Source organism: Blennius ocellaris (assembly GCF_963422515.1).
Source record: "Blennius ocellaris genome assembly, chromosome: 15".
Lineage (NCBI taxonomy): Eukaryota > Metazoa > Chordata > Actinopteri > Blenniiformes > Blenniidae > Blennius > Blennius ocellaris.
In genome coordinates this window covers 333,696-398,933 of record NC_137664.1, presented here as the reverse complement: position 1 = coordinate 398,933, position 65,238 = coordinate 333,696, and the positions used below count along the sequence as shown (strand labels likewise).

General features: G+C 53.3%; 3 protein-coding genes across 3 annotated transcripts in view; all 3 read left to right on the top strand.

Annotated features, from left to right (window-relative positions):
• The first annotated feature begins 4,523 nt into the window (after window positions 1–4,523).
• On the top strand, window positions 4,524–26,632 carry apc (APC regulator of WNT signaling pathway). The gene is given in 21 exon segments (XM_080510362.1): window positions 4,524–4,728; window positions 7,300–7,455; window positions 12,610–12,697; window positions 12,779–13,037; window positions 13,689–13,797; window positions 14,522–14,635; window positions 14,727–14,789; window positions 14,873–14,923; window positions 15,452–15,716; window positions 16,374–16,574; window positions 16,669–16,764; window positions 16,842–16,981; window positions 17,060–17,137; window positions 18,339–18,455; window positions 19,183–19,397; window positions 20,471–23,519; window positions 24,481–24,528; window positions 24,530–24,560; window positions 24,563–24,591; window positions 24,593–24,756; window positions 24,758–26,632. Coding segments are annotated over 20 exon segments (6,993 nt in total). The 5' UTR covers window positions 4,524–4,728; window positions 7,300–7,320; the 3' UTR covers window positions 26,499–26,632.
• Window positions 26,633–28,434: 1,802 nt separating this feature from the next.
• LOC308139990 (FSD1-like protein) lies at window positions 28,435–36,821 on the top strand. The gene is made up of 13 exons (XM_080509623.1): window positions 28,435–28,530; window positions 30,091–30,186; window positions 31,106–31,237; window positions 31,800–31,901; window positions 31,982–32,004; window positions 32,384–32,505; window positions 32,589–32,822; window positions 32,905–33,003; window positions 33,379–33,508; window positions 33,731–33,810; window positions 34,714–34,968; window positions 35,141–35,229; window positions 35,486–36,821. The coding sequence occupies exons 1-13, from the start codon at window positions 28,516–28,518 to the stop codon at window positions 35,909–35,911; spliced, it is 1,803 nt and encodes a 600-aa protein (XP_080365749.1). The 5' UTR covers window positions 28,435–28,515; the 3' UTR covers window positions 35,912–36,821.
• A 7,633-nt stretch (window positions 36,822–44,454) lies between these two features.
• myo5b (myosin VB) overlaps window positions 44,455–65,238 on the top strand; it is a 33,736-nt gene continuing 12,952 nt past the window's right edge. The window contains exons 1-23 of the mRNA XM_080510071.1: window positions 44,455–44,550; window positions 49,678–49,788; window positions 51,706–51,877; window positions 51,969–52,113; window positions 52,198–52,354; window positions 52,479–52,622; window positions 52,695–52,776; window positions 53,045–53,152; window positions 53,549–53,658; window positions 55,200–55,465; window positions 55,547–55,628; window positions 56,474–56,614; window positions 58,136–58,258; window positions 58,377–58,460; window positions 58,569–58,703; window positions 58,769–58,866; window positions 60,116–60,202; window positions 60,383–60,491; window positions 61,338–61,549; window positions 62,045–62,201; window positions 62,280–62,519; window positions 63,620–63,856; window positions 65,063–65,156. Coding sequence (XP_080366197.1) covers window positions 44,524–44,550; window positions 49,678–49,788; window positions 51,706–51,877; window positions 51,969–52,113; window positions 52,198–52,354; window positions 52,479–52,622; window positions 52,695–52,776; window positions 53,045–53,152; window positions 53,549–53,658; window positions 55,200–55,465; window positions 55,547–55,628; window positions 56,474–56,614; window positions 58,136–58,258; window positions 58,377–58,460; window positions 58,569–58,703; window positions 58,769–58,866; window positions 60,116–60,202; window positions 60,383–60,491; window positions 61,338–61,549; window positions 62,045–62,201; window positions 62,280–62,519; window positions 63,620–63,856; window positions 65,063–65,156 — 3,121 coding nt within the window. The 5' untranslated portion in view covers window positions 44,455–44,523. The remainder of the gene's footprint in view (window positions 44,551–49,677; window positions 49,789–51,705; window positions 51,878–51,968; window positions 52,114–52,197; window positions 52,355–52,478; window positions 52,623–52,694; window positions 52,777–53,044; window positions 53,153–53,548; window positions 53,659–55,199; window positions 55,466–55,546; window positions 55,629–56,473; window positions 56,615–58,135; window positions 58,259–58,376; window positions 58,461–58,568; window positions 58,704–58,768; window positions 58,867–60,115; window positions 60,203–60,382; window positions 60,492–61,337; window positions 61,550–62,044; window positions 62,202–62,279; window positions 62,520–63,619; window positions 63,857–65,062; window positions 65,157–65,238) is intronic.

Sequence of the window (65,238 nt, the reverse complement as noted above, 5' to 3'; positions counted from 1 at the left end):
CCGTCGAGGCAGACGGGTTTGAGTTCCTTCAGTCCATCCTGCCCTCCGTGGGCTAACGTCATCTCGCGGGAGGAGATGAGGACGGATCCCACGAAGCTCCCGGCTGTACAGGACCGACGGCGGCCGGAACGCTGGAAACAGCTGCAGCGGTTCCCTTCGGGTTTGTCAAGTTCTACCTCCATTTCAGCTGCAACTAAAACAGCTGCCATTTCTCAGAGTACTCACCTCCACCTCTCGTCCATTTGGGTTTGGGGTTTTTAGGGTCAGTGGGGTTAGAGTTAGTGGGGTTCGGGTTAGTGGGGTTAGGGTCAGTGGGGTTAGGGTTAGTGGGGTTAGGGTCAGTGGGGTTAGGGTTAGTGGGGTTGGGGTCAGTGGGGTGACGGTTAGTAGGGTTAGGGTTAGTAGGGTTAGGGTTAGTGGGGTTAGGGTCAATGGGGTTAGGGTTAGTGGGGTTAGGGTTAGTGGGGGTAGGGTCAGTGGGGTTAGGGTTAGTGGGGTTAGGGTCAGTGGGGTTAGGGTCAGTGGGGTTAGGGTTAGTGGGGTTAGGGTCAGTGGGGTGACGGTTAGTAGGGTTAGGGTTAGTAGGGTTAGGGTTAGTGGGGTTAGGGTCAATGGGGTTAGGGTTAGTGGGGTTAGGGTTAGTGGGGGTAGGGTCAGTGGGGTTAGGGTTAGTGGGGTTAGGGTTAGTGGGGTTAGGGTCAGTGGGGTGACGGTTAGTAGGGTTAGGGTTAGTAGGGTTAGGGTTAGTGGGGTTAGGGTCAATGGGGTTAGGGTTAGTGGGGTTAGGGTTAGTGGGGATAGGGTCAGTGGGGTTAGGGTTAGTGGGGTTAGGGTCAATGGGGTTAGGGTTAGTAGGGTTAGGGTCAGTGGGGTTACGGTGAGTGGGGTTACGGTCAGTGAAATTAGGGTTAGTGGGGTTAGGGTTAGTGGTGCTAGGGTAACTGGGGTTAGGGTCACTGAGATTAGGGTTAGAGGGGTTGCGGTTAGTGGGGCTAGTTAGTAGGGTTATGGTTAGTTGGCTTAGACCTAGTAGGGGTAGGGTTATTAGGGTTACAGTTGGTGGGGTGAGGGTTAGTGAAACCTTTTAGAAAGACTGTCCTTTATATTTAAAGGGTCTTTAAGTTCTTTTCAAAGCCCCCCCTCGCTTTATACTTTAAGGAGGAATGGAAAAATGTGATTTGTATCGAGCTTTCAGATTAAACAGAAAAGGAGATAATAGTTATTTACTCATTTATATTTTAATACATTGACTGAAAATCTTATTTGATTTATATTGATTCATAACATGAGCACAACGTACAGTATTTACCACCAGTGTAAAGGGAACAGCTTGGTACTACAGGGCTTGTGTTCTATTACATTTTTCTTATTATTGACTTTATTTATTTATTTATTGTCTTTTTGTTCATTTTCCTTTAATTTTTATTGTTATTTTTTGTTGTGTTTTATGTTCTGTATGTGTTCACTTTGTGGTGTCGTATTACAAGAATGATTGATGAAAAAAACACACAGGTGAAGCACAGACAGGTAGAACACACAGGTGAAGCACAGACAGGTAGAACACACAGGTGAAGCACAGACAGGTAGAACACCCAGGTGAATGATAGACAGGTAGAACACAGGTGAAGCACAGACAGGTAGAACACACAGGTGAAGCACAGACAGGTAGAACACCCAGGTGAATGATAGACAGGTAGAACACAGGTGAAGCACAGACAGGTAGAACACACAGGTGAAGCACAGACAGGTAGAACACCCAGGTGAATGATAGACAGGTAGAACACAGGTGAAGCACAGACAGGTAGAACACACAGGTGAACCACAGACTGGTAGAACACACAGGTGAAGCACAGACAGGTAGAACACACAGGTGAAGCACAGACAAGTAGAACACACAGGTGAAGCACAGACAGGTAGAACACAGGTGAAGCACAGACTGGTAGAACACACAGGTGAACCACAGACAGGCTGGAACACACAGGTGAAGCACAGACAGGTAGAACACACAGGTGAACCACAGACAGGCTGGAACACACAGGTGAAGCACAGACAGGTAGAACACACAGGTGAAGCACAGACAGGTAGAACACACAGGTGAAGCACAGACAGGTAGAACACAGGTGAAGCACAGACTGGTAGAACACACAGGTGAAGCACAGACAGGTAGAACACAGGTGAAGCACAGACAAGTAGAACACACAGGTGAAGCACAGACAGGTAGAACACACAGGTGAAGCACAGACAAGTAGAACACACAGGTGAAGCACAGACAGGTAGAACACAGGTGAAGCACAGACTGGTAGAACACACAGGTGAAGCACAGACAGGTAGAACACAGGTGAAGCACAGACAAGTAGAACACACAGGTGAAGCACAGACAGGTAGAACACACAGGTGAAGCACAGACAAGTAGAACACACAGGTGAAGCACAGACAGGTAGAACACAGGTGAAGCACAGACTGGTAGAACACACAGGTGAAGCACAGACAGGTAGAACACAGGTGAAGCACAGACAGGTAGAACACACAGGTGAATGACAGACAGGTAGAACACACAGGTGAACCATAGACAGGTAGAACACACAGGTGAACCACAGACAGGTAGAACACACAGGTGAACCACAGACAGGCTGGAACACACAGGTGAAGCACAGACAGGTAGAACACACAGGTGAACCACAGACAAGTAGAACACACAGGTGAAGCACAGACAGGTAGAACACACAGGTGAACCACAGACAGGTAGAACACACAGGTGAAGCACAGACAGGCTGGAACACACAGGTGAAGCACAGACAGGTAGAACACAGGTGAAGCACAGACAGGTAGAACACAGGTGAACCACAGACAGGTAGAACACAGGTGAACCACAGACTGGTAGAACACACAGGTGGAGCACAGACAGGTAGAACACACAGGTGAAGCACAGACAGGTAGAACACACAGGTGAACCACAGACAGGTAGAACACACAGGTGAAGCACAGACAGGTAGAACACAGGTGAACCACAGACAGGTAGAACACACAGGTGAACCACAGACGCAGGTAGAACACACAGGTGAAGCACAGACAGGTAGAACACAGAGGTGAACCACAGACGCAGGTAGAACACACAGGTGAAGCACAGACAGGTAGAACACCCAGGTGAAGCACAGACAGGTAGAACACACAGGTGAATGACAGACAGGTAGAACACACAGGTGAATCACAGACAGGTAGAACACACAGGTGAAGCACAGACAGGTAGAACACAGGTGAAGCACAGACAGGTAGAACACACAGGTGATCCACAGACAGGTAGAACACACAGGTGAAGCACAGACAGGTGGAACACACAGGTGAACCACAGACAGGTAGAACACACAGGTGAATCACAGACAGGTAGAACACAGGTGAAGCACAGACAGGTAGAACACACAGGTGATCCACAGACAGGTAGAACACACAGGTGAAGCACAGACAGGTGGAACACACAGGTGATCCACAGACAGGTAGAACACACAGGTGAAGCACAGACAGGTAGAACACAAGTGAACCACAGACAGGTAGAACACACAGGTGAACCACAGACAGGTAGAACACACAGGTGAAGCACAGACAGGTAGAACACACAGGTGAAGCACAGACAGGTAGAACACACAGGTGAACCACAGACAAGTAGAACACACAGGTGAAGCAAAGACAGGTAGAACACACAGGTGAAGCACAGACAGGTAGAACACACAGGTGAACCACAGACAGGTAGAACACACAGGTAAACCACAGACAGGCGAACCACAGACAGGTAGAACACACAGGTGAACCACAGACAGGTAGAACACACAGGTGAAGCACAGACAGGTAGAACACACAGGTGAACCACAAACAGGTAGAACACACAGGTAAACCACAGACAGGCGAACCACAGACAGGTAGAACACACAGGTGAAGCACAGACAGGTAGAACACACAGGTGAACCACAGACAAGTAGAACACACAGGTGAAGCAAAGACAGGTAGAACACACAGGTGAAGCACAGACAGGTAGAACACACAGGTGAAGCACAGACAGGTAGAACACACAGGTGAACCACAGACAGGTAGAACACACAGGTAAACCACAGACAGGCGAACCACAGACAGGTAGAACACACAGGTGAACCACAGACAGGTAGAACACACAGGTGAAGCACAGACAGGTAGAACACACAGGTGAAGCACAGACAGGTAGAACACACAGGTGAACCACAAACAGGTAGAACACACAGGTAAACCACAGACAGGCGAACCACAGACAGGTAGAACACACAGGTGAACCACAGACAGGTAGAACACACAGGTGAACCACAGACAGGTAGAACACAGGTGAACTGGGTCCGGGTCTACTCAAAGTCTGTTTCCAGAATTTGGTGATGAATTGAACTTAATCTGCAGGACACACACACACACACACACACACACACACACACACACACACACACACACACACACACACACACACACACACACACACACACACACACACACACACAGAAAGAGAGGAACAAGATGGCGGAGCTCCCGTAACAAAACGTCGAGTCTCGGCTGGCGGATCAAACTTCTCCGGGACTTCGCTGGATGTTTGTCCGCTGCTGGAGGAAACATGAGCGGCCCGCGGAGGCTGTGACGCTCCGACCTCCGGCTGCTGCGTCTCTCCGCGATGTTTGAGGGCTGGAAGCTCCGCTCGGGACGGATCTAGTGGAGCTGGAGGTGAGCTAACTGCTAACTGCTAACTGGTGACTCGTAGCTCCTCACCGGTAGCTGCTAACTGGTATCTGGTAACTGGTAACTACTATCTGGTAACTGGTAACTACTATCTGGTAAACGGTAACTGGTAGCTGGTAACTGGTAACTGCTATCTGGTAAACGGTAACTGGTAGCTGCTATCTGGTAACTACTATCTGGTAACTGGTAGCTGGTAACTGGTAGCTACTATCTGGTAACTACTATCTGGTAACCGGTAGCTGATATCTGGTAACTGGTATCTGGTAACTACTATCTGGTAGCTACTATCTGGTAACTGGTAACTGATAGTTGCTATCTAGTAAACGGTAGCTGGTAGCTGCTATCTGGTAACTGGTATCTGATAGTTGCTATCTAGTAAACGGTAACTGGTAGCTGCTATCTGGTAACTGGTATCTGGTAACTACTCTCTGGTAGCTACTATCTGGTAACTGGTAACTGATAGTTGCTATCTAGTAAACGGTAACTGGTAGCTGCTATCTGGTAACTGGTATCTGATAACTGGTAGCTGCTATCTGGTAACTGGTATCTGATAACTGGTAGCTGCTATCTGGTAACTGGTATCTGATAACTGGTAGCTGCTATCTGGTAACTGGTATCTGGTAACTGGTAACTGTTATCTGGTAAATGGTAACTGGTAGCTGCTATCTAGTAACTACTATCTGGTAACTGGTATCTGGTAACTGCTAGCTGGTAACTACTATCTGGTAACTGCTAGCTGGTATCTGGTAAGTGCTATCTGGTAACTACTATTTGGTAACTGGTAGCTGCTATCTGGTATCTGGTAATTACTATCTGGTAACAGGTAGCTGCTATCTGGTAACTACTATCTGGTAACTGGTAGCTGCTATCTGGTATCTGGTAATTACTGTCTGGTAACTGGTAGCTGCTATCTGGTATCTGGTAACTACTATCTGATAACTGGTAAATACTAACTTGTAACTGGTAGCTGCTTTCTGTTAATTGTTAATTGGTAACTGGTAATTGGTATCTGGTAATTACTGTCTGGTAACTGGTAGCTGCTATCTGGTATCTGGTAATTACTGTCTGGTAACTGGTAGCTGCTATCTGGTAACTACTATCTGATAACTGGTAAATACTAACTTGTAACTGGTAGCTGCTATCTGGTAACTGGTAGCTGCTATCTGGTAACTACTATCTGGTAACTGGTAAATACTAACTTGTAACTGGTAGCTGCTTTCTGTTAATTGTTAATTGGTAACTGGTAATTGGTGTCTGGTATCTGGTAATTACTGTCTGGTAACTGGTAGCTGCTATCTGGTATCTGGTAATTACTGTCTGGTAACTGGTAGCTGCTATCTGGTATCTGGTAACTACTATCTGATAACTGGTAAATACTAACTTGTAACTGGTAGCTGCTATCTGGTAACTGGTAGCTGCTATCTGGTAACTACTATCTGGTAACTGGTAAATACTAACTTGTAACTGGTAGCTGCTTTCTGTTAATTGTTAATTGGTAACTGGTAATTGGTATCTGGTAACTGGTAATTGGTATCTGGTAACTGCTAACTGACAGCTGGCTGAGGGGACAGAAACGCATTACTGCTGCTGGTACTGTTCCTGGTAGTGATTGTTACAGCTACTGTTACTAGTACTGGTACTGTTACTGCTGCCTGTGTCAGCCTGCTGCCTGGCTGCTGATTGGCTGCTGGCCGTGTCAGCCTGCTGCCTGGCTGCTGATTGGCTGCGGGCCGTGTCAGCCTGCTGCCTGGCCGCTGATTGGCTGCGGGCCGTGTCAGCCTGCTGCCTGGCCGCTGATTGGCTGCGGGCCGATCAGCTGACTGGGTTCTGTCAGACACAGACGGAGGCTGATGGAGGCAACAGCGATGGGGTGAGCTGCCATTTTCTCTTTCTCCATCCTCGTCTCTCCATCCCCCCCCACCCTCCCCCGACTCACCCGGCGAGCGGGCCGGGAGCGGGGGAGGGTGGGGGTGGGTGGGTGAGCGGGGGCGATAGGAGGAGGGCCGGGGCAATTAATTCTATTGTCTGTGGCTCCGAGGGATTTTTGTTGGGATTCACCTCATTGTGCAGAGGAAGGGGGGGGGGGAGGTGAAGGATGACAGGGGGAAGGAGAGAGGGGAGGAAGAGGGGAGGCGAAGGATGAGAGGGGAGGATGGTGGGGGGGGGGTGAAGGATGACAGGGTGCAGAGGAGAGGGGAGGATGGGGGAGGAGGTGCAGTAAGTCGGAGGGAGACGACATGGCGGCGGCGGTGGAGGAGGAGGAGGAGGAGGAGGAGGAGGAGGAGGAGGAGGAGGGGGAGGGGCTGTTTTATCGATCATTAACACTGACGTGAGGTCATCAGTGTGATGTCACCAATCACAGACCAAGTCTGACAGTACTTCGTAGCACTGCAGTAGCGTAGTACCAGTACAACCTGCACCGTGCTGCAGTACGGTGCAGGTTGTACTGCAGGCGGGGCTCCTCCACCCTCACAGCAGTGTGTGTGTGTACTGGTAGCAACACTGCTGCTTCTCGCAGTGACAGTACTTGTACTTGTACTTGTACTTGCACTCCAGGCGGGGCGGGGCTCCTCCATCATGGCAGCGGCCTCCTACGACCAGCTGCTGAGACAGGTGGAGGTGTTAAAGATGGAGAACTCCAACCTCAGACAAGAGCTGCAGGACAACTCCAACCACTTGACCAAGCTGGAGACCCAGGCGTCCAACATGAAGGTGAAGCTCCAGGCCCGCTCTCTCACTCTCTCGCTCGCTTGCTCTCTCTCTCTCGCTCTCTCTCTCTCGCTCTCTATCTCTCGCTCTTTCGCTCTCTCGCTCTCTTGCTCTCTCTCTCTCTCGCTCTCTCTTGATCTCTCGATCTCTCTCGCTCTCTCCCTCAGAACAGACCTGTGCTATGTGAACCAATCATGTGCTCTATAGCCTGCAGTGTGTGTGTGTGTGTGTGTGTGTGTGTGTGTGTGTGTGTGTGTGTGTGTGTGTGTGTGTGTGTGTGTGTGTGTGTGTGTGTGTGTGTGTGTCCAGTAGTGTTCCTTCTTTCCTGAACATTGTGAGACATCCTGTTTCCTGCCCTGCGTCCGGTTGTGTGTGTGTTGTTTTCCACCATGTCCCTGTATGAACGCTGTAGGTTCATCCTGGTGAGTTCAAACTTGGTCTGTTTTCAACATCTGCTCCGTCAACACACGTTTTAATCTTCTGCCTCCGTTATGTGACGGTGTTACAGTGTCTCTGTGGTCATGCGACGGTGTTGCAGCGTCTCTGTGATCAGGTGACGGTGTTACAGTGTCTCTTTAGTCATGTGACGGTGTTGCAGCGTCTCTGTGATCAGGTGACGGTGTTACAGTGTCTCTTTAGTCATGTGACGGTGTTACAGTGTCTCTTTAGTCATGTGACGGTGTTTCACTGTCTCTTTAGTCATGTGACGGTGTTACAGTGTCTCTTTAGTCATGTGACGGTGTTTCACTGTCTCTTTAGTCATGTGACGGTGTTACAGTGTCTCTGTGGTCAGGTGACGGTGTTACAGTGTCTCTTTAGTCATGTGATGGTGTTACAGTGTCTCTTTAGTCATGTGGCGGTGTTTCAGTGTTTCTTTGGCTATATGATGGTGTTACAGTGTCTCTTTGGTCATGTGACGGTGCTACAGTGTCTCTTTAGTCATGTGACGGTGCTACAGTGTCTCTTTAGTCATGTGACGGTGTTACAGTGTCTCTTTAGTCATGTGATGGTGTTTCAGTGTCTCTTTAGTCATGTGACGGTGTTTCAGTGTTTCTTTGGCTATATGATGGTGTTACAGTGTCTCTTTGGTCATGTGACGGTGCTACAGTGTCTCTTTAGTCATGTGATGGTGTTACAGTGTCTCTTTAGTCATGTGGCGGTGTTTCAGTGTTTCTTTGGCTATATGATGGTGTTACAGTGTCTCTTTGGTCATGTGACGGTGCTACAGTGTCTCTTTAGTCATGTGACGGTGCTACAGTGTCTCTTTAGTCATGTGACGGTGTTACAGTGTCTCTTTAGTCTGGTGACGGTGTTACAGCGTCTCTGTGGTCAGGTGACGGTGTTACAGTGTCTCTTTAGTCATGTGACGGTGTTACAGCGTCTCTGTGGTCAGGTGACGGTGTTACAGAGTCTCTGTTGCCAGGTGACGGTGTCACAGCATCTCTGTGGTCAGGTGACGGTGTTACAGTGTCTCTTTAGTCATGTGACGGTGTTTCAGTGTCTCTTTAGTCATGTGACGGTGTTTCAGTGTCTCTTTGGTCAGGTGACGGTGTTACAGTGTCTCTTTAGTCATGTGACGGTGTTACAGAGTCTCTTTAGTCATGTGACGGTGTTTCAGTGTCTCTTTAGTCATGTGACGGTGTTACAGTGTCTCTGTGGTCAGGTGACGGTGTTACAGTGTCTCTTTAGTCATGTGATGGTGTTACAGTGTCTCTTTAGTCATGTGACGGTGTTTCAGTGTTTCTTTGGCTATATGATGGTGTTACAGTGTCTCTTTGGTCATGTGACGGTGCTACAGTGTCTCTTTAGTCATGTGACGGTGCTACAGTGTCTCTTTAGTCATGTGACGGTGTTACAGTGTCTCTTTAGTCATGTGACGGTGTTACAGTGTCTCTTTAGTCTGGTGACGGTGTTACAGCGTCTCTGTGGTCAGGTGACGGTGTTACAGTGTCTCTTTAGTCATGTGACGGTGTTACAGCGTCTCTGTGGTCAGGTGACGGTGTTACAGAGTCTCTGTTGCCAGGTGACGGTGTCACAGCATCTCTGTGGTCAAGTGACGGTGTTACAGCGTCTTTGTGGCCAGGTCACAGTGTTGTGTTGTTCCCGGTGGTCATGTGACGGTGTTACAGCGTCTCTGTGGTCAGGTGACGGTGTTACAGAGTCTCTGTTGCCAGGTGGCGGTGTCACAGCATCTCTGTGGTCAAGTGACGGTGTTACAGCGTCTTTGTGGCCAGGTCACAGTGTTGTGTTGCCCCTGGTGGTCAGGTGACGGTGTTACAGTGTCTCTGTGGTCAGGTGACGGTGTTACAGTGTCTCTTTAGTCATGTGATGGTGTTACAGTGTCTCTTTAGTCATGTGGCGGTGTTTCAGTGTTTCTTTGGCTATATGATGGTGTTACAGTGTCTCTTTGGTCATGTGACGGTGCTACAGTGTCTCTTTAGTCATGTGACGGTGCTACAGTGTCTCTTTAGTCATGTGACGGTGTTACAGTGTCTCTTTAGTCATGTGATGGTGTTTCAGTGTCTCTTTAGTCATGTGACGGTGTTTCAGTGTTTCTTTGGCTATATGATGGTGTTACAGTGTCTCTTTGGTCATGTGACGGTGCTACAGTGTCTCTTTAGTCATGTGATGGTGTTACAGTGTCTCTGTGGTCAAGTGACGGTGTTACAGCGTCTTTGTGGCCAGGTCACAGTGTTGCGTTGCCCCTGGTGGTCAGGTGACGGTGTTACAGTGTCTCTGTGGTCAGGTGACGGTGTTACAGTGTCTCTTTAGTCATGTGATGGTGTTACAGTGTCTCTTTAGTCATGTGGCGGTGTTTCAGTGTTTCTTTGGCTATATGATGGTGTTACAGTGTCTCTTTGGTCATGTGACGGTGCTACAGTGTCTCTTTAGTCATGTGACGGTGCTACAGTGTCTCTTTAGTCATGTGACGGTGTTACAGTGTCTCTTTAGTCATGTGATGGTGTTTCAGTGTCTCTTTAGTCATGTGACGGTGTTTCAGTGTTTCTTTGGCTATATGATGGTGTTACAGTGTCTCTTTGGTCATGTGACGGTGCTACAGTGTCTCTTTAGTCATGTGATGGTGTTACAGTGTCTCTTTAGTCATGTGGCGGTGTTTCAGTGTTTCTTTGGCTATATGATGGTGTTACAGTGTCTCTTTGGTCATGTGACGGTGCTACAGTGTCTCTTTAGTCATGTGACGGTGCTACAGTGTCTCTTTAGTCATGTGACGGTGTTACAGTGTCTCTTTAGTCATGTGATGGTGTTTCAGTGTCTCTTTAGTCATGTGACGGTGTTTCAGTGTTTCTTTGGCTATATGATGGTGTTACAGTGTCTCTTTGGTCATGTGACGGTGCTACAGTGTCTCTTTAGTCATGTGATGGTGTTACAGTGTCTCTTTAGTCATGTGGCGGTGTTTCAGTGTTTCTTTGGCTATATGATGGTGTTACAGTGTCTCTTTGGTCATGTGACGGTGCTACAGTGTCTCTTTAGTCATGTGACGGTGCTACAGTGTCTCTTTAGTCATGTGACGGTGTTACAGTGTCTCTTTAGTCTGGTGACGGTGTTACAGCGTCTCTGTGGTCAGGTGACGGTGTTACAGTGTCTCTTTAGTCATGTGACGGTGTTACAGCGTCTCTGTGGTCAGGTGACGGTGTTACAGAGTCTCTGTTGCCAGGTGACGGTGTCACAGCATCTCTGTGGTCAGGTGACGGTGTTACAGTGTCTCTTTAGTCATGTGACGGTGTTTCAGTGTCTCTTTAGTCATGTGACGGTGTTTCAGTGTCTCTTTGGTCAGGTGACGGTGTTACAGTGTCTCTTTAGTCATGTGACGGTGTTACAGAGTCTCTTTAGTCATGTGACGGTGTTTCAGTGTCTCTTTAGTCATGTGACGGTGTTACAGTGTCTCTGTGGTCAGGTGACGGTGTTACAGTGTCTCTTTAGTCATGTGACGTGTTACAGTGTCTCTTTAGTCATGTGATGGTGTTACAGTGTCTCTTTAGTCATGTGACGGTGTTTCAGTGTTTCTTTGGCTATATGATGGTGTTACAGTGTCTCTTTGGTCATGTGACGGTGCTACAGTGTCTCTTTAGTCATGTGACGGTGCTACAGTGTCTCTTTAGTCATGTGACGGTGTTACAGTGTCTCTTTAGTCATGTGACGGTGTTACAGTGTCTCTTTAGTCTGGTGACGGTGTTACAGCGTCTCTGTGGTCAGGTGACGGTGTTACAGTGTCTCTTTAGTCATGTGACGGTGTTACAGCGTCTCTGTGGTCAGGTGACGGTGTTACAGAGTCTCTGTTGCCAGGTGACGGTGTCACAGCATCTCTGTGGTCAAGTGACGGTGTTACAGCGTCTTTGTGGCCAGGTCACAGTGTTGTGTTGTTCCCGGTGGTCATGTGACGGTGTTACAGCGTCTCTGTGGTCAGGTGACGGTGTTACAGAGTCTCTGTTGCCAGGTGGCGGTGTCACAGCATCTCTGTGGTCAAGTGACGGTGTTACAGCGTCTTTGTGGCCAGGTCACAGTGTTGTGTTGTTCCCGGTGGTCAGGTGACGGTGTTACAGCATCTCTGTGGTCAAGTGACGGTGTTACAGCGTCTTTGTGGCCAGGTCACAGTGTTGCGTTGCCCCTGGTGGTCAGGTGACGGTGTTACAGTGTCTCTGTGGTCAGGTGACGGTGTTACAGTGTCTCTTTAGTCATGTGACGGTGTTACAGCGTCTCTGTGGTCAGGTGACGATGTTACAGAGTCTCTGTTGCCAGGTGACGGTGTCACAGCATCTCTGTGGTCAAGTGACGGTGTTACAGCGTCTTTGTTGCCAGGTCACAGTGTTGCGTTGCCCCCGGTGGTCAGGTGACGGTGTTACAGCATCTCTGTGGTCAAGTGACGGTGTTACAGCGTCTCTTTAGTCATGTGACGGTGTCACAGCATCTCTGTGGTCAAGTGATGGTGTTACAGCGTCTTTGTGGCCAGGTCACAGTGTTGCGTTGCCCCCGGTGGTCAGGTGACGGTGTTGCGATGCCCCCCGGTGGTCAGGTGACGGTGTTGCGTTGCCCCCGGTGGTCAGGTGACGGTGTTGCGTTGCCCCCCGTGGTCAGGTGACGGTGTTGCGTTGCCCCCGGTGGTCAGGTGACGGTGTTACAGGGTGGTGTTTCCTGCAGGAGGTGCTGAAGCAGCTGCAGGGCACCATAGAAGAAGAATCTGGAGAAGCTTCTGGATCTCAGCTGGAGCTCATTGAAAGACTTAAAGGTGAGACAAACAAAATGTATCCTGAGTACTCCTGAGTACCGAGTACTTTCAAGTACTGAGTACAAACTCTGCCCTCTGTAGAGATGAGTCTGGATTCGGCGGGCTACAAGGCCAGGACCCGGCCTCCCCTGCCCCCCTCGTCCTCCTCCAGCTCCGCCTCCTCTGGATGTGGAACTCCTGGAGGAGGAGCAGGGACGGGAGGAGGAGGAACAGGAGGAGGAGGTGGAGGAGCAGGTGGAGCTCCAGGTACCTCCTCCGCCGCCGCCTTTCCCAGGAGAGGGCTGCCATCTGCGGGCAGAGACAGCCACGACCGCTGCCTGGAGGAGCTGGAGAAGGAGAGGTACTCTTATTGCTTAGAACAGAGTACTACAGGGTAGTACAGAGTACTACATGGTGGTACAGAGTACTACTGTGTAGTACAGAGTCTTACATGGTGGTACAGAGTACTATATGGTAGTACAGAGTACTACATGGTGGTACAGAGTACTACTGTGTAGTACAGAGTCCTACATGGTGGTACAGAGTACTACATGGTAGTACAGAGTCCTACATGGTGGTACAGAGTCCTACATGGTGGTACAGAGTACTACAGGGTGGTACAGAGTACTACAGGGTGGTACAGAGTACTACTGTGTAGTACAGAGTCCTACATGGTGGTACAGAGTACTACTGTGTAGTACAGAGTCCTACATGGTGGTACAGAGTACTACATGATAGTACAGAGACCTACATGGTGGTACAGAGTACTACATGATAGTACAGAGACCTACAGGGTGGTACAGAGTACTACAGGGTGGTACAGAGTACTACTGTGTAGTACAGAGTCCTACATGGTGGTACAGAGTACTACTGTGTAGTACAGAGTCCTACATGGTGGTACAGAGTACTACATGATAGTACAGAGACCTACATGGTGGTACAGAGACCTACATGGTGGTACAGAGTACTACATGGTAGTACAGAGTACTACAGGGTGTTGCTCCTCCCACAGGTCGCTCCTCTTGGCGGAGCTGGAGAAGGAGGAGAAGGAGAAGGACTGGTACTACGCTCAGCTGCAGAACCTTACCAAGAGGATCGACAGTCTGCCGCTGACGGAGAACGTGAGTACCACCAGGACCAGAACCAGAACCAGAACCGTCTGGACCAAAACCACCAGAACCACCACCAATCAGAACCACTAGAACCACTAGAACCATGACTATCGTGTGTTCCCAGTCGGACCGGTTGTTGCTGTCGGTAGAGCAGTCGTCTCCCAGTCTGAATGTTGCCGGTTCAATTCCCGCCCCCTTGAGCAAGGCACTGAACCCTAAAACGCTCCCAGTGGTTGAATGAGTGCTTAAAGCGTTCAGGTTCTACCACGCCGGGTCACTTCTCAGCGGGATAGATCGCCACGGTAACCGCCTCTGAACGTCCCAACCTGCTCCGGAGGCAGAGCGGAGGTCAGGGGTCAGAGCTCCGCCTCCCGACCAATCAGATCGCCCGGATAATTGACGACCGACCAGCCAGGACAGTTGAGCTGCTGGACGTGTTTTGTTTGACTCGTTGACGTCAGCAGAGATCAGCTGACCCTTCAGTCCCTCTGTGATTGGTCACACGGCTGCAAGCCCCGCCCCCTTTCCCGTGAACTCAACTCAACTTTATTTATAAAGCGCTTTAAGCGGCCGTAGGTGAGACAAAGTGCTGTACATTGAAATAAAGCTCCGTAGCGACGCCGATCGGGATCTAAAGGGTTCTGGATCGGTGAACCGGGGAACCAGAGACCCTGCAGGTGTTGCTCCAGGCGTCCTGGTTGTTGACGTGTGTCCCCGTGTCCCCGTGTCCCAGTTCACCCTGCAGACCGACATGAGTCGCCGCCAGCTGGAGTTTGAGGCTCGTCAGATTCGCTCGGCGATGGAGGAACAGCTGGGATCCTGCCAGGAGATGGAGAGGAGAGCACAGGTACACCTGGAACACCTGGAACACCTGGAACACCTGGTACACCTGGAACACCTGGTTCACCTGGTAACCCGCTGTCCGTCTGCTCCTCCAGGCTCGTGTGTCTCGCATCCAGCAGATAGAAAAAGACATCCTCCGACTCGGAGCCCGTCTTCAGGTAATCCCGCCCGTCCTGCGCTACGTCGCCTTTCCTCTCGTTACCACGGCAACACAACAACCACGCGGTCTCTGTCCCTGCAGGTGGAGGGAGCTCCAAGCCCGAGCGACAGCGGCGGACTGGCTGTAGCACCGGTGAGTGTCCCCGTCCCCTCCTGCCTCCTCCCGTCCCCTCCTGTCCCCTCCCGCCTCCTCCCGTCCCCCCGTCCCCTCCTGTCCCCTCCCGTCTCCTCCCATCTCCTCCCGTCTCCTCCCGTCCCCTCCCGTCTCCTCCCATCTCCTCCCGCCTCCTCCTGTCCCCCCGTCCCCTCCCGTCTCCTCCCGCCTCCTCCCGTCCCCCCGTCCCCTCCTGTCCCGTCCCGTCTCCTCCCGTCCCCCCGTCTCCTCCTGTCCCATCCCGTCTCCTCCCGTCCCGTCTCGTCCCGTCCCCTCCCGTCCCGTCCCATCCCGTCCCGTCCCCTCCCGTCCCGTCCTGTCCCGTCCCGTCTCCTCCCGTCCCCTCCCGTCTCCTCCCGTCCCGTCCCCTCCCGTCCCATCCCCTCCCGTCTCCTCCCGTCCCGTCTCCTCCCGACCCGTCCCCTCCCGTCTCCTCCCGTCCCGTCCCGTCTCCTCCCGTCCCGCCCCCTCCCGTCCTGTTTGTCCCTGACGTCTCGTCGTCTCCAGAGCGCCGGCAGCCGATTGGACCAGGACTCGACCAGTGAGAGCGGCTACTCGGTGCCTCGGCGAATCAGCAGCCACCTGGGCACCAAGGTGGAGATGGTGTACAGCCTGCTGTCCATGCTGGGGACGCACGACAAGGACGACATGTCCCGCACGCTGCTCGCCATGTCCAGCTCGCAGGACTCGTGCATCGCCATGCGTCAGTCTGGCTGCCTGCCGCTGCTCATCCAGCTGCTGCACGGCAACGACAAGGACTCGCTGCTGCTCGGTGAGTCTGGGGGGGTCAGGGGGAGGAGTAGAGGTGAGGAGTCAGGGGGGGTCTGGGGGATGAGTCAGGGCGAGGAGTCAGGGGGGGTCTGGGGGGCGAGTCCGGGTGAGAAGTCAGGGGGGGGGTTTGGGGTGCGAGTCAGGGCGAAGAGTCTGGGGGGGTCTGGGGGACGAGTTGGGGGCGAGGAGTCAGGGGGGGTCTGGGGGATGAGTCAGGGCGAGTAGTCAGGGGGGGTCTGGGGGGCGAGTCCGGGTGAGAAGTCATGGGGGGGTTTGGGGTGCGAGTCAGGGCGAGGAGTCTGGGGGGGTCTGGGGGACGAGTTGGGGGCGAGGAGTCAGGGGGGGTCTGGGGGATGAGTCAGGGCGAGAAGTCAGGGGGGGGGTTTGGGGTGCGAGTCAGGGCGAGGAGTCAGGGGGGGTCTGGGGGGCGAGTCCGGGTGAGAAGTCAGGGGGGGGGTTTGGGGTGCGAGTCAGGGCGAGGAGTCAGGGGGGGGCATCTGGGGTACGAGTCCGGGCGAGGAGTTGGGGGGGGGGGGGGGTTTGGGGGACGGGTCAGGGCGAGGAGTCTGGGCAAGGAGAGTCAAGGAGAGACATTAGTGAGGCGAGTCATTGACGAGGACCGCCCCCGCCCCCCCCCTCACCTCCGTCTGTGTGGCAGGTAACTCCCGGGGCAGCAAGGAGGCCCGGGCGCGGGCGTCGGCGGCGCTGCACAACATCGTCCACAGTCAGCCGGACGACAAGCGGGGGCGCCGGGAGATCAGGGTGCTGCACCTGCTGGAGCAGGTCCGCCATTACTGCGAGGCCTGCTGGAGCTGGCAGGAGAACCACGAGAGGGGCCTGGACCAGGAGGACAACCCCAGTGAGTCACACGCCTCCCGGCCAATCACAGAGCAGGACTGTGTGCCAACAGCTGTGTCAGGTGTGTGTGTGTGTGTGTGTGTGTGTGTGTGCAGTGCCCTCCCCAGTAGAACATCAGATCTGTCCGGCCGTCTGCGTCCTCATGAAGCTTTCCTTCGACGAGGAGCACCGCCACGCCATGAACGAGCTGGGTGAGTGTGACGCCCCCTGCTGGGTGACCCCCTCCCACTGTGCGGGCGACCCGTGACCTCTGACCTCTGACCCGCAGGCGGCCTCCAGGCGGTGGCCGAGCTTCTGCAGGTGGACTGCGAGATGTTCGGCCTGAGTAACGACCACTACAGCGTGACGGTGCGGCGCTACGCCGGCATGGCGCTGACCAACCTCACCTTCGGAGACGTGGCCAATAAGGTGAGGTGACGCGGGGTGGTGCCGCCTCCCCCCCCCGACCAATCAGAACCGAGCGTCACACTGCCTCTCCCCCCACAGGCCACCCTCTGCTCCATGAAGGGCTGCATGCGGGCCATGGTCGCCCAGCTCAAGTCCGAGAGCGAGGACCTGCAGCAGGTGAGTGTGGCCGTTACCACGGAGACGGGTTCTCCTCAGGAGGCGGGTTCTCCTCAGGAGACGGGTTCTCCTCAGGAGGCGGGTTCTCCTCAGGAGACGGGTTCTTCTCATGAGACGTGTTCTGAGAAGAAGGGTTCTCCTCAGGAGACGGGTTCTTCTCAGGAGACGGGTTCTCCTCATGAGACGGGTTCTTCTCAGGAGACGGGTTCTCCTCAGGAGGCGGGTTCTCCTCAGGAGGCGGGTTCTTCTCAGGAGACGGGTTCTCCTCAGGAGACGGGTTCTCCTCAGGAGGCGGGTTCTCCTCATGAGACGGGTTCTTCTCAGGAGGCGGGTTCTCCTCAGGAGGCGGGTTCTCCTCAGGAGGCGGGTTCTTCTCAGGAGACGGGTTCTCCTCATGAGACGGGTTTTCCTCAGGAGACGGGTTCTGAGAAGAAGGGTTCTCCTCAGGAGACGGGTTCTCCTCAGGAGACAGGTTCTCCTCATGAGACGGGTTCTCCTCATGAGACGGGTTTTCCTCAGGAGACGGGTTCTGAGAAGAAGGGTTCTCCTCAGGAGACGGGTTCTCCTCAGGAGACGGAGACGGGTTCTCCTCAGGAGACGGGTTCTTCTCAGGAGACGGGTTCTGAGAAGAAGGGTTCTCCTCATGAGACGGGTTCTCCTCAGGAGACGGGTTCTGAGAAGAAGGGTTCCCCTCAGGAGACTGGTTCTTCTCAGGAGGCGGGTTCTCCTCAGGAGACTGGTTCTGAGAAGAAGGGTTCTCCTCATGAGACGGGTTCTCCTCAGGAGACGGGTTCTGAGAAGAAGGGTTCTCCTCAGGAGACGGGTTCTCCTCAGGAGACGGAGACGGGTTCTCCTCAGGAGACGGGTTCTTCTCAGGAGACGGGTTCTGAGAAGAAGGGTTCTCCTCATGAGACGGGTTCTCCTCAGGAGACGGGTTCTGAGAAGAAGGGTTCCCCTCAGGAGACTGGTTCTTCTCAGGAGGCGGGTTCTCCTCAGGAGACTGGTTCTGAGAAGAAGGGTTCTCCTCATGAGACGGGTTCTCCTCAGGAGACGGGTTCTGAGAAGAAGGGTTCTCCTCATGAGACGGGTTCTCCTCAGGAGACGGGTTCTGAGAAGAAGGGTTCTCCTCAGGAGGCGGGTTCCCCTCAGGAGACGGGTTCTCCTCCTCAGGTTCCAGGTGTGAGCTCCCTGTTCTCTGCAGGTCATCGCCAGCGTCCTGAGGAACTTGTCGTGGCGTGCGGACGTGAACAGCAAGAAGACGCTGAGGGAGGTCGGCAGCGTGCGAGCGCTGATGGGCTGCGCTCTGGAGGTGCAAAAGGTAAAGTGGGGGGGTCGTGACCAGCCTGGGGGGGGGGGGGTGAAGTTAAACAATGGGAAGGTGGAAGGTTGAGTGAGACACAGTTCAAACAGGAAGTCCTGACGATCAACCGATCGACACACAACCACTTGTTGACTCGTTGACTAGTCCAGTGTTTTTCACCCTCTGGTGTTCAGAGGTTCCACGGAAATTATCACCTTTGCTCTCACAGCGACAGTGTGTTGCAGAGTAATCAAGTATAAATACTCTTCGCCACTAGAGGGCAGCACAGAACTTTGCCGGTGAAATGTAAAGTGACAGACGTCAGTGTGGTTCATCTCCACCTCCTGCTACCATCTTGTATCAAAGTACTGTGTCAGTGACAGTGATGGAGAAGTTTTTGAAAACCAGGATCTCAGCTCTTCATCCATCAGGTCCAGGTTTCACACTGAGGGAGGCACTATTAAAAAAAGTCCTTGCTTTCTGGATTTACTGGATTCCTGTTGATAAAACTTTGATGAGAAAGACTTTGATGTCTTTGATGACAATGACTTTGATGTCTTTGATGAGAAAGACTTTATATTGTTAATAGAGGCTACAGAGTTTAACATTTTAACATTTTCGGGTGGAGGTGGTGTGACTCGAAATTTTTCCCAAACAAAAAAGTGTGTTTTGGCTCAAAAAGGTTGAAAAACACTGCTGTAGAGAATGACGTGTGTTGTGACCTGTGGCGCCCTCTGGTGTTCAGGAGTCGACCCTGAAGTCTGTGCTGAGCGCCCTGTGGAACCTGTCGGCCCACTGCACGGAGAACAAGGCCGACATCTGCTCGGTGGACGGAGCGCTGGCGTTCCTGGTGGGAACGCTGACCCACCGCAGCCACAGCAACACGCTCGCCATCATCGAGAGCGGCGGCGGGATCCTGCGCAACGTGTCCAGCCTCATCGCCACCAACGAGGCGCACAGGTAAACAAACAAACAAACAAACAAACCCAGACACCTGCGATCCTGAAGCAGGTCGTTCAACCCAGATCCTTCAGGTCCAGAGCGTTCACATGAAAGGGGCGGAGCTTTGGAAAACCAGAGTTAAAGGCCCAGTGAAACGCTAGTTGGGTTCTACTTGTAAGGTTCCTCCGACTCTGCCCCTCCACTGTTGTCGCATAACAAAGTTATTTGAATTTTGAATCTCCAGCCGAGGAAGTCGGGGGAATCCTTCTTCTTCGTGGGCCATTGTGGGCGGAGCCTATGTGTGACGTCACGAGTTGTGCAGATCTCGATCTGTTGTGTTTATATCGGCTTGTTTCCTCTTAAATATCCAAGTTTTTACAGTGTTTTGAAGTTATAGTCTGCGTTTTATGAGCCTTGATGAAAGATTGAGGATGGAAGAGACCAGAGAGGAGGAAAGGAGCCGCTAGCTCGTGCGGCTAGTGGCTAGCGGGAGCTGCTAGCTCGGGCAGCTAGTAGACGATCAAGTAATACCTGGACTCGTCTTCGGTGATTCCGCAGTCAGAAAAGCTCTTGGACGTGTTGGATCCAGGAAGCCGGTCGTTCTGCCAAAAGTCAGGAGCCTCAAAGCCTCAAAGGTGAAAAGTGGCGGCTGCTGAGGCGAGGAGACGAGGACGAATGGAGGACAAAGCGTCTTCTGCTTCCTCAAACATGTTCCAGACGGGGTCACCGATGGCAGAACCACCTTCTGTGTCTTCTTCATCAATCACTGGGTTTGAAATGACCACGATGATGAAATCTGGTTCAATTCAGCCTCTTCGTGGTCAAAACTCTGATCCTCCATAATGTAAACACAACTTGGGCGTGTGCACAACTCGTGATGTCACTCTGTTATTGTCAGAAGCTCCGCCCAGCAGAGGAAATACCAATGTTTATCGGCTATTTTCTCTCAGATTGTCGTGTTTTAACATTTTACCCTTCAGCCAGTTAGCAGGAAAAACGTTCTAGAAGAGACACCAGAGTGTTTTGGAGGTGGAACCTTCATTTCACCGGGACTTACGTCCTCCTGACCGTCCCTGCCCCATGTCTTGCAGGCTCGTCCTCCGGGAGCACTCCTGCCTGCCGACGCTGCTGCAGCACCTGAAGTCCCACAGCCTGACCATCGTGTCCAACGCGTGCGGCACGCTGTGGAACCTGTCGGCGCGCGACGCCCGCGACCAGGAGGCGCTGTGGGACCTGGGCGCGGTGGGCATGCTGCGCAACCTCATCCACTCCCGCCACAAGATGATCGCCATGGGCAGCGCGGCGGCGCTGCGCAACCTGATGGCCAACCGGCCGGCGCGCTACAAGGACGCCAGCGTGGTGTCGCCGGGCGCCGGCGCCCCGTCGCTGCACGCCCGCAAGCAGAAGGCGCTGTTCGAGGAGCTGGACGCCCAGCAGCTCTCGGAGACCTTCGACAACATCGACAACCTGAGCCCCAAGGCCGCGCACCGCAAGGGGCGGGGCTGCGGCGGCGGCGTGTCGGCCCTGGGGCCCGCCGCGCCGCGCTCCTACTCCAACACGCCGGTGCTGTCCAGCCCCAAGGGCGGCGAGGGGTCGAAGAGGGCGGGCGAGGAGGGGGCGTACGCCCGCGCGGTGTTCCCGCCCAGCGTGCGGGCGTCCAGCGACAGCCTGAACAGCGTCACCAGCGTGGACGGCTACGGCAACCGCGGCAAGACCAAGCCGTCGTCGGAGTCCTTCTACTCGTCGGACGAGAGCGGCGCCAACAAGTGCTGCGTGTACAGGAAGTACCCGGCCGACCTGGCGCACAAGATCCGCAGCGCCAACCACATGGCGGACGACGACGGCGCCGAGCTGGACACGCCCATCAACTACAGCCTGAAGTACTCGGACGAGCAGCTGAACTCCGGCCGGCAGAGCCCCAGCCAGCGCGGCGCCATGGAGAGCGACGAGGACGGCGAGCCGGACGCCAGGCTGAGGAGGAGCGACGGCGGCGGCGGCGAGTCGGCCGGCGGCGGTGGCGCCGGCCGCATGGCGTCCATCTCCCCGCCCCGCTACGTCACGGCGGCGTCGGGCTACGGCGGCGACTCGGCGGCGGAGCAGCCGATCGACTACAGCCTGAAGTACGCCGCGGACGCCGCCCGCAAGCCGCTGTTCAAGTCGGGCGACGCGGGCGGCAACGCCGCCCCGCCGCCGCCCTCGTCGTCGTCCTCCTCCGTCGGCAAGCTCCGCCCCCCGCCGCCCGGCACCGGCCGGGCGCCGTCCAAGAGCAGCCAGGAGTCCACGCAGACGTACTGCGTGGAGGACACGCCCATCTGCTTCTCCCGGGGAAGCTCGCTGTCCTCGCTGTCCTCGGAGGACGAGGACGGCGGCGGCGGCGGCGAGAGGAAGCGGCGGAGCGGCAGCGGCGGGAACGACTACCCGACGCTGCCCGTCGGCGAGAAGAGCTCGCAGGAGCAGCGGCGGCAGCAGAAGGAGGCGGAGAGCCAAACCGCCTCCGCCGCCGCCGCGCCGTCCGCCCGGGGACGCCGCGGACACCACCACCACGCCCACGCCCACGCCCACCACCACCACCACCACCACCACGCCGCGTCCTCGTCGGGCGCCCGCACGCCCAAGAGCCCGCCGGAGCCGCCGTACGCCCAGGAGACGCCGCTGATGTTCAGCCGCTGCACGTCGGTGAGCTCGCTGGACAGCTTCTCCACCTCCTCCATCGCCAGCTCGGTGCGCTCCAGCGAGCCGTGCAGCGGCATGCCGAGCGGCGTGATCAGCCCCAGCGACCTGCCCGACAGCCCCGGCCAGACCATGCCGCCGAGCCGCGCCAAGACGCCGCCGCCGCCGCTGCCGCCGCCCGCCCGCCAGCCCGCCCGGGAAAAGGAGAAGGCGGAGAAGAAGAAGAAGGACGAGGAGGGCGGCGGCGCCGGCGCCGACGTCCTGCTGCACTTCGCCACCGAGAGCACGCCGCACGGCTTCTCCTGCGCCTCCAGCCTGAGCGCGCTCAGTCTGGACGAGCCCTACATCGCCGCGGAGATGAAGGCGGAGGACGGGGAGGGGGAGGAGGAGGAGGAGGAGGAGGAGGAGGGCGGCGCGCAGACGACGGGGCGGCACGCCAAGCCCGCCCTCAACGAGTCGGACGACGACGACGACATCGAGATCCTGGAGGCGTGCATCAACATGGCCATGCCCAAGTCGTCGCGGAAACCAAAGAAGCAGAGCCCGGCGCAGAAAGCCAGCCAGCTCCCCGTCTACAAGCTCCTCCCCCCGCAGGGCCGCGCGCCGCTGCAGCCGCGGAAGGACGTGGCCCCGCCCCCGGAGGAGGTGCCGCGGATCTACTGCGTGGAGGGAACGCCGCTCAACTTCTCCACCGCCACGTCCCTCAGCGACCTCACCATCGACTCCCCGCCCGACGACGAGGCGCCCGCCGCCGCGCCCGCGACCTCGGCCCCGCCCCCCGCCGCCGCCGCCCCGAGGCGGCGAGCGGGACTTCCCGAGGGCGAGAACGGCGACGACATCCTCGCGGAGTGCATCAGCGCCGCCATGCCCAAAGCCAAACCCCGGAAGCCGAGCAGAACGGCGACTCACGGCGAGGAGTCGCCCCTCCCCCTCCCCCCTCCACTTCCTCCTCCGGCTCAGGCGGCGCCGCCGCCGCCCCTCTGCTCGCAGCAGCAGCAGCAGAAGAAGAAGCCCACGTCGCCGGTGAAGCCCATGCCCCACCGGGCGCCGTACGGCGTGCCCGCCGCCGCCAAAGCAAAGCCGGGATTCGCCTTCGACTCGCCGCGACACTACACGCCCATCGAGGGCACGCCGTGCTGCTTCTCCCGCAACGACTCGCTCAGTTCGCTGGACTTCGACGAAGACGACGGCGGCGGCGGCGGCGACAAGGCGGACGAGGAGAAGAAGACCAAGGACGAGGGCCGTAAGAGGAAGCAGCAGACGGCGGCCATCTTCCCGCGGACCAAAGGCGGCGCCAGCGCCACGGCGAGCGACGAGAAGCAGCGGTTCTCCATCGAGGACACGCCGGTCTGCTTCTCCAGGAACTCGTCGCTGAGCTCGCTGAGCGACATCGACCAGGAGAACAACAACAAGCAGTTCGCCCCGCCCCCCGAGGACGCCCAGGCTCCGCCCCCTTCAGCCGAGGGACAGGTACGAGGTCTCTCTCTCTCTCTCCCTCTCTCTCTCTCTCTCTCTCTCTCGCTCTCTGTCTCTGTCTCTCTCTCTGGCTCTCTCTCTCTCTCTCTCTGTCTCTGTCTCTCTCTGACTCTCTCGCTCTCTCTCTCTCTGGCTCTCTCTCTGTCTCTGTCTCTCTCTCTGTGTCGCTCTGTCTCTCTCTGTCTCTGTCTCTCTCTTTCTCTCACTCTCTCTGGCTCTCTCTCTCTCTGGCGCTCTCTCTCTCTCTCTCTGGCTCTGGCTCTGGCTCTCTCTCTCTCTCTCGCTCTCGGTCTCTCTCTCTCTCTGGCTCTCTCTCTCTCTCTGGCTCTCTCACTCTCTCTCTCTCTCTGTCTCTCTCTCTCTGGCTCTTTCTCTCTCTGGCTCTCTCTGGCTCTCTCTCTCTCTCTCTCTCTCTCTGGCTCTCTCTCTCTCTCTCTCTCTCTCTGGCTCTCTCACTCTCTCTCTCTCTCTCTGTCTCTCTCTCTCTCTGGCTCTCTCTCTCTCTCTCTCTCTGTCTCTCTCTCTCTCTGACTCTCTCTCTCTCTGTCTCTCTCTCTCTCTGTCTCTGTCTCTGTCGCTCTGTCTCTCTGTCTCTGTCTCTCTCTCTCTCTCTCTCTCTCTCTCTGTGTCGCTCTCTCTCTCTCTCTCTCTCTCTGTGTCGCTCTCTCTCTCTCTCTCTCTCTCTTCACTGTGTCGCTCTCTCTCTCTCTGTCTCTCTCTCTCTCTGTCTCTCTCTCTCTCTGTCTCTGTCTCTCTCTGACTCTCTCTCTCTCTCTCTGTCTCTCTCTCTCTCTCTCTCTGTCTCTCTTGCTCTCTCTCTCTCTGGCTCTCTCTCTCTCTCTCTTCTCTCTCTGGCTCTCTCTCTCTCTGGCTCTCTCCCACTCCCTCTCCTCTCTCTCTCTCTGGCTCTCTCTCTCTCTCTCTACACTGTGATTGACGCCTCTGTCCTGTGCAGGTGGCCTCTAAGCCCCGCCCCCCGGCAGCGGTGGGCTACGCCCCCAAGAGCGTTCCACGTGGAGGACACGCCGGTCTGCTTCTCCGGAACTCGTCCCTCAGCTCGCTGAGCCATCGACTCGGAGGACGACCTGCTGCAGGAGTGCATCAGCTCCGCCATGCCCAAGAAGAAGAAGAAGGCGTCCTCCGCCGCCGCCGCCGTGCCCGCCACCGCCGCCGTGCCGCTGTCCGTCCTCGCCGACGACGACAGCATCCTGGCCGAGGAGGAGCCGCCCGAGGCCCCCACGGAGCCCCGCCTCTCCCGACTCGGAGTCGTTTGATTGGAAGGCCATCCAGGAGGGCGCCAACTCCATCGTGAGCAGCCTGAACGCCGCCGCCGCCTCCTCGCTGTCCCGCCAGCCGTCGTCCGACTCCGACTCGGTGCTGTCGCTGAAGTCGGTGGGCTCCCCCTTCCACGTCCCCGCGGCCCGCCGGCGCCCGGAGGAGGCGGAGCCGGAGGACGCCAAGCGAGGGGCGCGCGTCCTGAGGGCCGGCGAGCGCAGCACGCTGGAGGCCAAGAAGAAGAAGAAGGAGGAGGACGAGGAGGAGGAGGAGGCCCGGGCGCTGCGAGGCGGCAAGAAGGTCTACCGGAGCCTCATCACCGGCAAGCCCAGGGCGGAGCCGGCCAGCAGGGGGCGGAGCAAACCCCGGGCGCCGGCCGTGGCCGACAGGGGAGGCGGGTCTTCTCGGGACTCCACCCCCTCGCGCTCCGCCGCCGCGGCCAATCAGAAAGGAGGGAAGCTGTCGCAGCTGCCGCGCACCTCGTCTCCGGGAAGCGCGTCCTCGTCCTCTTCCGCTTCCAAGGCCGCCAAACCGAGCGCGGCGGCGGCGAGGAGCGGCGGCGTGCCGAGGAGCGAGTCCGCCTCCAGGGTCGGCGGCGGCGGCGGCGCCGCCAAAAAGCCAAAGGCGGAGCCCGAGAAGCCGGCGCTGGTCCGCCAGTCCACCTTCATCAAAGAGGCGCCGAGCCCCACGCTGAAGAGGAAGCTGGAGGAGTCCGCCGCCGCCGCCGCGCCGACCCCCACCGTGCCCACCGTGCTCCCCTCGCCGTCCAGCCCGGACGCGCCGCCGCCGCCGCCCGCCAACAGGAAGCACGACGCCAGCCGCTCGCACTCCGAGAGCCCGTCGCGGCCGCAGGAGGCGGCGCCGTCTCGCTTCAGCCGCACCGGCACCTGGAAGCGCGAGAACAGCAGCACGGGCGGCGGCGGCGCCAAGCACTCCAGCTCGCTGCCTCGCGTCGGCACCTGGAAGAGGACGGGCAGCTCGTCGTCCGTCTTGTCGGCGTCGTCGGAGTCCAGCGAGAAGGGGCGGAGCGAGGAGGAGAGCGCCAACCGCTCCAAGGGGACGTGGAGGAAGGCCAAGAGCGGCGGCGGCGGCGGCGGCGGCGGCGGCGGCGGCGGCGGCGGCGACTCGTCCAGCAGCCGAAGCCTCACCGACAAATCGGAAGACGTGTGGGTCCGCCTGGAGGACTGCCCCGTCAACAACCCGCGCTCCTCCTCCGCCTGCTCCGCCCGCTCCCCCGTCGCCGCCAACGCCCCGCCCGTCATCCACAGCCCGGCGCCCTCCAAGATCCCCTCCTCCTCGTCCTCCTCGTCCTCCTGCAACCTCAACCTCCGCCGCAGCTGCGAGAGCCTGGACGACAAGCCGCCGCCGCCGCCGTCGCAGCCGCAGCCGCAGCCGCAGCAGCAGCACCGCACTCAGCAGCAGCAGCAGCAGCAGCGCAGCGGCGCCGTGGCCGCTCGGGTCAGCCCCTTCAACTACACGCCCAGCCCCAGGAAGGGCACCGCCGAGGTCGCCGCCGCCACCGCCACCGTCGCCACGCCGACCCCCACGGCCACCGCCGCCACCACGTCGTCGTCGTCGTCGTCCACGACGCCGACCCGCCCCTCGCTCATCCCCACCCCCATCACCAAGAAGCGGGACCCCAAGAGTGGCGAGGGCGGCGGCGGGGAGCGAGGCTCGTACATCGTCACCTCGGTCTGAGTCCGTTCACCTGCTGGCCACGCCCCCTCCCCACTCCCCCCCCACCATTGGCTCTGAGACTGTTCAGCCGCTGGCCCCTCCCCCCCCCCCTCCCTCCTATTGGCTCTGAGTCTGTTCACCTGCTGGCCCCGCCTCTTCCCTCCCATTGGCTCTGAACTCACGATGACTTTTTGTTTTTATACCACTAAAATGATGTGTAGCGCTTAGCTCCGCCCGTTACTCGTCCCTGCATGGCCCCGCCCCCGATGTAATGATGACGTTGCCTTGGCGATGGAAAGACGACAGCGGTAACGTGTCTTGTAGCTTAGCGCCAAAACAGGTTTTCTTTCTTTGAATGACGTTCAGTTTGAACGAGGAACTCTGACGGTTGAACGAATATGACGCGACGAGCCGCTAACGACGTAACCACCCTCTAACGACATAGCAAGCTGGCTAACGACGACTTACGTTAACGATGAACGTTACTGATCAGCTCCTCGGTTGCGTTGGCGGTCAGTTAAGCTAGCGGCCGGCTGGTTAGGAGAGCGGCTCGTTTTCGTCGGATGCCGCGGAATGTGAGACGGTCTGCTAATGCTAACCGGTAACGGTCGCAAACCCACCAACGCCGGCAGGCAGTCTGCTAACGCCGGCGGCCCGCTAAAGCTAACGCCATCAGTGAGCCTGCTAACGCCGCTGTTGGCGGCCGGTTTTTGTTTGTGGGAGCGGATCGTAGACGTGGTTTGTCAGAAATGTACTCTCTTGGGGGTATTTCAGTGATTTGGGATTTTAAGTATTTTAGTTTCCGTCGCTATGGAAACGGATAACACTGTAAAACGTAAGTTATTGCTGTAAACCTTAAACTTTGACCTTTGAAGCACATAATTTAAAATAAACTGACTTTTGCCAAACAGAATAAAGTTCAAACGTTGCTCCGCGTCTTTCTTCCAATGTGTGTTGTGGCTTGACCTTTGACCCCCCCCCCCCCCCCCCACAGTCCTGTGGGCCTCAGCTCTTATTCTGAAGGCGGGAAGTGACGGCGCCATGAGGGAACCTGACGACAACCATCTGGCTCTTCAACGTTCATTCATCAGAAATTAACCAGAAACTCAGGTTGAACCTTAAAGTGCAATTAAGATTCACCCTCTCATTCTTTGTTGTCATAGCAACTGATATTTAACACAACACAGAAATGCATAAAGGAACATCTCATAAAAGTGGGTTTATTTATTTAAAAAAAGGTGTAATTTATTGGTATTTATATGAAATAATTCAACTTGATAACTAAGAAGATCAGTCATCTATATGCTATATATAACTAACCCTATTTATTATATATATATAATTTAAGTCTTAAATTACTCAATATTATATACATAACAATATAATACTAAATATTATATACATACAAGGTCGAGGTGGACGACCTGCGGCTGAACTCATCGGTAACTAGTTCTCGTGTCAAGTTCAGAGCTCGGATTTCCGAAGTCATACATGAACGCATCACTCAGGCCATGGCCAAAACATCCACCTGAGAATTAGGGAACAACTTATCTTGTTCCCATTCGTTATTATTATTTTTTTTTATTGCCACTCGGGGACTCCTTAGAAAAATGACTCGAAATGAACAATCAATCTGTTTCTTAATTTATAAATTTTTTTAATATGCCATACAATGTCTGTCTTTGAAAAACATCAGAATACAAAGTATTTCAGTCTGAAAGCTCGTACTTGTAATGTGTGAAAACCAGGTGAGTCGCTGGACCAAACCTAGTCGTCGTAGACCTAGACCCATCCAAGATGGCGGCCGTATGATACGTCGGTTGCGACGATCTGTCCTTAGCGCTTCACCGGAAGTGACGAAACAAATACTAGTGTCCCTCTGGCTGTGTCCCCAGTGTGCTGCTCGGTCTCCGCTTACTCCTCGGTGTCCTCCTGCTCCTCCTCCTCGGTGTCCTCCTGCTCCTCCTGCTCCTCCTCCTACTCCTCCTGCTACTGCTCCTCCTCCTGCTTCTCCTCGGTCTCTCCTGCTCCTCTGGTGATGGACCTGCAGAAGGTGAGTGTGGACGTAGATAAGCAGGGAGCTGTTAGCAGGGAGCTGTCAGTAAGTAGCTGTTAGCATATAGCTGTCAGTAGGTAGCTGTCAATAGGTAGCTGTTAGCAGGTAGCTGTCAGTAGGTAGCTGTCAGCAGGTAGCTGTCAGCAGGTAGCTGTCAGCAGGTAGCTGTCAGTAGGTAGCTGTCAGTAGGTAGCTGTCAGCAGGTAGCTGTCAGTAGGTAGCTGTCAGTAGGTAGCTGTCAGGTAGCTGTCAGTAGGTAGCTGTCAGTAGGTAGCTGTCAGCAGGTAGCTGTCAGTAGGTAGCTGTCAGTAGGTAGCTGTTCGCAGGTAGCTGTCAGTAGGTAGCTGTCAGTCGGTAGCTGTCAGCAGGTAGCTGTTCGCAGGTAGCTGTCAGTAGGTAGCTGTCAGTCGGTAGCTGTCAGCAGGTAGCTGTTCGCAGGTAGCTGTCAGTAGGTAGCTGTCAGTCGGTAGCTGTCAGTCGGTAGCTGTCAGTAGGTAGCTGTCAGTAGGTAGCTGTCAGTCGGTAGCTGTTCGCAGGTAGCTGTCAGTAGGTAGCTGTCAGGTAGCTGTCAGTAGGTAGCTGTTCGCAGGTAGCTGTCAGTCGGTAGCTGTCAGTAGGTAGCTGTCAGTAGGTAGCTGTCAGGCAGCTGTCAGTAGGTAGCTGTCAGCAGGTAGCTGTCAGCAGGTAGCTGTCAGCAGGTAGCTGTCAGGTTGCTGTCAGTAGGTAGCTGTTCGCAGGTAGCTGTCAGTAGGTAGCTCTCAGTCGGTAGCTGTCAGCAGGTAGCTGTTCGCAGGTAGCTGTCAGTAGGTAGCTGTCAGTAGGTAGCTGTCAGTCGGTAGCTGTCAGCAGGTAGCTGTCCGCAGGTAGCTGTCAGTAGGTAGCTGTCAGTCGGTAGCTGTCAGCAGGTAGCTGTCAGTAGGTAGCTGTCAGGTAGCTGTCAGTAGGTAGCTGTCAGCAGGTAGCTGTCAGCAGGTAGCTGTCAGTAGGTAGCTGTCAGTAGGTAGCTGTTAGCAGGTAGCTGTCAGCAGGTAGCTGTTAGCAGGTAGCTGTCAGTAGGTAGCTGTCAGTAGGTAGCTGTCAGTAGGTAGCTGTCAGCAGGTAGCTGTCAGCAGGTAGCTGTTAGCAGGTAGCTGTCAGTAGGTAGCTGTCAGGTAGCTGTCAGTAGGTAGCTGTCAGTAGGTAGCTGTCAGCAGGTAGCTGTCAGCAGGTAGCTGTCAGGTAGCTGTCAGTAGGTAGCTGTCAGCAGGTAGCTGTCAGTAGGTAGCTGTTAGCAGGTAGCTGTCAGTAGGTAGCTGTCAGCAGGTAGCTGTCAGCAGGTAGCTGTCAGTAGGTAGCTGTCAGTAGGTAGCTGTCAGTAGGTAGCTGTCAGCAGGTAGCTGTCAGCAGGTAGCTGTCAGTAGGTAGCTGTTAGCAGGTAGCTGTCAGCAGGTAGCTGTTGGCAGGTAGCAGCAGCTATGCTAAAGTATGACTGTCAGCAGATACCATGGAAACCAGTTAGTCTGAAACACCGAGTTGTAGAGTTACCCTGTAAAAGCTGCGTGGTTGTTTGTGGAACAGGAAGCATTGTGCAGGATCATCAGCACATTGGCCAATAAGAAGGAAGAAGTGGAACTCTTCCTGGTTGCCGTGGACAACACGCTGACAGGCCTGCAGGTCAGTCGTTGTTTTGACGCTCCAGTCTTTAAGTTGATGTCTCACGGCGCTGCACGCACGCCGTCACATCGCAGAGCAACGAGCCGGAGTTCCCCAAAGCTACAGCCGCAGGTCGCTCTATTCAATCTGACTCTATTCAATCTGACTCTATTCAGTCTGACTCTATTCAATCTGACTCTATTCAGTCTGACTCTATTCAGTCTGACTCCATTCAGTCTGACTCCATTCAATCTGACTCTATTCAATCTGACTCTATTCAATCTGACTCCATTCAGTCTGACTCTATTCAGTCTGACTCTATTCAGTCTGACTCCATTCAATCTGACTCCATTCAGTCTGACTCTATTCAGTCTGACTCCATTCAATCTGACTCCATTCAATCTGACTCCATTCAGTCTGACTCCATTCAGTCTGACTCTATTCAGTCTGACTCCATTCAATCTGACTCCATTCAATCTGACTCCATTCAATCTGACTCCATTCAATCTGACTCTATTCAATCTGACTCTATTCAGTGTGACTCCATTCAATCTGACTCCATTCAGTCTGACTCCATTCAGTCTGACTCCATTCAGTCTGACTCCATTCAATCTGACTCCATTCAGTCTGACTCTATTCAGTCTGACTCCATTCAATCTGACTCTATTCAGTCTGACTCTATTCAATCTGACTCTATTCAATCTGACTCTATTCAATCTGACTCTATTCAGTCTGACTCTATTCAATCTGACTCTATTCAATCTGACTCTATTCAGTCTGACTCTATTCAGTCTGACTCTATTCAATCTGACTCTATTCAGTCTGACTCTATTCAGTCTGACTCTATTCAATCTGACTCTATTCAGTCTGACTATTCAGTCTGACTCTATTCAGTCTGACTATTCAGTCTGACTCTATTCGGTACGTTTTGTCCAATCAGGAGGAGTCATGTCACGTCTTGTCAGAGCTGGAGGCGGAGCTTGGACTGCTGAGGTCCGCACTGGACGAGAAGGGGGCGGAGCTTCGTGACATCATTCAAGAGGAAACGCAGAAGAAGGAGGCGGAGCTACAGGTGAGACGTTCTACCGAGGTTCTGGTGACCTTTTGGGGGATGTGCAGCAGTACCAGTACCAGTACCAGTAGCAGTAACAGTACCAGTACTAGTACCAGTAACAGTAGCAGTACCAGTAGTAGTACTAGTGCCAGTAACAGTACTAGTACCAGTAACAGTAGCAGTACCAGTAGTAGTACTAGTGCCAGTAACAGTACTAGTACCAGTAACAGTACCAGTAGTAGTACTAGTACCAGTAGCAGTAATAGTACCAGTACTAGTAGCAGTACCAGTAGCAGTACTAGTACCAGTAGCAGTACCAGTACTAGTACCAATAGCAGTACTAGTACCAGTAGCAGTACCAGTACTAGTACCAATAGCAGTACTAGTACCAGTAGTAGTACTAGTAACAGTAGCAGTACCAGTACTAGTACCAGCAGTAGTAGCAGTAACAGTAGCAGTACCAGTAGCAGTAGCAGTACCAGTAACAGTAGCAGTACCAGTAGCAGTAGCAGTAGCAGTAGCAGTAGCAGTAGCAGTAGCAGCTTGTGGGTTTATGGTGACGTGTTGTGGAACCTTCCAGACGCAGCGCTCCGAGGGGAAACTGGCCTTGACGTCATGTGACCAATTGCTGGAGTTCTCCAGTCAGACGCTGAGCATCACCAACGAAGAAGACTTCCTGACGGTACGACTGAAGAAGCAGAAGAAGAAGAAGAATTCAGCAGCTTGTTGACAAACATTAACAACTTTCTGTTTCGTCCTCAGGCTGCGAAACAGATCAAACAACGGTACGTCACTCCTTCACTCCTTCACTCCTTCACTCCTTCACTCCTTCACTCCTCCTTTACTACGTCACTTCTTTTCTTTCCGTGAACATTTTTTTTTTCTTTGTTGCTAAAATATTTCCATAACTTTTCAGGAAAAAATTGATCTCAACACTAACCAATCAACGCTGTCACTCTAACCCCGCCCCTTCCCCTGGCTGACCCCGCCCCCTCCCCCCCCCCCACCCGGTCAACCCCGACCTTTACACCTGCTGACTCCACCCCTTCATGCCGGATGGCTCCGCCCTTTCACTGGCTGACCCGCCCCTTTATACCACGCTGACCCCGCCCCCTCTCCTGGCTGACCCCTCCTCCATTGGGCCCCCCCCCCTACGGTTGCTAGGGTGACGATGGCCCCGGCGTTCCGGCTGTCGCTGCGCCCGGCCGTGTCGGGGAGCATGACGCAGTTCAGCGTGGACTTCGGCAGCCAGAGGGCGGAGCTTCAGCGGCTCCACTTCCTCCCAGGTCCTCCAGCAGTCTGCAGACACGCCAGCGTTTCGTGGTCTCCGGGTGTTTTGACTCTCTCTCTCTCCGTCTCGTCGTCTCAGTCCCCGCCGCGCCGCACGTCGACGCCCGGCACTGCGTCGTCCGGGACAACAGCGTCACGGTCGTCTGGCGGCCGACGGGGGAGGCCGACGGCGCCGACGGCGGGAGCGGCGGAGCCATCGAGCATTACGAACTCCAGTATCGACAGACGGACTGCGGCGGCCCGCTGACGGCCGCCGCGGAGGAATGCTGGGAGAAGCTGGGTGACATCAGAGACACGCGCGTCACCATCTCAGGTCAGAGGTCACGGCTCGGGGGTCGGAGGTCACGGCTCGGGGGTCGGAGGGTGACAGAGGAAACTCAAATCTTTTGTTGTAGGTCTGAAGTTCGATTCCAAATTTGTGGTCGTTCGAGTGCGAGCGCGAAACAAAGCGGCCGCCGGCGACTTCTCTGAGCCGGTTTCCATGGAGACCAGAGGTAAGGGCTGCAGCGGAACGCAGCGCGTCAGCATGTCCGCGTGTGCTATCGTGCCTTAGCATCTGTTAGCATGTGTAGCAGCTGTGAGCATGTGTTCCCAATGGTTAGTGTGTGCTAGCATGTCTTATGTATCAGCGTGTCTTAGCATGTACTAGCGTGTATCAGTGTGTCTTAGCGTGTGCTAGCATGTATCAGCATGTGCTAGCATGTATCAGTATTATCCTAGCATGTATCAGCGTGTCTTAGTGTGTGCTAGCGTCTATCAGCATGTCTTAGCATGTGCGAGCGTGTGCTAGCATGTATTAGCATGTGCTAGCATGCATCAGCGTGTCTTAGCGTGTGCTAGCGTGTCTTAGCGTGTGCTTGTCGCCGCAGCGTTCGTCTTCCGGCTGGACGCCTCCACAGCTCACAGTGAGCTGAAGGTGGACGGAGACACGGTGACCTGGGAGCCTCAGGGGGTCAAAGGTCACGACCCCCGGCTGCGAGGAAAAGAAGGCAAGACCTGGTGAGCAGAGGTGTGGCCAGTGATGTCATCAGGTGACGTCATCAGGTCACTTCAATAGAAGTAACAATGCTGCAAGCTTTTAATCCCTCCTCCTCTTCCTCCTCCTCCTCTTCCTCCTCCTCCTCTTCCTCCTCCTCTTCCTCTTCCTCTTCCTCCTCCCAGACATGACCTGTGACATCACGCTGTCTCCTCCTCCTCATTGGTTGTTTCTCGTCTCTCTAGTCGCAGCAACACGCCGTCGCCCAGCAAGACGTCAGCAGGACGAACTGGACGCTTCGCTGGAGACTCCTACACCGTCCTGGGTACTACACCCGCTCTACTACACCCGTTCTACTACACCTGTTCTACTACACCCGCTCTACTACACCCGTTCTACTACACCTGTTCTACTACACCCATACTGCTACACCTGCTCTACTACACCCGTTCTACTACAGCTGTTCTACTACACCCGCTCTACTGCATCTGTTCTACTACACCTGCTCTACTACACCCGTTCTACTACACCCGTTCTACTACACCTATTCTACTACATCTGCTCTACTACACCTGCTCTACTACACCCGCTCCACTACACCTGCTCTACTACACCTGTTATACTACACCCGCTCTACTACACCTGCTCCACTACCCCTGCTCTACTACACCTGTTCTACTACACCCATACTGCTACACCTGCTCTACTACACCCGCTCTACTACATCTGTTCTACTACACCCGCTCTACTACACCCGTTCTACTACACCTGCTCTACTACACCTGTTCTTCTACACCTGCTCTACTACACCTGTTCTTCTACACCTGCTCTACTACACCTGTTCTTCTACACCTGCTCTACTACACCTGTTCTTCTACACCTGCTCTACTACACCTGTTCTTCTACACCTGCTCTACTACACCCGTTCTTCTACACCTGCTCTACTACACCTGTTCTTCTACACCTGTTCTACTACACCCATACTGCTATACCCGCTCTACTACACCTGCTCTACTACACCCGTTCTACTACACCTGCTCTACTACACCTGTTATACTACACATGTTCTACTACACCCGCTCTACTACACCTGCTCTACTACACCCGCTCTACTACACCTGTTCTACTACACCTGTTCTACTACACCCACACTGCTACACCATCAGTTCCACCTGTAGTCTATGTGCTGCTTTTCATTGTTCTGATTCTGTTTCTCTGCGTTTCCAAGGAGACCAGGAGATGATTGGCGGCAGTCACTACTGGGAGCTCCGCCCCCTGGCGGACTGGAAGTCGTTCAGTGTGGGCGTGGCCTACCGGGGCAGCCTGGGCCGTTTCGACCAATTGGGGAAGGGTGCATGTTCGTGGTGTCTGCACGCCAGCCAATGGCTGCAGAGCTCGCTGTCGGCCAAACACAACAACCGAGCCAAGGCGCTGGACGGTCCACTGCCACACCGTGTCGGCATCTACTGTCACCACGGCAACGGTAACCAGGGACCATGCAGCTGCTGCTTCCACTGTACTCTGATGATACTACAGTACTCTGATGGCACTAACTCGATGTAGTACTGTAAGAACTAGTCGTAGTACTAGCCCAACTAGTTGTAGTACTAGGTGTAGTACTAGTTGTACTAGTGGTAACAGTGTTTGTGTTTCAGGAGACTTGTTGTTCATCGACGTTGATCGACTTCGTCTTCTTCACTGCTTCAAAACAAAGTTCAGCTCACCGCTCGTCCCTGCCTTCACTGTAAGTACTTTACTCCGAGTACTTCTCCGTGAGTACCTTACTCCGAGTACTTCTCTGTGAGTACCTTACTCCAAGTACTTCTCTGTGAGTACTTTACTCCAAGTACTTTACTCCTAGCACTGAGTACTTTACTGTGAGTACAGTGAGTACTTTGTTCTGAGTACTCCACTGCAAGTTCTTTACTCTGAGTATGTCACTGTGAATATTGTGTACTGCAGTACTTCTCAGAGTACCAATGAAATAACTCTGTTTGCAGGTGTGGGGAGGAGGGATCGCCATAGCAACGGGACTGCAGGTGCCCAGTTTCATTGGTAATTTCCTGTCGACCAATCAGAGCCCGGATCATCTGTCGACCAATCAGAGCCCAGATCATCTGTCGGCCAATCAGAGCCCGGATCATCTGTCGACCAATCAGAGCCCAGATCACCTGTCGACCAATCAGAGCCCGGCTCACCCGTCGACCAATCAGAGCCCGGGTCACCCGTCGACCAATCAGAGCACGGGTCACCCGTCGACCAATCAGAGCACGGGTCACCCGTCGACCAATCAGAGCCCGGGTCACCCGTCGACCAATCAGAGCCCGGCTCACCTGTCGACCAATCAGAGCACGGGTCACCTGTCGACCAATCAGAGCCCGGGTCACCTGTCGACCAATCAGAGCCCGGGTCACCTGTCTCAGTAGTTTTTAATCTTAAATGTTTATCACCTTCGCCAAGGAAAGTTGAGGCGAAAGTTTCTTTCTGCACGTATTTATTGATTTATGTATTTATTTGTTGGTTTGTGTGTATTTGACCAACTCTTCAGACTCTGAAGCTGAACTGCAGGAAGAGTTCAGAGGATCAGTGAAGCAACTCCAACGACCCGGAGAGCTGGATCAATAACCTTGTAGTCCACTGGTTTCCATGGCGACGTGGCATTGGCGAAGTCCTGTGCTTCACCGAGGCCCGTTCGCGTTTAGTTTGTGTTTGGAATTAAGTTTTCAGTTTGAAAGTTGCGTGTTTTATTTTGAACTTGTTTTAGGATGACTCGGTTCAGGACGACTCTGTTCAAAGTGACTCGGTTCAGGACGACTTGGTTCAAAGTGACTCGGTTCAGGACAACTCGGTACAAAGTGACTCGGTTCAGGACGACTCGGTTCACGACGACTTGGTTCAGGACGACTTGGTTCAAAGTGACTCGGTTCAGGACGACTCGGTTCAGGACGACTTGGTTCAAAGTGACTAGGTTCAGGACGACTCGGTTCAAAGTGACTCGGTTCAGGACAACTCGGTACAAAGTGACTCGGTTCAGGACGACTCGGTTCAGGACAACTCGGTACAAAGTGACTCGGTTCAGGACGACTCGGTTCAGGACGGCTTGGTTCAGGACGACTTGGTTCAAAGTGACTCGGTTCAGGACGACTCGGTTCAGGATGGCTTGGTTCAGGACGACTCGGTTCAAAGTGACTCCGTTCAGGACGACTCTGTTCAAAGTGACTCCATTCAGAACGACTCATCTCAGAGTGACTTGGTTTGTGACGATTCAATTCAGGGTGACTTGGTAGCTGGTTAACTTTGGCTCGCTGCCAAAATAAAGTAGATAATTAATTTAAAAGCCAGAGGAGGGGTCAGACCGTGGGGGGGGGGGGGGGGATATGGGTTTATCAGGGCAGGTTATCCTGACCTGGAATTGAAAACGCCGGCTCGGTTCTCCTCGCCGTCATCGTTGTCGCTGCAGTGGACGTGTTCTGGTGGAACCGCTGCAGCGGCCGGTCGGGTTTGTTTATGGAATCAATAAAAGATTGTTTGTGGCACAAACACCCGGTGTCGTTTGTTTACGCCAGCGGAGGAGCCGCAGAGGACTGACCAGGGCGGCGCCGCTACAGGGTCGGTTACACAGCAGGAGCATGAGGCACGGCGAGCAGCCGGGGGGGAAGGGGGGTCAGGATCTAGGATCACGGTTCTAGATTCCAAAATTCAGGCTCCTGGATTCAGGGTCCAGGATTGAAGTTTCCTTGATCCAGGTTCAAGGATTCTAGTAGGTAGATAGAAAGATAGATAGGTTAGTAGATATAGATACCATAGATAGACAGAGAGGTTAATAGATATAGACACCATAGATAGACTAATCGATATAGATACTGGAGTTAGAGAGATGGTTTAGTAGACATAGAAACCATAGATATAGAGAGAAGTTAATAGATATAGATAAAGTAGATAGACATGTTAATAGATATAGATACCATAGATAAGTTAGATATAGATACTGTAGATAGATAGATATGTTAATAGATATAGATATATAGATAGGTTCATGGATATAGATAAGTTAATAGATATAGATACCATAGATAGAGAAGTTAGTAGATATAGATAGAGAGGTTAATAGATATAGATGCCATAGATAAGTTAGATATAGATACTGTAGATAGATAGATAAGTTAGATATAGATACTGTAGATAGATAGATAGGTTAATAGATATAGATACCATAGATAGAGAAGTTAGTAGATATAGATAGATAGGTTAATAGATATAAATATATAGATAGATTAATAGATATAAATATATAGATAGGTTAATAGATATAAATATATAGATAGGTTAATAGATATAAATATATAGATAGGTTAATAGATAGATATAATAGATAGATTGACGTGTAGTGATTTTTTTCAGAAAGGGGAAAATAAATGTAGTTTAAAATCCTTGAAACGAACCGGAAGTGAAGTGAGGACTTCCGCGTGACGGAGGGACGCACGTGCGGAGCTGCGTCGTGTTTGTGGTTTCCATGGAGACGGAGTGTCTGTTTCTGAGAGCGGAGTGTTTCTGAAGCCTCACACGAGCTCCGACTGACGTCAAGTGTCATGGAGGGTCATCTGAAGGTGCGTATTGATTATAATCAATAATCTGTGTGTGTGTGTGTGTGTGTGCGTGCGTGCGTGCGTGTGTGTGGTGTCGTGGTTCTGATCGAGTACTGCTACTTCTCTCCTGGAGGAGTTGAACTGCCGCACGGCAGGAGGAGAGATTTCCTCTGACAGTGGAGCAGCAACCTGCTGGACAGTGGACAGATGCGGTGGTTGTCATGGAGACAGTGGATGCAGTGGTTGTCATAGTGGTGGTGCTGGGCAGTGGATGGGGTGGTTGCAGTCCAGTCCAGTCCAGTCCAGTTTAGTCCAGTCCAGTCCAGTCCAGTTTAATCCAGTCCAGTCCAGTTTAGTCCAGTCCAGTCCAGTCCAGTTTAGTCAAGTTTAGTCCAGTCCAGTTTAGTCAAGTTTAGTCCAGTCCAGTTTAGTCCAGTCCAGTCCAGTCCAGTCCAGTTTAGTCCAGTCCAGTCCAGTCCAGTCCAGTCCAGTCCAGTCCAGTCCAGTTTAGTCAAGTTTAGTCCAGTCCAGTTTAGTCCAGTCCAGTTTAGTCCAGTCCAGTCCAGTCCAGTCCAGTCCAGTCCAGTCCAGTCCAGTTTAGTCCAGTCCAGTCCAGTCCAGTCCAGTCCAGTCCAGTTTAGTCCAGTCCAGTCCAGTCCAGTCCAGTCCAGTTTAGTCCAGTCCAGTCCAGTCCAGTTTAGTCAAGTTTAGTCCAGTCCAGTTTAGTCCAGTCCAGTTTAGTCCAGTCCAGTCCAGTCCAGTCCAGTCCAGTCAAGTCAGTCCAGTCCAGTCCAGTCCAGTCCAGTCCAGTTTAGTCCAGTCCAGTCCAGTCCAGTCCAGTCCAGTCCAGTTTAGTCAAGTTTAGTCCAGTCCAGTTTAGTCCAGTCCAGTCCAGTTTAGTCAAGTCCAGTCCAGTCCAGTCCAGTCCAGTTTAGTCCAGTCCAGTCCAGTCCAGTCCAGTCCAGTCCAGTGTCAACTCAACCACCTTTTGCAGCCTGTGTGTGTGTGTGTGTGTGTGTGTGTGTGTGTGTGTGTGTGTGTGTTGGTCCAGGAGCCTCCTCAGCGCCTCCTTCTCCCCCTGAGAGGAGACGCAGGACGACGCCTCCAAGATGCTCTGAAGCTCCAGCAGGAGAAGTTGGAGGAGCGAAGACAAAGGTTCACCTCCTCATGTTCCTCCTCCTCATGTTCCTCCTCCCCATGTTCCTCCTCCTCTTCCTCATGTTCCTCCTCATCATGTTCCTCCTCCTCATGTTCCTCCTCCTCATGTTCCTCCTCCTCATGTTCCTCCTCCCCATGTTCCTCCTCCTCCCCATGTTCCTCCTCCTCCTCATGTTGCTCCTCCCCATGTTCCTCCTCCTCTTCATGTTTCTCCTCCTCTTCATGTTCCTCCTCCTCCTCATGTTCCTCCTCCTCATGTTCCTCCTCCTCATGTTCCTCCTCCTCCTCATGTTCCTCCCCCTCCTCCTCCTCATGTTCCTCCTCCCCATGTTCCTCCTCTTCATGTTCCTCCTCCTCCTCATGTTCCTCCTCCTCCTCATGTTCCTCCTCCTCCTCATGTTCCTCCTCCCCATGTTCCTCCTCCGCATGTTCCTCCTCCTCCTCATGTTCCTCCTCCTCCTTCTCCTCCTCATGTTCCTCCCCCTCCTCCTTCTCATGTTCCTCCTCCTCCTCATGTTCCTCCTCCTCCTTCTCCTCCTCATGTTCCTCCCCCTCCTCCTCCTCATGTTCCTCCCCCTCCTCCTCCGCATGTTCCTCCTCCTTCTCATGTTCCTCCTCCTCCTCATGTTCCTCCTCCTCCTCCTCCTCCTCATGTTCCTCCTCCTCCTTCTCCTCCTCATGTTCCTCCCCCTCCTCCTCCTCATGTTCCTCCTCCTCATGTTCCTCCTCCTCATGTTCCTCCTCCTCCTCTCCAGGCTCAGAGAACTCCTGGAGAAGGAGGAGCAGCAGCTCCTGCAGGAGGTGGAGGAGAAGAAGGAGACGCAGCTTCAGCGTCAGACCAAGATGAGAGATAAGTGTGAGGAGCTGAAGAGGAGGAGAGAGAGAGAGAGGAGAGAGGAGGTGAAGGAGAAGGAGGAGCAGCTGTTCAGGTGACACTCACACACACACACACACACACACACACACACACACACACACACGGTGACATGCCTGGTGCTCCTCCTCAGGGAGCGGTGTGAGGAGCTGCATGCTGCCAGGAGGAGGCGCAGTGAGCAGCAGGTGATGGAGGAGCGAGCGGCTCAGGTGAGGAGCAAGGAGGAGGAGCGGCGGCTGCAGCAGGAGGAGGAGCGGCTGTTCCAGCAGCTGTGGGAGGAGGACCGCCGAGCCAAGGAGGAGCGAGAGAGGGAGGAGCAGCAGAGGAGGAGGCGCAGGGACACCGAGCTGCAGGAGGAGCTGCAAGAGCAGGAGAGGAGGAGGCGCAGGGACACCAAGCTGCAGGAGGAGATCCAGGAGCAGGAGAGGAGGAGGCGCAGGGACACCGAGCTGCAGGAGGAGCTGCAGGAGCAGGAGAGGAGGAGGCGCAGGGACATCGAGCTGCAGGAGGAGCTGCAGGAGCAGGAGAGGAGGAGACGCAGGGACACCGAGCTGCAGGAGCAGGAGAGGAGGAGGTGCAAGGACACCGATTTGCTGTACCTCCTCAACACTCAGGAGGAGGAGCAGCAGGAGAACGCTGCACTCAGGAAGGTACCGTGACACACCTGAACACCTGAACACACCTGAACACCTGAACACACCTGGACACACCTGGACACATGAACACACCTGAACACATGAACACCTGAACACATGAACACCTGAACACACCTGGACACACCTGAACACCTGGACACCTGAACACATGAACACCTGAACACACCTGGACACCTGAACACACCTGAACACACCTGAACACCTGGACACACCTGAACACACCTGAACACATGAACACACCTGGACACACCTGGACACACCTGAACACACCTGAACACATGAACACCTGAACACATGAACACCTGAACACACCTGGACACACCTGGACACACCTGAACACATGAACACCTGAACACACCTGGACACCTGAACACACCTGAACACACCTGAACACCTGGACACCTGAACACACCTGGACACACCTGAACACCTGAACACACCTGAACACATGAACACACCTGGACACACCTGAACACCTGGACACACCTGAACACATGAACACCTGAACACATGAACACCTGAACACACCTGGACACACCTGAACACCTTAACACCTGAACACCTGAACACATGAACACCTGAACACACCTGAACACACCTGGACACCTGAACACACCTGGACACACCTGAACACCTGAACACACCTGAACACATGAACACACCTGGACACCTGGACACACCTGAACACACCTGAACAGATGAACACCTGAACACATGAACACCTGAACACACCTGGACACACCTGAACACCTGGACACCTGAACACATGAACACCTGAACACACCTGGACACCTGAACACACCTGAACACACCTGAACACCTGGACACACCTGAACACACCTGAACACATGAACACACCTGGACACACCTGGACACACCTGAACACCTGGACACACCTGAACACACCTGAACACATGAACACCTGAACACATGAACACCTGAACACACCTGGACACACCTGGACACACCTGAACACATGAACACCTGAACACACCTGGACACCTGAACACACCTGAACACACCTGAACACCTGGACACCTGAACACACCTGGACACACCTGAACACCTGAACACACCTGAACACATGAACACACCTGGACACACCTGGACACACCTGAACACCTGGACACACCTGAACACATGAACACCTGAACACATGAACACCTGAACACACCTGGACACACCTGAACACCTTAACACCTGAACACCTGAACACCTGAACACACCTGGACACCTGAACACACCTGAACACACCTGGACACCTGAACACACCTGGACACACCTGAACACCTGAACACACCTGAACACATGAACACACCTGGACACACCTGAACACACCTGAACAGATGAACACCTGAACACATGAACACCTGAACACACCTGGACACACCTGAACACCTGAACACCTGAACACCTGAACACATGGACGCATGAACACATGAACACACCTGAACACACCTGAACACATGAACACATGAACACACCTGAACACACCTGGACACCTGAACACATGAACACACCTGAACACACCTGAACACACCTGGACACCTGAACACACCTGAACACACCTGAACACACATGAACACCTGAACACACCTGAACACCTCCAGGTGGAGCTGCGGGAGCAGCAACTTCGCTACAGGAAGTATCTCCTGGAGGAGAAGCAGAAGGAGGCGCAGGAGAAGGCGCAGGAAGAGGCGCAGATGGAGGAGCAGCTGATGGAGGTCTGGAGGAGACGGGAGGAGCAGCGTCTCCTGCAGGAGGAGGCCAGGAAGCGACTGATGGAGGAGGTGAAGGAGGCGCAGAGGCTGCAGGTCCAACACAGAGGTACACACACACACACACACACACACACACACACACACACACACACACACACACACACAGTAACACACTGTGTGTGTGTGTGTGTGTGTGTGTGTGTAGTTGACGTCAGCCTGCAGGAACAGGTGGAGGTGAAGCAGCAGAGGATGGAGCAGCTGAAACTGCTGGAGGAGCAGAAACTGCAGAACCAGGATGAGAAACATCGGTGAGAAAATCTCATAACGTCTCACACTGTCTCACAATGTCTCATAACGTCCCATAACATCTCATAATGTCTCACAGTGTCTCATAATGTTTCACAATGTCTCATAACGTCTCACAATGTCTCATAGTGTCTCACAGTGTCTCATAATGTCTCACAGTGTCTCATAACGTCTCATAATGTCTCACAGTGTCTCATAATGTTTCACAATGTCTCATAACGTCTCACAATGTCTCATAGTGTCTCACAGTGTCTCATAATGTCTCACAGTGTCTCATAACGTCTCATAATGTCTCACAGTGTCTCATAATGTCTCATAACGTCTCATAACATCTCATAATGTCTCACACTGTCTCATAACGTCTCATAACATCTCATAATGTCTCACAGTGTCTCATAATGTCTCACAATGTCTCCTGATGTCTCCTGACGTCTCGCCGTGTCCTCCAGGCGCCGCCGGGCTCAGCAGCAGTACGCGGCGGACCTCCGTGCTCAGATGCAGCAGGAGGCGCAGCAGCGATCACGACGGGAGCAGGAGGCGCAGCAGGAGGCGCAGCAGCAGGAGGAGGAGCTCCGCCTCCACCAGCAGCTCCAGCAGCTCCACCTCCAGCAGCTCCTGACCTCCAGTGGGCCCCCGCGCACCTTCAGGAAGCCGCAGGGCGCCACCTGGGGGCGGAGCCACCCGGGAGAGCCAATGAGCAAGGCAGCGCTTGGGGGCGGAGCCATTGAGGAGAACCAATGAGCAGCTCCGTCTTTTCTGTCGCCTGAGTGTGATCTGGATGTAAAGTTTTAATAAAGGACCTGTTTTGATTCTACTGTGTGTGTGTGTGTGTGTGTGTGTGTGTGTGTGTGTGTGTATTTGTGTGTGTGTGTGAGTGTGTGTTTGTGTTTGCGTGTGTGTTTGTGTGTGTGTGTTTGCGTGTGATTGTGTGTGGTGTGTGTGTGTGTGTGTGTGTGTATTTTTGTGTGTGTTTGTGTGTGTGTGTTTGTGTTTGCGTGTGTGTGGTATGTGTGTGTGTGTGTGTTTGCGTGTGATTGTGTGTGGTGTGCGTGTGTTTGTTTGTGTGTGTGCGTGTGTGTGTGTGTGTGTGTATGTGTGGCGTGAGAGAGACAGACAGCAGTTCATACCTGTGGTGGGAGTGTCGGGGAGTGACACCACACACACACACACGCACACACACACACACACACACACAAACCAACCCCTATTGCAACGTGTGTGTGTCTGTGTGTGTGTGTAGTTGTGCCTAATATTAATATTGTGTCACTGTTGATTTAAAAGCCTCCATTTCCCATGATGCCCTGCGGGCATAGCGACAGGTGAGACGATGACGTCAGCAACCAAACCTGCTTTTGGTCTCGGTTGTTGTCGCGCTGCAGGTCCTCACCTTGTGTGTGTGTGTGTGTGTGTGTGTGTGTGTGTGTGTGTGTGTGTGTGTGTGTGTGTGTGTGTGTGTGTGTGTGTGTGACTCAGCAGCCAATCAGATTCAAAGGACAACTGACAGGTTGAACTTCCGTTTCTCCACCTGCGACTTGTCGTCGGTGAGGCAATGGACCTGTCTCCGCCCACACACACACGCGCGCACACACACACACATACACGCGCGCGGACGGGGTGACGTCATGACAGGAACTGGCTCACCTGTCGCCTCCCGGAAGTCGCGGCTCCAGCGAAGTGACTGAAAGTTGTGGATTCGGAACCGAGCGGCCCGCGATGCCCCGCTGAAGAACCGAGACCATGTCGGTGAACGAGCTCTTCACCAGGGTGAGTCCTGCAGACCCGCCGCTCACCGGGACACCGGAGCCGCCCGGCGGGGCGAAGTCCGCCGCCCGGGAGGGACAGCAGGGAGAGACCCGGGGGGAGAGACAGGGAGAGACGGGGAGAGACAGGGAGAGACGGGGGGAGAGACAGAAAGAGACCCCGGGGAGAGTCGGGCAGGGAGACCCGATGGGAGAGAACCGGGGAGAGAGAGACAGGGAGAGAGGGAGAGACCCGGAGAGAGACGGGAGGAGAGAACCGGGGAGAGAGAGACAGGGAGAGAGGGAGAGAGACGGGAGGAGAGAACCGGGGAGAGAGAGACAGGGAGAGAGGGAGAGACCCGGAGAGAGACGGGAGGAGAGAGACGGGGGGAGAGAGACAGGGAGAGACGGGGGGAGAGAGACGCGGGGGGAGAGACAGGGAGAGACGGGGGGAGAGAGACGCGGGGGGAGAGACAGGGAGAGACGGGGGGAGAGAGACCCGGGGGGAGAGACCCGGGGGGAGAGACAGGGAGAGACGGGGAGGGAGAACCGAACCGGGGAGAGAGAGACAGGGAGAGAGGGAGAGACCCGGAGAGAGACGGGAGGAGAGAGACGGGGGGAGAGAGACAGGGAGAGACGGGGGGAGAGAGACCCGGGGGGAGAGACGGAGAGACCCGGGGAGGGAGAACCGGGGAGACCCGGAGGAGACCCGGAGGAGACCCGGGGGGAGAGACGAGGAGAGAGAGACAGGGGGAGAGACAGGGAGAGACCCGGGGAGAGACGGGGAGAGTCGGGCAGGGAGACCCGATGGGAGAGAACCGGGGAGAGAGAGACAGGGAGAGAGAGGGGGGGGGGGGGAGAGAGACAGGGAGAGACGGGAGGAGAGACGTGGAGAGAGACGGGGGGAGACCCGGGGCGAGAGAGACGGGGGGGAGTGACAGGGAGAGACGGAGAGAGAGACGGGGAGAGACGGGGAGAGACTGGAGGAGAGAGAGACAGGGGGAGAGAGACAGGGGGAGAGACAGGGAGAGAGACGTGGGGAGAGAGACAGGGAGAGAGAGACGGGGGGAGAGAGAGACAGGGAGAGAGAGACAGGGAGAGAGAGATGGGGGGAGAGACCCGGGGAGAGAGAGACGGGGGGAGAGAGACCCGGCGAGGGAGAACCGGGGAGAGACGGGGGAGAGAGACAGAGAGAGAACCAGGCCTTCATGGAGAAAGACCCCAAGTCGTCCTCCAGGGCACACTGCCCCATGGAGTCCTGGTCCTGGTCCTGGTCCTGGTCCTCCTACTGGCTTCTGTTGACCCTGCAGAGCAGGTGGAGGGTCAGAGTCCAGAGTCCATTATTTACACTGTGAGGGACTGATGTTTATATTTACACCGTGAGGGACTGATGTTTATATTTACACTGTGAGGGACTGATGTTTATATTTACACTGTGAGGGACTGATGTTTATATTTACGCTGTGAGGGACTGATGTTTATATTAACACTGTGAGGGACTGATGTTTATGTTTACACCGTGAGGGACTGATGTTTATATTTACACCGTGAGGGACTGATGTTTATATTTACACCGTGAGGGACTGATGTTTATATTTACACCGTGAGGGACTGATGTTTATGTTTACACCGTGAGGGACTGATGTTTATATTTACACCGTGAGGGACTGATGTTTATATTTACACCGTGAGGGACTGATGTTTATATTTACACCGTGAGGGACTGATGTTTATATTTACACCGTGAGGGACTGATGTTTATATTTACACTGTGAGGGACTGATGTTTATATTTACACCGTGAGGGACTGATGTTTATATTTACACTGTGAGGGACTGATGCTTATATTTACACCGTGAGGGACTGATGTTTATATTTACACCGTGAGGGACTGATGTTTATGTTTACACCGTGAGGGACTGATGTTTATATTTACACTGTGAGGGACTGATGTTTATATTTACACCGTGAGGGACTGATGTTTATATTTACACTGTGAGGGACTGATGTTTATATTTACACCGTGAGGGACTGATGTTTATATTTACACTGTGAGGGACTGATGTTTATATTTTCACTGTGAGGGACTGATGTTTATATTTACGCTGTGAGGGACTGATGTTTATATTAACACTGTGAGGGACTGATGTTTATGTTTACACCGTGAGGGACTGATGTTTATATTTACACCGTGAGGGACTGATGTTTATATTTACACTGTGAGGGACTGATGTTTATATTTACACCGTGAGGGACTGATGTTTATGTTTACACCGTGAGGGACTGATGTTTATATTTACACCGTGAGGGACTGATGTTTATATTTACACCGTGAGGGACTGATGTTTATATTTACACTGTGAGGGACTGATGTTTATATTTACACCGTGAGGGACTGATGTTTATATTTACACTGTGAGGGACTGATGCTTATATTTACACCGTGAGGGACTGATGTTTATATTTACACCGTGAGGGACTGATGTTTATGTTTACACCGTGAGGGACTGATGTTTATATTTACACTGTGAGGGACTGATGTTTATATTTACACCGTGAGGGACTGATGTTTATATTTACACTGTGAGGGACTGATGTTTATATTTACACCGTGAGGGACTGATGTTTATATTTACACTGTGAGGGACTGATGTTTATATTTTCACTGTGAGGGACTGATGTTTATATTTACACTGTGAGGGACTGATGTTTATGTTTACACTGTGAGGGACTGATGTTTATATTTACACCGTGAGGGACTGATGTTTATATTTACACCGTGAGGGACTGATGTTTATGTTTACACTGTGAGGGACTGATGTTTATGTTTACACTGTGAGGGACTGATGTTTATGTTTACACTGTGAGGGACTGATGTTTATATTTACACCGTGAGGGACTGATGTTTATATTTACACCGTGAGGGACTGATGTTTATGTTTACACTGTGAGGGACTGATGTTTATGTTTACACTGTGAGGGACTGATGTTTATATTTACACCGTGAGGGACTGATGTTTATGTTTACACTGTGAGGGACTGATGTTTATGTTTACACTGTGAGGGACTGATGTTTATATTTACACCGTGAGGGACTGATGTTTATATTTACACCGTGAGGGACTGATGTTTATGTTTACACTGTGAGGGACTGATGTTTATGTTTACGCTGTGAGGGACTGATGTTTATATTTACACCGTGAGGGACTGATGTTTTTATTTACACCGTGAGGGACTGATGTTTATGTTTACACCGTGAGGGACTGATGTTTATGTTTACACCGTGAGGGACTGATGTTTATGTTTACACTGTGAGGGACTGATGTTTATATTAACACTGTGAGGGACTGATGTTTATATTTACACCGTGAGGGACTGATGTTTATATTAACACCGTGAGGGACTGATGTTTATATTTACACTGTGAGGGACTGATGTTTATATTTACACTGTGAGGGACTGATGTTTATGTTTACACCGTGAGGGACTGATGTTTATATTTACACCGTGAGGGACTGATGTTTATATTTACACCGTGAGGGACTGATGTTTATGTTTACACCGTGAGGGACTGATGTTTATATTTACACCGTGAGGGACTGATGTTTATATTTACACCGTGAGGGACTGATGTTTATATTTACACTGTGAGGGACTGATGTTTATATTTACACTGTGAGGGACTGATGTTTATATTTACACCGTGAGGGACTGATGTTTATATTTACACTGTGAGGGACTGATGTTTATATTTACACTGTGAGGGACTGATGTTTATATTTACACCGTGAGGGACTGATGTTTATATTTACACTGTGAGGGACTGATGTTTATATTTACACTGTGAGGGACTGATGTTTATGTTTACACTGTGAGGGACTGATGTTTATATTTACACCGTGAGGGACTGATGTTTATGTTTACACCGTGAGGGACTGATGTTTATGTTTACACCGTGAGGGACTGATGTTTATATTTACACTGTGAGGGACTGATGTTTACACTGTGAGAGACTGATGTTTATATTTATGCTGTGAGAGACTGATGTTTATATTTACGCTGTGAGGGACTGATGTTTATATTTACACCGTGAGGGACTGATGTTTATGTTTACACTGTGAGGGACTGATGTTTATGTTTACACCGTAAGGGACTGATGTTTATATTTACACTGTGAGGGACTGATGTTTATGTTTACACCGTGAGGGACTGCTGTTTATATTTACACCGTGAGGGACTGATGTTTATATTTACACCGTGAGGGACTGATGTTTATGTTTACACCGTGAGGGACTGATGTTTATATTTACACTGTGAGGGACTGATGTTTATGTTTACACCGTGAGGGACTGATGTTTATGTTTACACCGTGAGGGACTGATGTTTATGTTTACACCGTGAGGGACTGATGTTTATATTTACACCGTGAGGGACTGCTGTTTATATTTACACTGTGAGGGACTGATGTTTATGTTTACACCGTGAGGGACTGATGTTTATATTTACACTGTGAGGGACTGATGTTTATATTTACACCGTGAGGGACTGATGTTTATATTTACACCGTGAGGGACTGATGTTTATATTTACACTGTGAGGGACTGATGTTTATGTTTACACCGTGAGGGACTGATGTTTATGTTTACACCGTGAGGGACTGATGTTTATATTTACACTGTGAGGGACTGATGTTTATGTTTACACCGTGAGGGACTGATGTTTATGTTTACACCGTGAGGGACTGATTTACTGGCTGGTTTAGTGAAGACGTGAGGAGTTGGCTGCTTGGAGTTTGTTCCCATGGAAACCAGCCGACCGTCTGTTTCAGATTAAATCTGATTAATTAAAGTTTGTTAGTTCCAACTGACCAACTGTCTGTCTGTGTGTGTGTGTGTGTGTGTGTGTGTGGGGAGGGGGGGGGGGGGGGGGGGGGGGTCCCGGCCAATCAGAGCAGCGCTCACACTTTGAATGGATCAGCCACTGTTTATCTGGGACAATCAGCCAACAGCCAATCAGAGCGTATCCTCACAGCAGGACACACACACACACACACACACACACACACACACACACACAGAGGACTTTGTGTGAGTGGAGGAGGGACGCACACTTGTGAGTCTCTGTTCCAGCGGGTCTCTGCTCTGTGTTCCAGTACACCCGGGTCTGGATTCCCGACGCAGACGATGTTTGGAAAGCAGCAGAAATCACCAGAGATTATAAAGAAGGAGAAGCAACACTTCACCTGCAGCTGGATGATGGAACGGTACCACTTCCTGTTCCACCTCACTTCCTGTTCCACCTCACTTCCTGTTTTACCTCCCTGTTACAGTTCATGTTTTTGAGAACTTTGAGAATGTTCAAATGTAAAATGTGTTATAAAGCAAATTATTATTATTATTATTATTATTGTTGCTATCGTGACTTCCAGTTCCACCTGAAGTCACTTCCTGTTCCACCTCACTTCCTGGTTCCAACAGAACTCACTTCCTTTTCCACCTGAACTCACTTCCTGTTCCAACTGAACTCACTTCCTGTTCTTCCTCAAGTCACTTCCTGTTTTCAACTGAACTCACTTCCTTTTCCACCTGAACTCACTTCCTGTTCTTCCTCAAGTCACTTCCTGTTTTCAACTGAACTCACTTCCTTTTCCACCTGAACTCACTTCCTGTTCCACCTCAAGTCAATTCCTGTTTTCAACTGAACTCACTTCCTGTTTTCAACTGAACTCACTTCCTGTTCCACCTCACTTCCTGGTTCCAACGGAACTCACTTCCTTTTCCACCTGAACTCACTTCCTGTTCCAACTGAACTCACTTCCTGTTCTTCCTCAAGTTACTTCCTGTTTTCAACTGAACTCACTTCCTTTTCCACCTGAACTCACTTCCTGTTCTTCCTCAAGTTACTTCCTGTTCCAACTGAACTCACTTCCTGTTCTTCCTCAAGTTACTTCCTGTTTTCAACTGAACTCACTTCCTTTTCCACCTGAACTCACTTCCTGTTCTTCCTCAAGTCACTTCCTGTTTTCAACTGAACTCACTTCCTGTTTTCAACTGAGCTCACTTCCTGTTCCACCTCACTTCCTGGTTCCAACGGAACTCACTTCCTTTTCCACCTGAACCCACTTCCTGTTCCACCTCAAGTCACATCCTGTTTCCACAAGAACTGACTTCCTGTTCCTCTTGGCACTCGCTTCCTGTTCCACCGGAACTCACTTCCTGTTCCACCTGAACCCACTTCCTGTTCCAACTGAACTCACTTCCCGTTCCACCTCAAGTCACTTCCTGTTTCCACCTGAACCCACTTCCTGTTCCACCTGAACTCACTTCCTGTTTCCACATGAACTCACTTCCTGTTCCTCTTGGCACTCGCTTCCTGTTCCACCTGAACTCACTTCCTGTTCCACCGGAACTCACTTCCTGTTCCACCTGAACCCACTTCCTGTTCCAACTGAACTCACTTCCCGTTCCACCTCAAGTCACTTCCTGTTTCCACCTGAACCCACTTCCTGTTCCACCTGAACTCACTTCCTGTTTCCACAAGAACTGACTTCCTGTTCCTCTTGACACTCGCTTCCTGTTCCACCTGAACTCACTTCCTGTTCCACCAGAACCCACTTCCTGTTCCAACTGAACTCCCTTCCTGTTCCACCTCAAGTCACTTCCTGTTTCCACAAGAACTGACTTCCTGTTCCTCTTGACACTCGCTTCCTGTTCCACCGGAACTCACTTCCTGTTCCACCTGAACCCACTTCCTGTTCCAACTGAACTCACTTCCCGTTCCACCTCAAGTCACTTCCTGTTTCCACCTGAACCCACTTCCTGTTCCACCTGAACTCACTTCCTGTTTCCACATGAACTCACTTCCTGTTCCTCTTGGCACTCGCTTCCTGTTCCACCTGAACTCACTTCCTGTTCCACCAGAACCCACTTCCTGTTCCAACTGAACTCCCTTCCTGTTCCACCTCAAGTCACTTCCTGTTTCCACAAGAACTGACTTCCTGTTCCTCTTGACACTCGCTTCCTGTTCCACCTGAACTCACTTCCTGTTCCACTTGGAACCCACTCCCAGTCACTGGTGAGGACCCTCTTCCCCCCCGCCCCCCCCCCCCCTCCCCTCCCCACCTGAGGAACCCTGATAACCTGGCGACGACGATGACGATTATGCCCCTCCCCCCACCCAGCCCCTGCAGTACACGGTGGCCCCGCCCTCCTCCCCCCTCCCCCACCTGAGGAACCCCGACATCCTGGTGGGGGAGAACGACCTGACGGCCCTCAGCTACCTGCACGAACCGGCGGTGCTGCACAACCTGAAGGTTCGATTCCTGGAGTCCAACCACATCTACACCTACTGTGGTGAGCGCTCCACTGACCACCAACCACTGACCACTGACCACTAACCAGTGCACACACTAAATTGACCCCCACCCCCCTACCCCCCCACCAGGTATAGTGCTGGTCGCCATTAACCCCTACGAGCAGCTCCAGATCTATGGCGAGGAGGTCATCAACGCCTACAGCGGCCGGAACATGGGGGACATGGACCCCCACATCTTCGCCGTGGCCGAGGAGGCCTACAAGCAGATGGCCAGGTTGGGGGGATGGGGAGGGGCGGAGGGGGGGGGGGGGGTAAAGAGGAAGGTCCAGGTTCTCTGATGGTTCTGGTCCTCCTGCAGAGACCAGCGGAACCAGTCCATCATTGTGAGCGGCGAGTCCGGAGCAGGAAAGACCGTCTCAGCCAAGTACGCCATGCGGTTCTTCGCCACGGTGGGGGGGTCGGCCAGCGACGCCAACGTGGAGGACAAGGTCCTGGCCTCCAGTCCCATCATGGAGGCGAGTCCTGGTCCTTTGTCCTTTGTCCCTTTTTAAAGACTGGTTTTGCGTTGAGTCGCCCCCCCCCCACCCCCGGCGTGTTTTTGGTTAAAGACTCGTTCTCTCTGGCGTTGTTCGCCGTCAGGCCATCGGCAACGCCAAGACGACTCGCAACGACAACAGCAGCCGCTTCGGGAAGTACATCCAGATCGGCTTCAGCAGGAACTTCCACATCATCGGGGCCAACATGAGGACCTACCTGCTGGAGAAGTCCCGGGTGGTGTTCCAGGTGGGTGACTCGCTCCGACTCACTGACTCACTGACTCGGACCGACTCACCGACCGTGCTTTTTGTGTTCCAGGCCGAGGACGAGAGGAACTACCACGTCTTCTATCAGCTCTGTGCCTCGTCGAGTCTCCCGGAGTACAAAGACCTGGCCCTCGGTGAGTCCTCCTCAGACCAGGTCTAGGTCTAGGACCAGGACCGGGACCGGGACCGGGGACCAGAGACCAGATCGGGACCAGGGCAGAACAGGGTCACCAGGCGTTGGATTGACTGAGGGGGCGGAGCATCTGCTGCCGACCTCTGCTGGGAACTCTATCGTGACCTCTGGCTTGACCTCTGCTGTGACCTGTGACCTTATGACCTCTGACCTCTGCTGTGACCTTATGACCTCTGCTGACCTCTGACCTGTGCTGTGTGGTCTCCCAGGCAGCGCCGAGGACTTCACTTACACGTCTTTAGGGGAGAACATTTTCATCGAGGGAGTGAACGACGCCGACGACCTGAAGAAGACCAGGGAGGCTTTTTCCCTGCTCGGTGAGCCGGACCGCCAAAATAAAAGCCCCGTTGGCTCAGAAATCACTTTGCATTCTTTTATAGTTCACTCATTCACTGGTTGTAGTCTTTAATTGTGGAGGGTTCAGGAAACCGACGTAGATTCACTGCAGAGACTTGACGCTGGTCACACCAACCCGGCGCTCTTACTCTGAAAATCCTTCAAATCCACTTGAGCTTCGCTGTTTATAAACAGTCCAATACTCTTCGGTCCTTCAGTATTTTATAGAACAAAGAACAACTTCCTGCCAGGAACCGTTCAGAAATTCTTTACAGTTAAAACTCAAAGTGTCATAAGTGTGACCAGCAGGGGGCGTTCAGACACGCTCTGGGTGTATTGTTGTCGTGACGCTGACTGTTGACGTGTGACGGGTGCAGGGATCAAGGACGGCAGTCAGATGAGCGTCTTCAGAGTTCTGTCGTCGATTCTTCATCTGGGAAACGTGGAGATCAACGCGGACCGAAGTGGAGAGTCCTGCCACGTGGCGGTGAGTGTCGCTGTTCCCGTCCTGCCGCCGTGGTTGTTGTTGACGCACCGTGTGCTTGTTATTATTCATTGACGTCGTCGTTGACATGTGGCAATGTTGTTGATGTGCTGTAGTTATTGATCTGGTGGTTGCTATGACGATTGCTTACTTGCAGTGGTTGCCATGACGGTTGTTGAAATGCGGTGATTGCCATGATGGTTGCTGAATTGCAGTGGTTGCTATGACTGTTGTTGCCATGACGATTGATGAGTTGAAGTGGTTGCCATGACGGTTGTTGCCATGCGGTGGTTGCTATGACGATTGTTTACTTTCAGTGGTTGCTATGATGGTTGTTGCCATGCGGTGGTTGCCATGATGATTGCTTACTTGCAGTGGTTGCCATGACGATTGATGAGTTGAGGTGGTTGCCATGATGGTTGTTGCCATGCGGTGGTTGCCATTATGATTGCTTACTTGCAGTGGTTGCTATGACGGTTGTTGCCATGCGGTGGTTGCTATGATGGTTGCTGACCTCTGGTGGTTGCCATGACGATTGCTTACTTGCAGTGGTTGCTATGACGGATGTTGACATGTGGTGGTTGCCATGACGGTTGTTGACATGCGGTGGTTGCGATGACGGTTGCTTACCTGCAGTGGTTGCCATGACGGTTGTTGACATGCGGTAGTTGCCATGACGGTTGCTGACATGCGGTGGTTGCCTTGATTGTTGCTGACATGCGGTGGTTGCCATGACGGTTGCTGACATGCGGTGGTTGCCATGACGGTTGCTGACATGCGGTGGTTGCCATGCGGTGGTTGCATGACGATTGATGAGTTGCAGTGGTTGCCATGACGGTTGCTGACATGCTGTGGTTGCCATGACGGTTGTTGACATGCGGTAGTTGCCATGACGGTTGCTGACATGCGGTGGTTGCCTTGATTGTTGCTGACATGCGGTGGTTGCCATGACGGTTGCTGACATGCGGTGGTTGCCATGACGGTTGCTGACATGCGGTGGTTGCCATGCGGTGGTTGCATGACGATTGATGAGTTGCAGTGGTTGCCATGACGGTTGCTGACATGCTGTGGTTGCCATGACGGTTGTTGACATGCAGTGGTTGCCATGCGGTGGTTGCATGACGATTGATGAGTTGCAGTGGTTGCCATGACGGTTGTTGACATGCAGTGGTTGCCATGCGGTGGTTGCCATGACGATTGATGAGTTGCAGTGGTTGCCATGACGGTTGCTGACATGCGGTGGTTGCCATGACGATTGATGAGTTGCAGTGGTTGCCATGACGGTTGCTGACATGCGGTTGTTTCCTTGATTGTTGCTGACATGCGGTGGTTGCCATGACGGTGGTTACCATGACGATTGCTTACTTGCAGTGGTTGCCATGACGGTTGCTGACATGCGGTGGTTGCCATGCGGTGGTTGCCATGACGATTGATGAGTTGCAGTGGTTGCCATGACGGTTGCTGACATGCGGTGGTTGCCATGACGATTGATGAGTTGCAGTGGTTGCCATGACGGTTGCTGACATGCGGCGGTTGCCTTGCAGAGCGACGACGTGGCCCTGCAGCACTTCTGCCGCCTGCTGGGCGTGGAGCGCCAGCAGATGGAGCACTGGCTGTGTCACAGGAAGTTGGCGACGGCGACGGAGACGTACGTGAAGAACATGTCGAGTCAGCAGGCGTCCAACGCCCGCGACGCGCTGGCCAAGCACATCTACGCCCGCATGTTCGACTGGATCGTCCACAACATCAACAAGGCGCTGCAGCACTCGTCCAAGCAGCACTCCTTCATCGGCGTCCTCGACATCTACGGGTGAGGACGCAAGCGGCGGAGGCGGCGGCCGGAGTGTCTCTCGGTCCCAGTGTCCTCACGTCTCCGTCTCTGTCCCCGCAGGTTCGAGACGTTCGAGATCAACAGCTTTGAGCAGTTCTGCATCAACTACGCCAACGAGAAGCTGCAGCAGCAGTTCAACTCGGTGCGTCCACTTCCTGTTTGTCTGTTTCCCCGTCCACATCCTCTTTGTCCGTTCACCGTCCACTTCCTGTTTGTCCGTTCACCGTCCACTTCCTGTTTGTCCGTTTCCCCGTTTGTCCGTTTCCCGTCCACTTCCTGTTTGTCCGTTTCCCCGTCCACTTCCTGTTTGTCCATTTCCCGTCCACTTCCTGTTTGTCCGTTTCCCCGTCCACTTCCTGTTTGTCCATTTCCCGTCCACTTCCTGTTTGTCCGTTTCCCCGTCCACTTCCTGTTTGTCCGTTTCCCATCCACTTCCTGTTTGTCCATTTCTCGTCCACTTCCTGTTTGTCCGTTTCCCCGTCCACTTCCTATTTGTCCGTTTCCCCGTCCACTTCCTATTTGTCCGTTTCCTGTCCACTTCCTGTTTGTCCGTTTCCCCGTCCACTTCCTGTTTGTCCGTTTCCCCGTCCACTTCCTGTTTGTCCGTTTCCCCGTCCACTTCCTGTTTGTCCATTTCCCTGTCCACTTCCTGTTTGTCCGTTTCTCCGTCCACTTCCTGTTTGTCCGTTTCCCCGTCCACTTCCTGTTTGTCCGTTTCCCCGTCCACTTCCTGTTTGTCCATTTCCCTGTCCACTTCCTGTTTGTCCGTTTCCCCGTCCACTTCCTGTTTGTCCGTTTCCTGTCCACTTCCTGTTTGTCCGTTTCCGTCCACTTCCTGTTTGTCCGTTTCCCCGTCCACTTCCTGTTTGTCATTTCCCCGTCCACTTCCTATTTGTCCGTTTCCCCGTCCACTTCCTGTTTGTCCGTGTCCCGTCCTGGCGGACAGGAAGTGGCTGACTGCTTCCTGTTTCCTGCTTCCTGTCTCAGCACGTGTTCAAGCTGGAGCAGGAGGAGTACATGAAGGAGCAGATCCCCTGGACGCTCATCGACTTCTCCGACAACCAGCCCTGTATCGACCTGATCGAGGCTCGACTCGGCATCCTGGACCTGCTGGACGAGGAGTGTCGGGTGAGTGGGCAGCATCCAACCAGCATCCAACCAGCATCCAACCAGCATCCAATCAGCATCCAACCAGCAGCGCCTTGCGCATCTAACCAGCATCCAACCAGTAGTGCCATGCACATCCAACCAGCATCCAACCAGCAGTGCCTTGCGCATCTAACCAGCATCCAACCAACATCCAACCAGTAGTGCCATGCGCGTCCAACCAACATCCAACCAGCAGCACCTTGCGCATCGAACTAGCATCCAACCAGTAGTGCCTTGCGCATCTAACCAGCATCCAACCAGCAGCGCCTTGCGCATCGAACTAGCATCCAACCAGTAGTGCCTTGCGCATCTAACCAGCATCCAACCAACACCCAACCAGTAGGACCATGCGCATCCAACCAGCATCCAACCAGCAGTGCCTTGCGCGTCCAACCAACATCCAACCAGCAGTGCCTTGCGCATCTAACCAGCATCCAACCAACATCCAACCAGTAGGACCATGCGCATCCAACCAGCATCCAACCAGCAGTGCCTTGCGCGTCCAACCAACATCCAACCAGCAGTGCCTTGCGCATCTAACCAGCATCCAACCAACATCCAACCAGTAGGACCATGCGCATCCAACCAGCATCCAACCAGCAGTGCCTTGCGCATCGAACTAGCATCCAACCAGTAGTGCCATGCGCGTCCAACCAACATCCAACCAGCAGCGCCTTGCGCATCTAACCAGCATCCAACCAACATCCAACCAGCAGTGCCTTGCGCATCTAACCAGCATCCAACCAACATCCAACCAGCATCCAACCAGCAGCGCCTTGCGCATCTAACCAGCATCCAACCAGCATCCAACCAGTAGTGCCATGCACATCCAACCAGCATCCAACCAGCAGTGCCTTGCGCATCTAACCAGCATCCAACCAACATCCAACCAGTAGTGCCATGCGCGTCCAACCAACATCCAACCAGCAGCGCCTTGCGCATCGAACTAGCATCCAACCAGTAGTGCCTTGCGCATCTAACCAGCATCCAACCAGCAGCGCCTTGCGCATCGAACTAGCATCCAACCAGTAGTGCCTTGCGCATCTAACCAGCATCCAACCAACATCCAACCAGTAGGACCATGCGCATCCAACCAGCATCCAACCAGCAGTGCCTTGCGCGTCCAACCAACATCCAACCAGCAGTGCCTTGCGCATCTAACCAGCATCCAACCAACATCCAACCAGTAGGACCATGCGCATCCAACCAGCATCCAACCAGCAGTGCCTTGCGCATCGAACTAGCATCCAACCAGTAGTGCCATGCGCGTCCAACCAACATCCAACCAGCAGCGCCTTGCGCATCTAACCAGCATCCAACCAACATCCAACCAGTAGTGCCCTGCGCATCCAACCAGCAGTTTTTATAGTTTACATTATTGTGGTATTTTCCGTTGTTGTCGTTCACATTGTAGTTGTAGTTTACACTGTTGTAGTATTTTATGTTGTTGTCCTCACATTGTTGTTGTTGTCACATTGTTGTCCTCACACGGTCTTCCAGGTTCCGAAGGGGACGGATGAGAACTGGACCCAGAAGTTGTACCAGAAGCACATGAGCAGCGACCACTTCCAGAAACCTCGGATGTCCAACACGTCCTTCATAATCGTCCACTTCGCTGACCAGGTGAGACCAGCGGCTCAACTACCGCTCACCTGGTGCTAGCTGACGCTAACTACCGGTTACCAGTCAGACCGGTACCAGGTGGACTAGTTACCAGGTGAACTAACCGGGCCGTCCTCAGGTGGAGTACCAGTGTCACGGTTTCCTGGAGAAGAACCGGGACACCGTCTACGAGGAGCAGATCAACATCCTGAAGGCCAGCAAGGTAGGAACCAGAACCTCAGACCAGAACTGGAACCTCAGACCAGGACCAGGACCTCAGACCAGGACCCAGAAGCATCAACAACAGAGACTGACTCCACTTCCTGTCCAGTTCCAGCTGGTTGCCGACCTGTTTCAGGACAAAGACGACGTCCCGGCCGCCAAGTCGTCCAGGATCAACGTCCGCTCCGCCAAGACCGTCCCCAAAGTCCCCAACAAGGAGCACCGCAAGACGGTGGGACACCAGGTGAGTCCTGCAGGGGGCGCTGGTCCCACCAGGTGAGCTTGTCTGACCTTTGACCTCTGTCCCAGTTCCGCAGTTCGCTCCACCTCCTCATGGACACGCTGAATGGAACCACGCCGCATTACGTCCGCTGCATCAAACCCAACGACGTGAAGGAGGCCTTCTCGTGAGTCTGGCAATGCAACGCAGCAACACAGCATAGCAACATGGCAACACAACGCAGCAACGCCATGCAGCAACACAATGCAGCAACGCAACGCAGCAACACAGCAGTGCAACATGGCAACACAACGCAGCAACGCCATGCAGCAACACAATGCAGCAACACAACGCAGCAACACAACATAGTAGCATGGCAACACAACGCAGCAACGCCATGCAGCAACACAATGCAGCAACACAACGCAGCAACACAGCATTGCAACATGGCAACACAAAGCAGCAACGCCATGCAGCAACGCAACGCAGCAACACAGCATAGCAACATGGCAACACAACGCAGCAACGCCATGCAGCAACACAATGCAGCAACGCAACGCAGCAACACAGCAGTGCAACATGGCAACACAACGCAGCAACACAACGCAGCAATGCAACGCCAGCAACACAACATAGTAGCATGGCAACACAACGCAGCAACGCCATGCAGCAACACAATGCAGCAACGCAACGCAGCAACACAGCAGTGCAACATGGCAACACAACGCAGCAACACAATGCAGCAACACAACGCAGCAATGCAACGCCAGCAACACAACATAGTAGCATGGCAACACAACGCAGCAACGCCATGCAGCAACACAATGCAGCAACACAACGCAGCAATACAGCATTGCAACATGGCAACACAACGCAGCAACGCCATGCAGCAACACAATGCAGCAACGCAACGCAGCAACACAACATAGCAACATGGCAACACAACGCAGCAACGCCATGCAGCAACACAATGCAGCAACACAACGCAGCAATGCAATGCAGCAACACAACATAGTAACATGGCAACGCCATGCAGCAACGCAACGCAGCAACACAGCATTGCAACATGGCAACACAACGCAGCAACGTCATGCAGCAACGCAACGCAGCAACACAACATAGTAACATGGCAACACAACGCAGCATGCAGCAACGCAGAAACACAATGCAGCAACACAGCATAGCAACATGGCAACACAGTGCAGCAATGAGGAGGAGGAAGTGGAACAGGAGGAGGAGGAGGAGGAGGAGGAGGAGGAAGAATGAGTTCAGTGTCACTAAATCTAATTTAAAGTCACATGAAAACTCAGCTGATTGTCGAGTCCTGGAGTCAGACCTGGTCTGGACCTCCTCCTGGTCTGACCCTCCTCCTGGTCTGACCCTCCTCCTGGTCTGACCCTCCTCCTGGTCTGACCCTCCTCCTGGTGTGGTTGCAGGTTCGATTCCCGCCGGGCCGTCCAGCAGCTGAGAGCCTGTGGAGTCCTTGAGACGATCCGGATCAGTGCAGCCGGGTACCCGTCCAGGTGAGTCCAGAACCTGGACCCTCAGAGTCCAGACCCAGGAGCAGGTGGATCATCAACTGTGTGTGTGTGTGTGTGTGTGTGTGTGTGTGTGTGTGTGTGTGTGTGTGTGTGTGTGTGTGTGTGTGTGTGTGTGTGTGTGTGTGTGTGTGTGTGTGTGTGTGTGTGTGTGTGTGTGTGCAGGTGGACCTACCCAGAGTTCTTCAGCAGGTATCGAGTTCTGATGAAGAATTCTGACTCAATGACTGAAAAGAAGGAGGCTTGTAGGAACCTGCTGGAGGCGCTGGTGAAGGTGAACACAACAACACAACAACAACACAACGACAACACAACAACAACACAATGACAACACAACCACACAATGACACAACAACAACACAATAACACAATGACACAATGGCAACACAACAACACAATAACAACACATGAACACAATAACAACACAATAACACAATAACAACACATGAACACAATAACAACACAATGACAACACATGAACACAATAACAACACAATAACAACACAATGACACAATAACACAATAACAACACAATAACAACACATGAACACAATAACAACACAATAACACAATAACAACACAACGACACAATAACAACACAATAACACAACGACACAATAACAACACAATAACAACACATGAACACAATAACAACACAATAACAACACAATGACACAATAACACAATAACAACACAATAACAACACATGAACACAACAACAACACAATAACACAATAACAACACAACGACACAATAACAACACAATAACACAACGACACAATAACAACACAACGACACAATAACAACACAACGACACAATAACAACACAACGACACATTAACACAATAACACAATGACACAATAACACAACGACACAATAACAACACAATGACACAATAACACAATGACTCAATAACACAACGACACAATAACACAATGACTCAATAACACAACGACACATTAACACAATAACACAACGACACAATAACACAACAACACAATAACAACACAATAACACAACAACACAATGACAACACAACGACACATTAATAACACAATAACACAACAACAACACCATGAACACAGCACACAGCGCCTGACGGTCTGCCGGACCCTCCAGGAACCCGACATGTTCCAGTTCGGGAAGACGAAGATCTTCTTCCGGGCCGGCCAGGTGGCCTACCTGGAGAAGCTCCGCACAGACCGCTTCCGCTCCGCCTGCATCAAGATCCAGAAGACGGTCCGGGGCTGGCTCCAGAGAGTCCGCTACCGCAAAGTCCGCAAGGCCGTGCTGCTGCTGCAGAGATACGGACGAGGGTACATGGCCCGCAGGTCAGTCCCTGGTCCCTATGGTCCCTCTGGTCCCTCTGGTCCTTCTGGTCCCTCTGGTCCTTCTGGTCCTTCTGGTCCCTCTGGTCCTTCTGGTCCCGGTCCCCATCAGGAATCGCGTTTCTTCTTCTGACGACTGTTTTATCTGACGACTGTCGTCTCCTGGCGACTGTTACCTCCTGGCGACTGTTACCTCCTGGCGACTGTTACCTCCTGGCGACTGTTACCTCCTGGTGACTGTTGTCTCCTGACGGCTGTTTTGTCTGACGACTGTTTTGTCTGTCGGCTGTTGTCTCCTGACGACTGTTTTGTCTGACGACTGTTGTCTCCTGATGACTGTTGTCTCCTGACGACTGTCCTGTCTGACGACTGTTGTCTCCTGACGACTGTCGTCTCCTGACGACTGTCCTGTCTGACGACTGTTGTCTCCTGATGACTGTTGTCTCCTGATGACTGTCCTGTCTTACGACTGTCGTCTCCTGACGGCTGTTGTTTCAGATACGCGGAGTTCCTGCGCCTGACCCGAGCCGCCCTGATCTGCCAGAAACAGTACCGCATGGTGAAACAGCGCCGGGAGTTCCTGAGGACCCGCCGGGCCGTCGTCACCATCCAGGCCTACACCCGAGGGATGTACACCCGCCGGATCTACTGGGAGGTAACCCGCAGCTCAGGGACGCACTCGGTTCCCGTCGGTCCCTCGTGGTCGTGACGGCGCGAGTCTCTGTTCCTGCAGTTCCTGCGGCACCACAAGGCCCTGGTCATCCAGAAGAACGTGCGCGGCTGGCTGCAGAGGAAGAAGTTCCAGCGAGCGCGTGCGGCGGCCATCGTCATCCAGTGCGGCTTCCGGCGGCTGCACGCCAAGCGGCAGCTGAAGCAGCTGAAGGTGGACGCCCGGTCGGCGCAGGGCCTGAAGAAGCTCAACGCCGGGATGGAGAATAAGATCGTGCAGCTGCAGCGCAAGATCGACGACAAGGTGGGTGACGCCGTGACCCCGTGACATCACAACGCCGTGACATCACAACACCGTGACGTCACAACGCTGTGATGTCACAACGCCATGACCCCGTGATGTCACAACGCCGTGACATCACAACGCCGTGACCCCGTGATGTCACAACGCCGTGACGTAACAACGCCGTGACATCACAATACCGTGACATCACAACACCGTGACGCCACAACACCGTGACGCCACAACACCGTGACGCCACAACACCGTGACGCCACAACACCGTGACGCCACAACACCGTGACGCCACAATGCTGTGACATCACAACACCGTGACATCACAACACCGTGACGTCACAACACTGTTGCATCACAACGCCGTGACGTCACAACGCCGTGACATCACAACACCGTAACGCCACAACACTGTGACGCCACAATGCTGTGACGTCACAACACCGTGACATCACAACACCGTGACGCCACAACACCATGACGCCGCAATGCTGTGACATCACAACACCGTGACGCCACAACACCATGACGCCGCAATGCTGTGACATCACAACACCGTGACGCCACAACACCATGACGCCGCAATGCTGTGACGCCACAATGCTGTGACATCACAACACCGTGACATCACAACACCGTGACGTCACAACACTGTTACATCACAACGCCGTGACGTCACAACGCCGTGACATCACAACACCGTGACGCCACAACACTGTGACGCCACAATGCTGTGACATCACAACACCGTGACATCACAACACCGTGACGCCACAACACCATGACGCCGCAATGCTGTGACATCACAACACCGTGACGCCACAACGCTATGACATCACGAAGCTGTGACATCACGACGCTGTGACATCACGAAGCTGTGACATCACAACGCTGTGACATCGCAACGCTGTGACATCACGACACCATGACATCACAACATCGTGACACCTCAACATCGTGACATCACAACACTGTACAGCTGAGATGTTAAAGACGATGGTGATGGTGGTGATGACGATGATGGTGATGACGGTGATGATGGTGATGATGGTGATGACGATGATGGTGATGATGGTGACGATGATGACGATGAAGGTGTCTCCCTGCAGTCGAAGCAGTACCGCAGTCAGAACGAGCAGCTGCAGACGGTGAACAGCAGTCTGGGTCAGGAGGTGGACCGTCTGCAGAAGGAGCTGGACGTGGTGAGGAGCAGGAGCAGCGAGGAAGATCAGCTCTCCTCCCTGCAGGAGGAGCTGCAGAAGCTGCAGGAGCAGCTGCAGGAGGCGCACGCCCTCCGGAGGAGCAGAGAGGAGGAGCACAGCACTGAGAAGCAAAGCCTGGAACAGGTGAGGAGCTCCCGTGTCCTCCATCTTTGTAGTCCTCTTCTGTCCATACTGCTCTGTACCGTCCTCCATCTTTGTAGTCCTCTTCTGTCCATACCGCTCTGTACCGTCCTCCATCTTTGTAGTCCTCTTTTGTCCATACTGCTCTGTACCGTCCTCCATCTTTGTAGTCCTCTTCTGTCCATACCGCTCTGTACCGTCCTCCATCTTTGTAGTCCTCTTCTGTCCATACCGCTGTGTACCGTCCTCCATCTTTGTAGTCCTCTTCTGTCCATACTGCTCTGTACTGTCCTCCATCTTTGTAGTCCTCTTCTGTCCATACCGCTCTGTACCGTCCTCCATCTTTGTAGTCTTCTTCTGTCCATACCGCTCTGTACTGTCCTCCATCTTTGTAGTCCTCTTCTGTCCATACCGCTCTGTACCGTCCTCCATCTTTGTAGTCCTCTTCTATCCATACCGCTGTGTACCGTCCTCCATCTTTGTAGTCCTCTTCTGTCCATATCGCTGTGTACCGTCCTCCATCTTTGTAGTCCTCTTCTGTCCATACCGCTCTGTACCGTCCTCCATCTTTGTAGTCCTCTTCTGTCCATATCGCTGTGTACCGTCCTCCATCTTTGTAGTCCTCTTCTGTCCATATCGCTGTGTACCGTCCTCCATCTTTGTAGTCCTCTTCTGTCCATACCGCTCTGTACCGTCCTCCATCTTTGTAGTCTTCTTCTGTCCATACCGCTCTGTACTGTCCTCCATCTTTGTAGTCCTCTTCTGTCCATACCGCTCTGTACCGTCCTCCATCTTTGTAGTCCTCTTCTATCCATACCGCTGTGTACCGTCCTCCATCTTTGTAGTCCTCTTCTGTCCATATCGCTGTGTACCGTCCTCCATCTTTGTAGTCCTCTTCTGTCCATACCGCTCTGTACCGTCCTCCATCTTTGTAGTCCTCTTCTGTCCATATCGCTGTGTACCGTCCTCCATCTTTGTAGTCCTCTTCTGTCCATATCGCTGTGTACCGTCCTCCATCTTTGTAGTCCTCTTCTGTCCATACCGCTCTGTACCGTCCTCCATCTTTGTAGTCCTCTTTTGTCCATACCGCTGTGTACCGTCCTCCATCTTTGTAGTCCTCTTCTGTCCATATAGCTGTGGTTCCTGGTGGTTCTTTCTGGCCCTTGGGGGTTCTGGTCTGGGTGAACCTGGTTCTGGTCTGTGTTTCAGAGGGTGAAGGAGCTGGAGACTGAAAACTCTCTGCTGAAGAGTGAGAAGGAGGAAATGAACCAACGGATTCTGCAACATTCAAAGAGCTCGAAGGGTGAGACTGAAGACCTGAGAGTCCAGGTCCACCTAGACCCGGGAGTCCAGGTCCACCTAGACCCGGGAGTCCTGGTCCACCA

What these genes read in the sequence shown, in the direction of transcription:
- LOC308139990 (XM_080509623.1), top strand. An exon ending in ACGAAGAAGACTTCCTGACG is followed by an intron (nt 31,902 to 31,981) that starts GTACGACTGAAG and finishes TTTCGTCCTCAG; the next exon opens with GCTGCGAAACAGATCAAACA. An exon ending in GCGGCTCCACTTCCTCCCAG is followed by an intron (nt 32,506 to 32,588) that starts GTCCTCCAGCAG and finishes TCGTCGTCTCAG; the next exon opens with TCCCCGCCGCGCCGCACGTC.